Source organism: Corapipo altera, unplaced genomic scaffold (assembly GCF_003945725.1).
Source record: "Corapipo altera isolate COAL_440 unplaced genomic scaffold, ASM394572v1 45, whole genome shotgun sequence".
In the NCBI taxonomy this organism is placed as follows: Eukaryota; Metazoa; Chordata; class Aves; order Passeriformes; family Pipridae; genus Corapipo; species Corapipo altera.
In genome coordinates, this window is record NW_020884877.1 from 16,228,031 (window position 1) to 16,295,537 (window position 67,507).

The following is a 67,507-nucleotide window of genomic DNA, read 5'->3' on the forward strand; positions in this document are numbered from 1 at the left end:
TTTTTATTATTTTCTAATTTTTGCCATTTTGAAGAATGTTTGGTTATCCAGACAAAGATAAGCCTCCAAAAAGATAAATAACACCAAGTGAGTGAGGCTCAAACCCACAGAAATACTTAATTCTAAATAGACACAACAAATAGCAACCACAGTTCATTAGTCATGTGTCCAAATTACTGAGCTAGTTACAATGAATGTTTTCTAAAAGATCATGATTAGTTCACGTACAATTTAATAACAAGACAAGGTAAGGTAAAGGGGGATGGTGGAGTGCTGTGATCTGTTTCCACTAAACACCACAGAGCAGGGGTGTGCTTCATCTCTGTAATGTAATGCATACTCTCCAATACTTAACAAATTAAATACTTCAAACCCTCATAGAAGAAAACATACTGCAACATGAGGCTTGGCTAAGTTAAAATAAATTGTACTGCAGTAGCCTAAGTAAACTGAAGCCAATTACCATCTCTCAGGAGAGAAGACAAATCACATGCATCTCTGCAGCAAGTGCTATGTTTGATGCATATAAGAAAAGACATATCATGAACAATTTATAGCAGTAAAGCAGGCATTCGTTCCCAAGCATTCTACACTTCAAGTACATTTCCTGTATAATAAAAGCCATTTAATGTTTTTTTTCTCATAACCTACATTAAGGGGTAACAGGGAAAATGGTATCACCCCTAAAAGGTATTCTTTGTCTTTATAGGAAACACACATTAAAAATACAAAAAGGATTTACCAGACCTTCCATGGCAATGCTGGATTTTTTTATAAAACTATAAGCCTCTCCTGGGAATTTCAGCATCAGAGGGTTATTTACTCTTTATTGTAAAAGCCTTATACCCTGCACATGAACCACTAACACTCTGCCTCACCATTTTCGTGATGTAGAAGTGTTAGGTTTGTTTTCAGGAGGCATAGCCCCAGGTATGTGCTTACAGCAAAGTACAAGTAAAGTACAATCTTAACGAGTGAAATTGGTCATCCTAAATCAAAGTGGGTCATGCCATTTTTTCCCTCAGTCTAATGCAGTGATACCAAATGCAGCAAACCAAAAGAACAGTTTAATAACATGCTATATAATAGCAGCTGTATTCAAAGATAAAATGCACAGGTTTTTTTAATTATGTCATACAAACAGTGTAAGTGGTTGTATTACGAATTTCTTCCTCAGAGAATTTGAACTGATTGACTGAGTTGAACAGCCACAAAAATTTACACTTCTTCACATTTTTTCTCTTGTTGCTATTACAGGGGGATGACAGTGATGGGTCTAATTTTACAACTGCAGGAAGCTCAGTTCTGATACACACTTCAGAGATCCCAGCTCTGATCTAAGGAAGGAAATTGATTGACCCAGAAAAAATAACAGCTTTTTGTCTCTGCTGAATACCAAAGGCCTTATCCTACCTCTTCATGCAAATAAGCAGAGAAAGATCTGAGAAGTATGTGAAAGCATGCAATGCAAAAGCTGTATAAATTCTCTGTCTCAACTAAGAAACATTAAATTAAATACATAACCACAAAAATATACAGAAGATAAAAGGGATAGTAGTTTTAATTGGTATAGTCAGATCCTACCACGTGGGACAGATATCCTAGGTACCATTTATTCTCTGGATGAGATTTTGCTACTGCAAGTCCAGGGAACAGCACATTCCTTTCAAATTCTGGAAGTGAAAAGAGGCAAAACTGGCAGAGCATATGCTACTTCCATGAATGTGTTCTGTGTAGAAAGGATGTTACTAACATCTCCCATCTGCACCAGGCACATCCTTAATTCATGTGTTGCAGAGTTTGTTCAGAAATTAGGACAAGCAATGATTTTTATTTTACTGTTATCTTCACTTACCATAATGCAGTATTTTAATCCAGAATCTGTATTTTAAATGCTTGATTTACACATGTATTTTCAGTTAGATGTTTTAGAAATAAAAAAACCTGTAACTGCTCCATTTAGCACACTTTTTTTCCTCTTTTTTCTTTTTTTTTACCAAAGAACGAGAACAAATTATCTTGTGCATCCAGGTTGTGCAACAGGCAGGCAGCAGTGGTATTTAAATTACCTGCATCCTCCACCCTGCCCTCCAGGTTCCTGATACACAGCAGAAGAATTTCAAGCGTTCCAAATGGGGACAAGAAGCAATATCCTGCTTGCTGCTCATATAAATGAAAATATATGAGTACAAATAGCCTTAAGGGGTACTTGGTCCTCAATGGGCATTCCTATAGGGAAACTCAGTTCCTAAATCCAGCATGATTATAGTTTTTTTGCATACTGTGATCTGAGTTCACCAGAATTCTGACACTGACAATTTGTATGTCTTCGTGATCGTGTGCAAAAACAAGTCCTAAAACTTCGTAGGTAACCAAAATACAAAGCCCCCTATTGTTTTGTTAATCTCAGAATACTTGCTCAGAACACTTATGCTGTTAATGGAGCAGGCAGAGCAATTTGATGGCTGGGTAGTAAATTCTCAAAGCGATTTTGAAAGCCTGTATGTCTTGTTCTAACAATTCTATTTTACAGACTGTGCATGTATACAAGAACATCCTTGTTGTACTTCGGATTAAAATACACAACTGACAGTTTTGGAAGACAATGCAGTTTACTAGCTTGGCTGCTTCCAATTCACATCCTGCAGAATTTGTCTAGGTGAAGCTAGAGATGGTAAATATTTTACAGTAAAATGATATTTCTGTATTTTCTAGGTCACTGCTTTTTCTGTTCCAGAATCATTAGGAACAAACAGCAGACTGAAGGAAATGCTGCATCTGAAGATGGAGTACAAAGGAGACCAATTGTTATCTGTAGCTCGCTGCTGCTCCCACACTGAAAATATACACAGAGTTTCTCCCCTTGGGAATCGAAGATCCAGGTAGTAACTCTCATTCAACATGGGCACTTACTTCAAGGAAGTACTAGCTGGAGTCCTCTCTTCCGTTTAGCCAATTCACTCTAAATAATCGCCCATTAAAAAGGCAGGGTTTCGTTGCATCTTACTCTCCTAGAGTACTATATTCTCTTTCAAATTAATTTGAAGCAGAGACACCTTTCTGTTGTCTGTGTACAGCATTCCTGGCTGAACTTTAGGCTGAAAATTCCAACACTGAATAATATTAATAATATCACAGATTACAAATTCTTTTCCACAGCTCATCTGCACCTGGTATTACGTGTAGACAGAACAGGGTGACAACTGAATGGTCCTTAAAGTAAAATTTCAGTCATGTAAACCACAAAAAAATCCCAGCTTTCAATTACTGTGTTCTGTCCCTTGAAGTCTGGCAGTGCTTTACCATTTTTTCAGTCTATGGTAACTCTCTTACATACCTCTCAAGTATCTCTCTCCTTATTCAAACACATGACTTCCTCTAGCAGCAGAGATGTTTACCTGCACTGCTGCAAAGGAGGAGCAGAATCGAAACGACAAGCATCCTGCAGCAATATCAACTCCAGCTGTGGTTTTGGCAGAGCTCAGAAGTTTAAATGAGGCCACACCAGGTCAGGCCACAGAAAGCATGTAGAAGGAAAATACTGGCAATTCACTAGGTGGTATTTTTATAAGCCACTTGAACCTGAAGCCAAAGATGATGCAATCTCATTTTTCTGCTATGACATCAACAAGGTCAAACCACATTTCTTCACTGAAAATGCTATTAGACCTCCTTCACAAGAAAAAGCTGATGGTCTGTGTGTCCTAAGCAAACTCACCCTTCATATTTCTACTTGCCTAAATTGCTGGGACATACTGAGGGAAGACTGAGCTGAAGGACTTTCCCCATTTATTCTCATTAACATTTCCCACCATGCATGTCTACTTTCTGCCACTAGAAGTGGTCATAGCCACAGAGCTCTCTCTTCCCATTCAGACCAGCGCCATAAACCACTGCCATGTTAACATGCTTTCACCTCAGCACAGGTACACCTTTCCTTCTGAAGTGCCTGGGAAAATCTTTGGTTCATATGGTGCTAAAGCTCCAACTGTGTCCAACTCACAGTCCAACTGTGATTGTCCTCTTGCTTTTCCAATCCACATGAAGATTTTAAATGGCAAACGTGAGCAGCCCCTGCTGCGCTGTCTGCAGTGATGCATTCCTTCCCCTTCCTGCATTTCAGGGAGCTCACATGCATGTGACAGGGTAGACAGGGTAGGCATGAAATCATGTGCAAACCATACAAAGGAACCCACAGCTAGAAGGAGAATATCTTCATGCCCTTCCCCCATTCAGGAATTACTATCATCTTACAAGAGCCCTCCCTAAGGGCTGTATGTAGTCATGGTGACAAGACATCACCACCTGTCTGCCCCTGCAATGGAGGCGATAAGCCAGAATGCAAAGCTTTGTTTTGCTGCTGCTGAATGCATACAGCACATTTCTGAATAGCCTGATTCTAGCAGAAAACAAAGAAAATGACAACAGTTCTCAAAAGACAAAATCTGAAGAAAGTTCTAGATTTATTATTAAAGGCTTATGAAAATGAATCAGTAAAGCAAACAAAAAAAAAGTGTCTTGAAAATGTACATTAATTGGCATGTTTCACATTCTTCAAAATGCAATTTTGATCATAAAATAATAAAAGGGATGCTTTATGGTCAAAATCTGAAAATGCAGTCATTACAGAAATAATTTAAAATGGGCAGCAATTGTTAACACACATTGCTTTTATTCCAGGAGAAATGAACAAGGATTATTACACACTGTTTGTCTGCAGTTAACAGTGTCCAGCTTGCAGCATTTTGCCAGTTTTATGAGTCTCCAAACATCAGCTGACCAAAAATCACAGAGAAACGGGCTAAACTACTGTCACAGTACCACTCAGTGAAGGGAAGCAGTAAACAGTATAAATAATGAAACAAGCAGGTGAAATGCATCCCAGCAAAGGAAAGAGACAAACTAAACAGGATGGGAGCAGGGGATCTCCTCCTTCTTATTCTACGTATCTACCTCAGGTTATGCATACAATGTGGAACTAGGAAGCACCTCACAGCTCTGAGATGGGGCTGCATGCCCCTACCTTAGGTTGATCTTACACTGGGTGAGACACAGTGAATACCTCCTTTCTCTTCTCTTTCCAGCACACTGATACAGCCTGTCCAGTTGACTCTGTAAAACCTTCCTGCCCTCAGGCAGATTAACATTCCCACCCAACCTGGTGTCATCTGCAAATTGTCTGAGGGGGTACAAGGGGTTACTCGCCTTATTCAGATCATCAAAACAGATATGTAACAGGATTGGCCCCAGTACTGAGCCATCCAGCCAGTTTTTTACTCAGAGAAGAGTGCACCCATCCAAGCCATGAACAGCCAGTTCCTCCAGGAGAATTCTATGGGAAACAGTGTCAAAGGTCTTAGTAATGTCTAGGTAGACGGCATCCATAACCTGTCCCTTGTCCACTAAGTGAGGCACCTTGTCATAGGGAGAGATTACATCAGATGTCCTTCCATCCTTTACCAGATAATTTGTAAACAGCAAACATTTTATCTTTCAAATGGTTAGCAGAGAAGACAAGTGTTTTGATAAAGGTAGGAGAAATTAAGAGTGGTTCAGTACTCTCAGATCATCATCATGGCTAGGCTTCGCGAACGAAGATTTGGGAAGGCACTATCCACATTTGCTACAGTATTCTCAGATACTTATTGTTTAAATGACTAACCCTTACAACTGCAGAAAGGAGAGGTGCTTGTACTCTCTGCCTATAGTAACTCTGCCTATAGTTACTCTCTTTCCAACATATACTCATTTAACAGGCATGCAGAGGCTTTCTGACATCAATAAAACAAAATCTTCATGTCTAAACCCAAAATTCAACAAATGCTAAAGGTCACGTGTTAAAGTTAACCTGCCATCTTGTGGGTATATACTACAATACACTTTTAAATATCAACTATACAATTTATTACAGAAAAATTAGTATCTTCTATTTGCATATAAACTATTTAAAGGTTTCTGAAGGAAAACCGGAAGATATAAATACAACCCACCATCTGGTAGGTGAGACGTACACAAGGAGTATTTTATGTCCTAAAGAAGTAACCACAGAGCAATACTGCCCAAGATACAGCAGTAATTCTAGCTGGACAGACACTCTAGGCTGGAAACTTGGTCACTTTGAAACAAATACTAATATAGTTATAAATTATGATTTAACTACATCAATAAATTAGTGCAATTTAAAAAAAAATTAAAAAAAAGGGAAAAAAAAGGATTTTTTTAATAAGCCTTTCATGTGGACATTATAGTCAACCTACCAAGCACTGCAGTAAGATTCTAGTATATCTATTCTTATCCTATTTCTGAGTAATAAAAATGGTGACAAATACAAAAGAAAGGTATGCTCTGGAGACAGACCCTTGGTCTCTTAGGTTGGTGTTAATACAGATTTTAACATAACCACTCTGCTCATTTACAGAATCTGAGATAAATAAAAGAAAAGTTAAGACTAATAAAACATTAACAATTTTCTCTCAGTTCTCATAAAGCTTTGCATTTTTTGTTCTGAACAAGACTGGACACTAGCAGGGGTAAATGAGGCATTATTCTTATGCTATTTGCCAAGCTGACATAAAACACACTGAAATCCAATGAAATTTTCTTAATATCTTTTGTATTATTGCCCTAAAGTGGCAAGAGATTCAGAAAAAGAAAACAAAACTGAATTGCAAGCAGGACTTCATTAGGAAACCAGTTTGCATTTTAACTCGCTAGAATCAATTCACTGATTATACTGGCTGTGAACAGGCAGCACAGACAAGGCAGAACAAAATTTTCAAAGATCTCACCACACCTTTTGAGTTTTACCCTAGCTTACCTCATGTGATCCTGAAATTTTTTATACTCTCTCCATAAATGACAGCTTAAACCGAAAAATCAGTACAAACTATGTATAAATTGTTGCTGTAATACTAAACACTTTTTTCATGTGTAGTTGTGATGTCAGCATTTTACCACTACCCTCATACTTCTGATTAATTGCCAAATAACAAGAGTTTGCAGTGAAAAACTTTTGGCCTGTTTACAAATCACTTGAGCAAAATGAGTGGCTGACTGGGCATATGGTCTGACTAACATGGGGTGATGGAAGGAAAGAGCTTTACATCACCATATTTTAAATTAATTTAATGGCTAAAAAGACTATGTAATGGTTGTGTATGGCCATGTAATCTGGCATGATCCTGTTTGTGGTGACCAGTCCTGTGTGAAGGTACCCTACAAATGATATCAAACTATGGAAAGCACTGGATCAATGCTGGTTAAATACCAGTATGATTCCATGACTTACATTTTTAGTGAAGAATCTCCTTAAAAATTAAATATCAGACTATGGATGAAAAAAGTAAATCCAATTAAGTAAAAACCAGAATAGGTCAATAAGTAATAAAATATAACGGTTATTTCACAACAACATGCAATAAAGTTATTCTAATGTTCTTATTGATTTGCCTAATCCTAGGAAAGTCCTTCTAATGTGTTTTTATAGACCATCACTCTGCAGTACAGCAAGCAGGGTTTGTGCATAAACAAGATGACCTAGTTTTCAACATCTGCAAGTCTTAGCTTGAAGCTTGTTACTTGAAAAGGCAATTAAAATTTAAACAAGTGTGAAAGAACAAACCCTTATTTTCCTTGAATTTCTGTTAAAAAAAACCAGTTACACATTAACTAATATTTAACACAAAGCCACATTAGAATTCAAAATAACAGCAATAATTAACAGTCATATTTTTGAGAATAAAACAAATTACAGAGGGATACTAAAGTATATGCAGAAACATACAAGAACGGTAGAGGTAAAACAATTCAGGAGACTAGGCTGAGCAATTATAAACCACGTAAAGAAAGTGTAATTTCACAGAACATTCTTCAAGTAAGAAATAAGCTGTGACCTGTCTATTATTGTACGGAAGTCATTAAAAATTAAGGCACTCAACTTGCAAGAGACAAACACTTCACATTACTGATAGTAATTTTTCTTTCATTGTATTTTCATCTTTTACTATTTAACCGTGCATTTCAGGATGGATTTATTGTTATTTATTGAACATGATCCTTATTACAAGCTGAAAAGTGATATACAAATGAAAATAATTTCTGCACCAAAGATTTTGTAAACCAGGCAAACACAGGGAGACACAGGAAAAACTGCCAAAGGACCAAGGGGCATTACAGCACCCGTTTTTCAAGGAAGCTAAAGAACCCAAGTAATTAATACTCAGCGTCCTGAAAAACGTTCTGGAAGACAAAGGTGCAAGAACTTCATATATGTTATATTAAGGAACTATACTCAGTAAATTTAGCTCCAAAGGATGGCTTTTCAGTTAAAGCACAAATGCTGAAGTAAACAGGACTATATCCAGTTACGAGCTCATCCTCCGTGGAACTTCAGACCTCTGGCTGAAACTGTTATATCTTTTCTTTACTTCATTCTGTGTTCAGAGTCCAAATGTATGTGTAACACAGATGTATGTAACATTTACATAAACGAGTGTTCTAGACTTTCCCCATGGAAAGTCTACTTGTTTAATGTAAGGTATATAAAATATTTTGATGACAAAATGTGGCATTTTACAGACAAGGGTACAATACCATAAATGCAAGGTTTCTGCTTCCACAGATTCTAGCCTTCATAAAAGGAATAACTGATAAGGACCAAGGATGGGAAACAGAGTAGCCACAGGACACTAGATCTCCTTTAAAATTAAGTATACATTGCCATCCTTTGTGCACTTACATTTAAAAGCTCAAATACTATTCAAAATACAAATACATTATCTGATTATATAAATACCTGATCTTGGTGCATTAAAAGAACATCGAAGAATAGAGGCTGAGGTTGCCATTTGTGCAGAAATGTCAATATTAATATTTTCTCACTGTACATTTATATACTTTCTGCTTCTTATATTTACCTTAAATTCACTCTTCAAAATGTCGTGATGTCTTTATTTTTTAATTACCACCTACTTTGACCTTTTCCTCTTATTAACACAAAGTATTTGCGAAGTATAAAAGAGATCAGACTTGTAAATATACACCGTTATTTTGACACTGATCCTAGGTAAAATCATAGAATGGAAAATAAAGACTGAAATCAGTTTAGAATTAGATATGCTAGAATAACTGATCAGCATCAGAACAGCTTAAAGAGAACTAAGTCTTGCCAAACATCACTTTTTTCTGAATACAGGTTTATTTGATCAAAGTAACTGTGTTGACATCAAATGCCTTGCAGAGTCTCTTAATAGGCTTATATGACATTCTGAGACAGAAAAAAAAAGTCAGTACTATATAAAATACAGGTATCCAAAGGTAAACGAGATGTTACTAATACAAGGGAGCATTCTCATGCAGAGTCTGTGTGGATGGTTTTGGCCAATAGTAACATAGACCCCTACTGTAGCCTGGGAATGATCTTGCATCACATTCTGGCATCCTCACTCAAGAAGAAAAGAAGAAAAAGTTGACAAACTGAAAGTTGTAAGACAAAATGACTAAAAAAAAAGTCAAGAAACAATTTTAGACCTTAAATAATGCCGAGTGAAAATTGTGCTTCATGCACTAATCTTCATGCACCGGCTGAATACTGAAGCAATGTGATTATCATCTACACATTCTTACATGTAGGAGGTATTCCTTTTACATTCTTAAAATGCAGTGAGATAATATGGCTTGCATACTATCCTCTTCAATATCACAATCTAATAATTGACGCAAAGCCTAACACACAATCTCAGAATACTTGTATAAAAGCTACAGCTCTGTAAAATCACCCCTTTTACTATGATTTACACACCTTCCTTTACTCTCCCAAGGAGGAGTTATTAGAATTATCACTAGAATCCTAGAAAAAATAATAAAAAAAAACAACAACAAAGAATCGAAACCCCTTCAAGAAACAGAAAGTAATAAGAATTAGAAGTTTAAAAAAAACCCCAAACATACAAACATCTCTTTGGATTCAGTGTATTACCATGCACATGAGATTACATACATTGGAATTCAAATTGCCTGACTCCAGTATTCTTTACACCAGTAGAACAGCTTTATGTGTTAAATGTTATACATCTTGTTATTGAAGAATTCTTAGTGTAAGTTATGTTTAGATTTCTTCTTTCTACCATCCTCTCATTCTCTTAGATCATTCCTTTGCTTATGGTACCATCTGAGAAAAGATTACAGGTTAACCTGGACCCTATCAGCCAGCAGACTGTTTCCCTTTCAGGACAGCACCTCTGGGCAGATGATTTGGCAAGCCAGCTCTCTCCATCCTGATTCTACCCAGACAGGGACACAAGTGATTCATTGCCCCTGGCAGATAAGCTGCTGACATTTCCATCTCTGTTTACTGGGTTAGCTGACAGATTGTTGACATGATCCCTTTGTTTTCTCCCTATTCTCTTCACATTAGAGCCAGGAACTCTAACAGGTGAACACCTACTCCCTGCTACAGAATGGAAACACCATATGGCGTCAACTTTACTAGTAGTTTCATTTTCAGAGTATAAAAGTTAAGCACATGTATTAAAAATCTACATTGCAAAACTCAGTTTGACAAAAAAGTATCACAAGTCATATGATGCATATTAATTTCACATACAGATGTTACTTATCAAGGAGCACAAAAGATTTTGCAACAATTTCTTAATGTATGGCAAAACCACTTATGAACAGATCTTGCTCCATCAAAAAAATAGATCAGACCTCTTTTTTAGCTTGAGTGACAAGTAGTTTTAATTCCATAAGCTAAAGAATTTTAAACTCAGAACTTCCAGAAGGAAATGTACCTTTTTAAAACAAACAAGGGACTTAAGTAGTTCAAGAGTGTAAGAGTCTTATCCACAAGTTCTATCTACCTATAAAAAAAGGACATATTATAAATTTTTATGATGCTTGCCAGATCCAGAAATTTTAAGCAAGTTAATCTGGAGGTTGCTCAAGTATAAAAATACAAAAGCTTTTATTATATATAGCATTACATAAATAAATCTTCCTAGGACTAGAACTTTAAAGGCCCTACAGGACAGAGACAGAGAGAGAGAGAGAGGGAGAGAGAGAGAGAGAGAGAGAGGGAGAGAGAGAGGGAGAGAGAGAGGACATAGCTAGATACAGGATTAGCAGAATTAAAGTAGACCATTACTGCTCTAAAAAGCAGGAAAAGCAATGGACCCATGAACTAGACTACTAGAAAAGACATTACATGGCATGTGGAAAGCCATTTGTTTATTCACTGTTTACTGAAAACTCACTAAATTATGACCATACATTGGGGCTTTTTTCAAAGAATGAATCTTCATGAACAAAAAGCACCATTTTGCATAAAGACTTGTCTGATAAGGATAGTTAAAAAACCAAAACATTCTGCAGCATCCTATTACAAAACAAGAATCACTGCCTAAATTTTAATATACTCCAGAAATTCACAAAATTCTAATGCGCCCACCTCCTCCTCTCTAGGCTATCATTCCCTTTTTTGCAGTTTCTCTAGACCTCATAAGTGCTGCTTGCACACAGCTAAAAGAGTCCCTGGAAAAAAAAAGAAGCTATCAATTATAGCTTCTGAAAATAAAACAAAATTAAATTTCACTTCTACATATCCTTGCACTTCTTTCTCAGTATATTTGTTTCTGGTCAGTTTTAAGGGGAGAATGTGAAAAATGTTGCTCAGCACTGGACCCACCAGAGCTTCACTATTCATGACACAGCACCTAATGGGACAGTAGAAGAGGGTTGGTTTGAATACTATAATTTAAAAAAAAAGGGGGGGGGGGGGAATGGAGAAGGATGAGACAAATTTATCTTGAGAAACAGAAGTAATTTTTGATTCCCACCAACTTCGAGGTTTGAATTCTATGTGGTTTTGAACACTTAAAAACAATTCTACATGTCCCCCCAGTGTTCATCTCCCATATTTAACCTCCTTGTTTTTTTACAGGAAAACAAGTCTTCCTGACTCAAAATGCCTTTCAGTTTATCTTAAGACGAGAGATTTTAAAACACAAAACTGAATTTGGCAGAAATTGAACATCTTTTTATATTTTATAAAATGAAGACCTGCAAGTAAATTCAATTTGTGGTCAGAAGAGACACAGTGTTTCCTTCAAATGCATGGTAGGATAGCTCAAAGTGCCTGTAAAATGTGCTCACTGATGCAAATGCTTAAAACATTATCTACTGCCAGTAGCTGCACCACCGGCAGTGGATTACAAGTGCAGAAAATTTCTATCTACTATAGCAGAAAACTGACACTTTATACATGCTCATAACTAGGCATAAAAACCTAGCAAAAAGAATAAAAGCATTTTTAATACATATAATGATAAAAATCAGGTTTGAGATAAAATTCATATACTGTAAAGTCTTATCTCACTGAGTTGGTGGTGATGAATAAAAACAATTTTAAAAATTTGTTTGCTATAGGTTTTTACTTATCTCTGTAAGAATCAGTCTTAAAAAAGAAAAAAACCTGAGCTCTGTAGGTTGAAAGCAAAGAAATTGTGTTATAGTGGCCATCTAGCTGTTATGACTGATATAGTTCTCAGTTCTGAATCTCTCAATGCATCAAATATCTTAGAATGTCTGTAAATGTTTCCATCAAACCTGCTCATATTAAGTGAAAATTGTGTGTTTTATTAGGTCATTCTTTCTTTTTACTGTCACACCAGTGTCAGATGAACATATTCCATTATATGCTGACAGACTGCCCCACAAAAGCTGCAACTAGAAAGTTTCTTTCACAAATTTGTATGGAGCAGTAAAGTCCTAGTGGGAAAGATACCAGAGTCCACTGGTCTAAGCACAGTTCAGTAAGTTTATGGGAAAGCACACAAGCACAGGATGCACTGCTGTGCCAATAACAGATTCCACCACAGCTTCTTTCCACATTTCAATTCATTAAGCACAACCACTTGGGATTTATGTACATACACAGCCATTTTGATAATTTTTTTGCACCATATTATCTGAATGTAAGAGAAACCACTATTTAGGTTTGAAGGGACCTCTGGAGATCATCTAGTCCAACTGCCTTGCACAAGCAGGGTCACAGAGACCAGGTTGTGCAGGAACCTACTGCAGACATCTTTTGAATATCTCTACAGACAGAGACCCCACAACCTCTCCAGGCAACTCATTCCAATGTTTGATCATCCTCACAGTAAAAAAAAAAGGGGGTTATTTTGTTCACAGGGAATTTCAAGCATTTTAATTTGTGCCCATCACCGCTTATCCTATGACTAGGGACTACTGATTAAAGTCTAGATCCCTTTTCTTCATTCTCTCCCAACAGGTACTTAAACACATAAGACTTCTGCTGAGCTTTCTCTCCCCTAGACTGGAAGTCCCAGTTCTTTCAGCCTCTCTTCATATGAAAATATGCTCCAAGACCTTAATTATCTTTGTGGTCCTTCTAGAAACTCAGTACAGGAAGTCCACATATTTCTCTTACCGGGGAGCCCAGAAGTGGACATGCTACTTAGATATGACCTCATCAACACCGAGTACAAAGGATCACCTGCCTCAATCTGCTGGCAGTTCTCTTCTTGCTGAAGCCCAGGATGCAGTTGGCTTTCTTTGCTGTGAGGGTGCATTCCTGGCTCATGATCAACCTCTTGTCCTCCAGGACTCCAAAATCCCACTCTGCATAGCCAGTTTCCAGCCACTCGGCCACCAGCATGTACTACCAGGACTTGGCACTCCCCTTTGTTGAATATCATGAGATTCCTCTCTGGTCTATTATTCAGCCTGATCAGGTCCATCTACATGGCAGCACAGCCATTGGATTTACAATATTGTGTAGTAACTCTTCACCTTTTTTGTATTGTCTGCGAATCTGCTGAGGGTGCACTCTGTCCCATCACCAGGTGATTGAAAGAAGGGTTGAAGAGTGCTGGCCCCAATATCAATACTCAGGGTATACATCAATTAGTGACTTGTCTCCAACTGAACTTTGTGCTGTAATGTTATTCTTCAGCAATTAACATAAGAACTTCAGTTTATTGGCTTAAAATTAATTATTTATATTTTTCTTGGTTCAACAAATTCCATAAATATTAATACAATTAAATAACTCTTGAGTACAGTTTTTCTATTTGACCATCTGCAACCAAAAGCTTTCCGCAGCAACATGGAGAGGAAACATGAGTGCTACAAAGCCTAAGAGCACATGGATTTAAAACCGTTTATGTAAAGACAGGTTTAAATTACTGTGTCCTCAGTCTGTTTTCTAAATTTCTGAAGAGGTTTTTATACTGGGTTATCTTTGTACTATTAACAATACTATGCATATTTTATCACCAGTTCCCTTTTGACAGAACTAGGTCTCCACAAACACATACAGATATGGAAGCAGACTAAAAGTGTTTAAAAGCAAACATCTCAAATGTTGGGCAGTATATAAAAGATAAAACATTAAACTGTTTTTACCATTGCTGACCTTGTATTATACAATGAGGTTATGCTGCATTTTCTTTCTGATACTAGTATTGCAATAAGAAGCCAAAATTTATGATGACTCTTCTGAAAGCCAAGCAAATTCTATCATGAACCACTTTTCCCACTTCGAACTGCTAGTAAAGCACATGGGGAACATGCCTAAATTCTGATTCTATAGGCTAACTTGCCATGAGACCTACCTACTCTATAGGGAACCTTGCTGTGAGACCAAGAGTCTTACTATTTGTAATTCCACATTTTAGTTAATTTAGGCCATGTACAATTACTTACGTATTTTTAAGTGCATTATTCAGAGGAATAATTGAAATTACCAATATAACATTTCTGGTATCAGGATTGTCTGCATATAAGGTCTATGTCACTGGGATTTTAACTCCATCAAGTGACCTTTAGACCAAATAAATCCAAAGTTAAGCACAATTTAAAAAAAAAAAACAAACAACAAAAAAAACCAACTCAAACAAAATAACACCACCACCACCCCCCTCACTGGTCCTTCAGGTTGGAGATGTGAGGGAGAAATGAAGTAACAAACCAAGAAAAATCCTTGTAAAAATGTAATTTTTTTAAATCCCTCATGCCTTAATTGCTGTCAGGAAAGACTAGGTCAGATTCTAAATACTAAGCAGAGATCTGCTGTCAAGGATTTACTGCTCAAAAGGTCCTTCTTCATCTAGCTCAAGGCACAGAGAATTTCATTTAGTTGAGTACAGGGCATGCAATCAGCAGGGTAAAAGGTGACATATACTTCTGGAGCCAAGGCTGCCCAATATTCATATTGTATAAATTGATTTATTGCTATTCATAAGTGATTTGATTGATACTGTAGCATGCATTTTGCACATGTATGTAGCTGCATGCCATTCTCTGCCCACTCCGAGTATTTATGCCTGTTTAGGTACTAGATGGATTGCAGGACTTAACTATATGACTTAACACCTCAAAATGCTGTGCATACAAAAACTTCCATTAGTTTAAAGGAAATAAAACTTTTAGAAACAGCTATTCAAAAGAAATCCCACAAGAAAGTGTTTTTAAAATGCGTCATACTAGATATTTTCTTTGTAGACTGTGTTCATCTTCAGCAGAATAAATATTTCTTAACATTATTAAACAGCAATTAAAAAAACGTAATACAGTGAAATCTGTTAAAATACATATCTGCAAAATATCTATGGAAATTGTGGCTGAAATATCTTACAATTTGAGAAGAAAAAATTAATTAACTTTTTTTGAAAAATTGTACACACATACACAAACTACAAATTAGAGACAGATTAAAAAAAATAACACCGAAAAGAACACTGCACAATGTATAATATCTACTGAGATACTTTCAAGCCTGTTTCTCATTATTTGGAAAGAAACTGTTGAGGCTCTTGCACCTAAAATTAGACTTACTATATTAGTTCTGTTTGTGTTCTTGGCTGCAACATCTTTTCGGTCTGCCCCTACACTGCACTCTTGTGTGCTAGTGTGGTAATGCAGTAGCTGAAGATGTTCTAACAGTGTGCAATCTCATCCATACAGAGATGGATGCACAATGGGAAAGGAGAGACATAGCAGTTACAGGCATGGGAGAGAACTCCTTGGCCTTAATTTGCTGCTGCTGGAGACTTCAGCAAAAAAAACCAGATTTAACACACCTGCAAGTGTTATCTTCTGAACTGGCACTGTAGATCAGAACTATTAAATATTTATTTTGCAAATAGAACTGAGAGAAGAGAAAGCAGTCAGACGAGCTTTTAATATCACATTATGGTTCAATAATAATTATTCATATAATAATAATGAAAATGTTATTTTCATTTTTAGTGAAAATAACTTCTGTAACTCATTATGCAATTCCATCTCTTGGTTGTAGCAGGAATCAAGATATTCAACTCCTTCACGTGTTTTTCTCAGCTTTAAGCAGGTCTATGCTTATCCTGCCTATAAAGACTGTGAGCACATTAGTGCCCTTCTGAACCAAATTTAGTGAACTGTTGATACGATGGTCTTTGGTGAAAGGTTGGACTCAATAATCTTGGGGGTCTTTTCCAGCCTTAACAATTCTTTGATTCTAACTGCACCAATAACCTACTGGCGATCATCTGGATCATGCAGATATTTCCAATTTTATAATTAGTTGTACATTTGTTTTTAAGACAGCATCAGTAATCTTAAAATAATCTTTAAAAGAATTTAAATAATGCTATCTCTACTGCTCTGCTAGGAAATCAACATTTAGAAAGCCTGGGCAAGGCTGTTCAGCTAGATTTCAGTTATACAAATTTGATGCTTATTTGCATATGTTATGTTAGTAAAAACATGTATCAAGGAAAAGAGGAAAGGAATTGATAGAGGATCATCTTATAACAACAATACAAACCCAGTAATCCATAACTATGTTTAACAATGGAAAAACTCTAGCTGCAGTCCTTTCTGCAATGTCACTAATGGTTGCTGTGGAAATAACTGCCATTAATCCAAAACTGAAAGCAGGGAGCATGTGAAAACTCACAGCTCAGTCTGCAGCATCTCTAGTGTTAAAATTCTGATGAAAAAATTTATTTACAGGATTTTATTTCACACCCATAAATCATATTCTCTCAATCCTCTTTCTGCCTCCCACCCAGCTGCACCTCCACCCACCCTACTTCAAGGCTGTACTGTTTGTGCAAGGTAATGTTCATCACTGCATATAGTAAAATGATTCTGCCTTCTGTTACCCAACAGTGCTTCTTTTTCACTCCATATCGTTAATAGTTAGTCATAGAGCTATTATTCCTTCCCTGAACTCCTAAAATGAGATGTCACTGACAGGTTTAGATCCTTAGCAACTGCACATACTATGGAGAACTGTATTTTGTTCAGCTGTATCATCACACGTTCCTATTTCTGCTTGCAAACAGACTCTTGTTGTTGAAGAATATGTGTCAACAATGGGCTTCAACAAGATATTTCATACCAGTTAATATTTAGAGCATGTCTTTACCTCCCCAGCAATGTCACCAGTTTGAGTTACTGCAGCCTTTCAGCCCAAAAGTAGATCTCTCTACCAGCTAGTACCTATTAACCCTTGGTTCTACTATAAAAAAAATATATATGCATATATATCTCTGGTTTTGCCTTAAATAATACTGCCTCTTTATATGTAGAATATGTTAAATTGCCTAAAATGTTTGATCACATAGTGATAATTACTCCTGTAAATATAAATGCTTCTTTTTATTTTAAAACATAATATTTACTATATTTTATTTTAGTTATTTACTGTATCTTTCTTAATTTTACTCCACATGCACGGTAGGGAGTGCCCTAAATAGAAGAGGTAAGACTGTGAAATTCTTTTAGAAATGAAATTGTTTCAGTAGTCATAATCAAATTTTACGTGTACTGGGAAAAAACGTGCAGGATATGCAAGAACTTTAATAAATAACATATCTAACTTTAAATACATGTTTGCATTAGCATACTTTTCTATAATGAAGGTAGAGGTGCTGGAAGACTACCTTTTGTTATACTACGCACGAAGTGGATTCAGTGGTCAGCTGTTCTTTCAAGAGAGACCCAACCTGGACAGGCCCTTCCCACATGTAATTTATCCCTTTCCTAAGATGGTACCAGAGTTCAGAAATGAGGAAAATCGTAAGGTCAGAGAATACTGCAGTGGCAGGGATACTTAAAAGCTGACATTGCTGTAAGTAAATTCTCCATTTGATAAGGAAAATATGCCTACTGTTCAAATCTCATGTCTTGTTTCTGGATGCTTTTTGGCCAGTATTGGCAGTGGATTTCTTACAATTCTACATTCTCCTTTTAGATCCACTATGTTTCAAAAGCCCTATAAGGAATCCAAAAAATTAAAACATTATACAACTATTACCTCCATACACACCGGGGAACTTTTGTTCACACAGGGTTTTAGTAACATCTTGTTCCAAACACAGACCTAGGTGGTATGAGCTTCCCTTTTTCATGTACACAAACATGTTAAAAAAAATCCACCAAAAAAACTAAAACCCAACAAAGCTTTAAAAACCATTTGTGAAGTTATTTATTATAAAATACTATAGTTTTGCTCCATTTAGCCCTCTTTTTGTTATTCTTTTGCCAGAGCCTGTTTCTTAAATCTTTACTAAAATAAGACAGAACCACTGCATCTTACCGTTATAAATACTTTACCTCTAAAAGAGAGAGACAGGATGATTTGAATTTTGAATAAGGGAAGTGAGACCTACAGGGACCTCTGTTGTTTCCTCAGGCTTCAAATACAGCCAGAAAAGTCCATTACCCTTTTTTTCAGAGGATATTACCAACTCAGACAGCACAAGGTGTTTTTCTGAAGGCCTACGTCTTCTGAAGGCAGAAAGAGGGCAGCAGGTGAGGTAGTGTTTCTTGAGGAGCAGGAGGTACAGGGTGTTGAAGGGATAGCAGTAATAGCAAAATGGGAATAAAATGTGTGTGGAAGTACTTAACACTGAAACTAGAGTGTGTCCGTTTTTTGTTGTTTGGTTTTTTTTAAAAGAAGATTAAATGACAGAGAGGACAAATGAAACACTACTACTGTATTACATACCACTCTTACTTCTACGAAAAAGATGTTCTCAGGTATATATGCACCTCGTATGCCAAGCTCTTTAACACAGTGCCTCTTCAGTAACTCTCCTAGGAAAAGTATGTTTTTGGCCTTGAGAGACAGAAGATATTCTGTAATACCTCCAGCTGAATTTCTCTGTTGAACATAGATATGTGTATATATATCATGCATATATTCACACAGTTGCACACACACAGTTATCAACACTTCCTTTTCTTCCTCCCATTGAAAATGTTACAAAAGTCTCTCTTGCCAGTTATCTGTACTCAAAATAGAAAAGGATTGTTTTTATTAGCAAATACTTTATTGCTATAATCACAGTTATCTATTCCTTTAGTTGTTATTGCCAATGGAGATTATTCTCAGTCTTTCCCCAGTGACACTCTATTTGTCACTATTCTGGGCATTAATCCAAATCCAAAGATAGGAATGAAAATTATAGGCTCTTCCTACATAGCTTTCCTTTTTAGCAACTTCATGCAGGCTCCACATTAGCAACTTCTAACTTCTCTCAGATTTCTTCCTACATAAGTCATTCTCCAAATGGATCAAAAGTGGAAAAAAATTCAGCTCAGTGATATAAGTGAAATTATTCTTTAACTTCTTATTGAAAATACATATTTTTCCTTTTTTTCCAAATTCAAATAAAGGTTTTTTTGTGGTTGTTGTTAACTTGTAGCATTTTCTATAGCATATAGCACACTGATATCTGAGATAAAATGTTAATGGGTTTTTCTACACAGTATTTCTGTAAAATGGAAAATATCATTATCCTTGTTTTAGCAATAGGGAACTCATGCACAGATAATGTGTACTGTAGATGCAACATCATAAGAGAAGATTATGCTGAAATCAGGAATAACTTTCTGAAAATACAATCCTTTGCATTCCTAATTATTTTTAGTGTTTTGGAAAATATTGCTATATATTTTTAATGTTGTACCATGATGTTAAATAAATGGAATGCTGAATGCAACTTTTTCATTTGATCATATTCATACACTATATTAATGGGTAGGAGCCTGGTCATGGGTCAGGATTTATTCTGCTAAATGTTAACAAGCAAACAAATGGGAAATGCTAATAATACTAAGTATTAACTAACCAATAAATAATAGATAGGCAAACGTAATTCACTCCTAGTCTGCATTAATTGACAGCAAGTCTATTTTGAAGCAGAAGACAGAAGTAAGGTGTCACTGTCATTTATGCTTTCACAAAGAAGATAGATTTTTAAGGTACATCCACATCCTACTGCTAATGGAAAATCTCTGTAAGTGATTATATGGAGTCCCTACATAGCAGTAGGAGTATGTTGGACTAAAGTGCTCTCTATATGTTTACCAAATCCCTTGGATTATATCAAATAGATACTTCAAAAGAGTTTTGCTATTTTACTGAACTTCAGTGGACATGTTGACAACACATTGGAGGTCTGCTTGACTTTTTTTCTTTCTTCTTGAGACCTTTCCTCTTTCTTCACTTCTCTACAATAGTGTAAAAATAAGGAAACCGTATCTGCACGTAGCTCTTCAACCTCTCTCTAAAATAAAACACACAACTCTTGCCAAATACTTATTGGCTGCATTTCACAATGTAATGTATTCACTTAGGATTAAAATGAACAATCAGATATGATTACAAAGTGAATGGTGATTGGGAAGCATTTAATCACCTAACTAAGATAAAACACTAGGATTGGCAAATCAGAAAATGCTTCTGAAAGAAAAATCTCAGAGGCTGCAAGTGCAGTCAAAAGAGAAACTAAATGGCAGGAAAGTCATTAGCAAAACAATATTTGATAAGCCTGATTGCCTCCTACTTATTTTTGTCCTACCATTTTCAAATCACCACTTCCCACATTCCATTTCTAGTTTTCTCCCTCTTTTTTCCTTCCCCTTGCTAGGCCTTTTAGCAAAATAAAAACAACCTGTTCTTCTACTTCTTCTAAAAACACAACAATCTTTCACATACGAATGTGCTCCAAACCCGCATTATTGTAGAACCTACTACAGGATACATACAGACAAGTCTGTCACACCTACAAATAACAAAAACACACAAGAAGCATAACAAAGTAATCCAATACATCCTACAGGTGTATGGAATTGGCTAGCTTTTATGCTATATTCATACTATACCATAGAGCATTTAGGAGTGACACCACTGACTTTGTCCAAGTTTTCATCATTAATATTCTCTCTGTAAATCATATTTTAAAATAGCAAACAAGCAAAAACTTATGGGAGTTCTAATATTTCCCAAAAGTACAGCAAAAATATGCTGCCACTTGGTACATCATAAATAAACTATAATCAGTTTATTGCCTGTAACATTTTATACCGCAAATATCGTAAATACTTACATAGCATGATTCAAACACCAACTTCCCTGCTCAGATTTGCAACATCTTACCACTCTGCAAAGAAACAAAGAGAAACAAAGAAAAATAAAATAAAAAAAAAAAGGGGAAATTAGTTTGAAAATTATCAAGACTCAAAACTGGACAGACAGTTGTAAGGAATGCCAAGTTACCAAGATTGTTATGAACATCTCAACAAAAGACAGGAGGTTTGACTAATCTCTGACACAATTATCACTTACTGTACATAATTTTTGTCACATTTTTATAATATGACAATCTCTTGTTAGAAAAAAAAAAAAAAGAACTGGGACAGTATCACTTGATTTTATTTTTATCTTTCATCCCTGGTAAATCCTTTCGGCGTGTCCAAACGCCCACAATGGATTCAGAGTTCAGACGCTGTTTCCACCATTTCTTTTCGATTGTGGCCGTGTTTGTAGCCCCCTTTTGCCCCGGTGGCGGTGTGAGCCGCAGGGATGGGCAGTGGGACCCCCGAGCGGGACGAGCACTGCCGGGCCCCGCGCCCGGGGGGACTCTGCGGGACCCTCCGAGCGCGGCCCCACATCGCCCCCTGGTGCCCGAGCATCCCGGCGGACCTGGAACGCTATTCCTTAGCAACGCAGGGAATCTCAGCGGGAATTCGCAGCGCGAGCGTGGAGGGTTGCGGTAATACACAATTACAAGGCCCAGCAAAAAGCTGTGCTCCTTAACCCTTGCTGGGTGAGTTCCTCACGATTTAGCTTAGGAACGTGTATGAGTACACACCTGAGCAGGAACCACTCCATTCTGCAAAGAGGAGTTAAAAACACTAGCAAAGAACTTCAGGAAAGAATTAGTATTGTGTGTTACGAATACAAGGGATATGCAAGTGAAAAGATGAGGAAAGGGGTTTTTTTTTATACTCAAAAGTATATTGTATTCTAAACTAGAAAAAAAACGTTGAGTAAATTGACCTTAGTTTTCCAAATAAACCAAGAGCTTACCATATTAAGGGCAGCACTTTTTACGCTACTACAAGTAATCAGTTCACCATCCACATTAAAAAAACACAGAAGATATATTCCTTGATAGTCAAGGGAATCATGCCACTGACTAGTATTTGTTCTGAAGACATTCAAAGATTAAAGCGCTAAAAGCACAGCCGAAACAGCAAGACCTAGTAACATAAATTAGTACTATCATACCTATTTTAGCCTTTTGAAAATAAAAGCACATAAGTAGTAATCAAAATAACTTAGTTTACCTCTGTATAGGATCTGTTAAGGCACTGGAGAAATACTACAGTAAAAGCTCTAGTATTGCACATGGCTTCATGCCATCAGTGAATCACAAACACCCAGCAGAATACCAGAACTGTCTTCATCTCAGAAAGAGAACCAGTTAAGCTGACCTGTGTGTAACCACAATGCCATTGCACTCAGCATAAATCAAAACCATGCATGAAGCAAAGAAACTTAGAACACTACACAAAAACACCCTTAAACATAGATATATGCCTGCCAAAGAGGCCTCTGTGCCCTTACCTTTCATTCTCTGAACACTGAATGCCTTCAGGCAAACTGGAGGCTAGTAAGTTATCAGTCACTTGCACCTTACTTTCTTGCCTCTAGGTCTCCTACTTCTCTTCATTATATTTATATTTTTTAATCTACAATAATTCTGTAGTATTATTTTTTTATGCTTATAGTCCTGTAGTCAGAAGAGAAGGTTAAATAAGAAGCCTGAAGGTCCCACAGTTCAACTCCTCATGACATCACCCATTTATATGTTATTGCATATTCAGTAAGCAACCCATTTTATGCACTGAACGTTATAATTTCTTTAAACATTATCGGACACCAATATCTATCATCTAGGAAAAAAATATTCTGACAGTAAGGGCTTAAAGTAACTTAAATATGTATGAGAGGCACAGAGATTGTTATGAATTAAAACCGTAAGATCCAGGATCAAACAAGGAAAATAAGATAGTAGATACTAAAAGCTGAAGCATCTAATGGAGAAGCAGGGTAAACCAGACTACTTAATAACCCAAAGCTACAGCCAAATACCGTTGTTGTTTAGTCAACACTGAAGGTGACATAACTGAGTAATCTTGTTATGGAGGCAGCTTAAGGCAGTTCTTATATATCTTTCTGAATTCAAATTGCTTTAATATTTTTTCTGGCAACTAGTCAACTTTCTCAACCAACTGCCAGCATCAAAATTTATCCACTGAATATGAGGCATATTGATATAGTTTGTTTATACCTTTTTGGTAGACCTGGCTAAAAACACTGACCTGGTTTTTGAGAGACCAAAACTTTTGCAAAAGAAATTGTAAAAGTCTTCTCAAGCACATTGCTTTACTACAAACCTGGTTGGTTTGTGGAAACCAGAGCCTGTTACCATTTACCTCCAGCTTCAAATACAAATGATAATTTTAGTATGAAATAGCAAAGTAAAATGGGAGAAGAAAACCTCTAAAGTGATTGACTCTTTGCCTTCACCTGTTTGTCTGCAGAACGTGATCCATAAATCCCAATGGTTCACAACTCTTCCAAATGGTTCCCAACTTCACCCCAATTTATCAAGTCCTCAGGGATACATAAGAGGGTTTGTCTCTTATGCCTTCCTCATTGCTACCCAGCTACTCAGTTTGTTCTTCCACATTCCCGGCACCAAGCTGGTATAGTTACTCTGGGGAGACAGGAGGAGAGGGGAAGATTTTTTTCATACGTTTTCTTCCTCCAGATATGCATTCTTGTAAGCAAAATGTGATGGGGTGTCAGCATTTGTTGAAAAGTCTGCTTGTGAAAATTCCACAATCAGTTCAAAGTACCTTTTTTTAGAGTGATTTTTTTTCCCTTGCAGATTTTATATTAAGTTCTATATTAGCACTGTAGAAATAGCAAACTTTTCCAGAACTCAACAGCCCTACTAAATGAAGTTTGGGAACTACTTTTGATGTCATTCACATGTTCAGGATCAAAGTGTAGTGGTAAGGAAACCAGCTTTCTTGTAGACAAGGCAATATTTTACATCTTTTGTACAACTTATAAATATCTATGGCGTCAACACTTGGAAAGGGAATTAGCCAGGTGTTACGACCTCTGAGAAAGATTTATGCCTGCATTAATAACTACATTAATAACTCTTATAACCACACTACATTGTATCTTTATGTAGGTAACAAGTTTGAGACATGGCACAGAAATTTCAGTACTGTTGTTAGCATTTCTAAGACATATCCATTCAGACTGATGATGAAAGGTGTTTTTCAAGCGGTGCAGTGCCACACTTGGCTTGCTTTCTCATACCCTTTCAAATCTGTTCAAGCAGCACCAAAGGAGATATCCAGAGCTGCTACTGCAACACTTCAAGAAAATTCCATTTTCTTAACTTCCTCCTCACTCAAATTCTAGCTCATACCTAGTGAACAATCAAGTAGACATAACTGACTTCTGTGTTCAGCTCCAATTTTCCCCACCAACGAGGGCAGTCCAGCAGGTAAAAGTGTGACATCAATCCTAAACCCTCAGTTAAGCGCTAGCACAGTTAGTTGTACCGACATCCTGTCCACTGAGAGTAATTTGAATATGGAGTAACAATTTAATCTCCTACTCACATTCTCAATTATAGTAAATAATCAACAGTAGAGCTGCTGTAAGTCAAAAATACACAAGGGGAAAAAAACCCCTCCAAATTTCAAGAAAGATGAAAGAAACTTCTAGGAAAGCCAATAAGAAGGGTTTTTTTGGGTTCATACACTTTAGCTGAAGAGTTATAGTGTGTAACACAGCAAGGCAGTTCCCAATTCAGAGTCATGAGTTTTCCCACACCAGCATGGTTGCCCTCTGGGCTTCACTGTGGCTATTCTGAACTAGAAGAATTTTGGTTTTGATTTTCCCAGATACAGATCCCATGAGTTAATGAGTCAGAGAGAGAAACAATGAGTTTACATTTCAAATTTGCCATAAGAAAAATTCATATGTAAAGCTTCAAATTCTCTTATTTAGCTGGTTTTATGTGAGTTTTAAATTAAATAAATAGTTTATTATTTGTCACAACCAACTAGTAGTGCACAGCCAGTTGCAGTTTGAGATTTCTTCTTCCTCCCTATGCTTCTTTTGACCACAACTACGCAGGCTATGAGGCAGAAAATGTTATCACATGAGACTGAAGACACAGGATCCACAATGAGAGCCATCCACAAAAGGTTACCAACACTTCTCCAAAACAGATTATAGTAGGTTCAACTCATAGGAGAGGAAAAACTGTACTGGTAACTGCCAGTTCAGTTGTTTAGTGTTTGTCCACTAACTTCACAAAGACTACAGGTTCTTATGAAGGCCAGGTTAGAAGTTTTCAGGTGTAAACAAACATTTTCATCAAACCAGAATTTTTTTAAGTAGTTTCTGCAATGCTCTATATACTCTTACTGGAGACTATGTGTTTGGTGTTTATTAAGATCATCAACTAAGCAACACAAGCAGAACTGCCTACAGCTGTATTATTAGGAGCTTACATTCCCCTGTAGTCCTGACCATACTTGCAGGGGGGCACAACAATGTTTGAACTGTTTCCACTCATTGCTCACACACATCACAAAAGCTCACTTCTCAATAAAATTGTTTTTAAAAGTGGTCCATAATCTCTTACTGGCAGATTAGGTATCTTACATCTAAATTAATTTACTGTTGAGAACATTAGTCCTTTTTTAATATGTTTGCCTCACAGACAAATACACTATTAAAAAGTCAAAGGTTACTGACCTTTTCAGGAAGGACTAGTGAAGCTGACATTAAAGTGACATGTGATTATAAAGATCATTCCCTACCAAAAAAATGCTGATTTTTTTCCGTTTTATTCCTTCATTTAAAGACAGACGTAAAAGGAAAAGAATTCTCCCTTTTATGTCTGTCACTTTACATCACATGGCTTTTCTTTTTCTAGGCCTGCTTTGTGTGTAATCTTAAATCTTTTACCTTATATGTTTTCAGATGATCGAGACAATATCCTTGGAGTACACAAAAAGGTTATAGTACTGAGTTTTCTTTGGGGTTTTTTTAATGCCTTCTTTGGTTTAATATGTTTAATGCTTGTGAAAGGTGACAGTGGTTTTATTGGCATTTAGAAATCTAGTTCTCAAGCAATAACACTGGCAAAGCAAAAGTTGTAACAGTGCAGGCTTGTCCACAAAGCTCTGCCAACACAGCTCAATACCATCCCATCCTATTATTTATTATAGTTTCTACTACATTGCCCAGTGGAGGTGTCAGGTATGTTTGTATACAGTTTCCCAGATAACTTGTGGAGTCGTTTTAGGAAGTCATATTTATGTCACATTTTTCATTTTCCAATAGCGCTACTACCATTGATATTAAATAAAAACGTAGGAGTTCCTTCCGTGGACACAAATTAATTTATGATTCCAAGATGAATACATCTGATCATCCCAAATCATTATTGCTAATGTTTTTCATCACTGTGTTGATAATTCAATATAGGGCATATCCTCTGTTTGGCCCTCCTTGTGGGAAGTGTTTTGCTGTGGAAAACTTCCCAAGATATTCTCCAGTGAACAAAGAAAAAAAAACTCTTTACTTTCTCTGTTCTGATTTTATTATGATTGCTCTTCCCACCCAGCCTTAATTTTCTGTGGATCCTCAGGATTTCTGTTCATAAATACTGCAGTTATGATAACGATTCTTTTTTGCTGGTTGTTGCTCTAATTCATTTTAGCCTGCCTTAATATGTTTCCACATTTCATGAGGATTTACGATTCTGTTTCCTTTTTTGGACACAACTTCCTTTGTGTCCATCTTTTTGGAAGATGTCTTCTGGTTGGTTTTTTTTTTGTAATTGTCCTAGCCCTGTGGTTTATTTTGTTGGCATCCTTCAGAGCTCAGCCCTGCGCTGCAGCTAAAGGGCTAAATTATTGTACAAACTGTCCTGCAGCAAACTCCCATGGAACATAATGCAAACAGTGGATTATAGACTTTCAGTGCATCCTGTAATTTTATTCATTCAGAATGTACTCCTATGCTTCTAAGACCAAAACCAGTGTTAAGCTTTCCACGCAATAACCACATCCCAAAGCACAGCAAGGAGCACAGAGCTGTCATAGTACACAAAAAACCCATCTCTATACAATCTTTTGGGATGTGCCAATCCTTTTCCCTAATTCACTGTTAGTACACTGAATTAAAACTGGTAAGTTTACAAACACTACTTGGAATCAAGCCACTATGACCGATAAAAACAAAATTCTAGAACTCTTAAATAAGTGGGTGCCACATTTGGCACCATCCCCCTCACATACAAAGAGCTGCACACTGGGAGCTTCACTTAATTTGTGTCAAAAGGATGCCTGAAGAAAGTATCTGATTAAGAGCAAGGACATACAAGAGAAAGTATTTGCATAAAACAGAAAGTATTTTCTAAGGTAACAAATGCACACCTCAAATGGGAATTAAAACAAAATCACATAACTCAGAGGGACTATTGTAGAGCACGTGGGTTTGTGAGGAAGTTGCTACAGTACTAAACATAGAGAGTCTGGTAGAAGACTGTCATGAAAACATACTGTATGCTTTATTACACTCTGCTTTAAAACAGCTTCATTATGTGTTTTTACAGAGAATTCTTTGTACAGTTCAAGAAAGAAAATAACGTTGCTACAAATCACAGGAATTTTGTCTGCATTTTATGCCTCTAAACTTTTCTCTGCTGAGTCATCTGACTGGTCACACAAGAATACATGTCAGCTTGTAGCTTGTCATGGAGCTGATTAGAGACTTTTTTTGAAGAAGTTGAAGCTAATGTGCTTAAGCTATTGAACAAAAATGTCATATATGCTCTTCATGTGCACTTTGTTCTCTATATTAAATCATATGCATCATAGATCTTTAAGGACAAAATTACTGATGCACAGCACATGTGCTCCTTTAACCACTACAGTTCACCCTAGTAAAGTATTATCAGAGTTCCTAAGACTATAGAAAGGAAATTATCATGCTCTATTTTCTTCTGCTGTTGTCATCTCTCAGGGATTTTTTCCCCCATAATGATTTAATCTTGTTGAAAATTTTGGGTTCACATTCAATTGATGGTGCCCTCTAGTAACTGGACTAAGTTCCCAAAGAGTTTTTTCACTCTTGTAGGCCCTAAATTTTATGTGCAGCAATACTTCACAAAATTCATGACTGTCTCCAATTTTATCAGTGCTTACTACTTCCTACAGGCTTTTGTTTGAAATGTACGTTTCTTTGTGTGGCTTGTTCCATGCTAACAAACCATTTTTCTGATGGAGGCTGCTCAAGGTAACAGAGGTATCTACAGACTCTAAACTTTTCAGCACTGTCATTTTGCATCTTTAATTAGTTTGGCCTCTTCCCGTACTTGCACTGGAACCTCGGTGTGTTCTTTATCTGACTTAGCATCCTTAAGAGCGGCTTGCCCTCCCTGAGGAGAACAAACAAGGACTGCAGCGGCGAGCCCTCGCCAATAACACCGAAATTAAAAAGCAACCACGAATGAGCAGCAGGGACATTTGAGTTAGTTTTCGCTGCACATCCCACCGAGAAAACTTTCCTCGTGCCCTCGGGATAAACAAGGACTGGGTAAACTCGGGACCTCACAGACTCGAGGCAGAGACACTTTCTGGAGCGTTTCCAGGGAAGGGCGTCCCGGAGGAGGGGCCGCCGCCTCACAGCCCCCGCCCGCCCGTGCGGAGCTTGGGCGCCGCTCGCGCCCCTGGCCGCTCTCCAGCAGGTCCGTGTGCGGGGCGGGCCGGGCTCGGGCGAGCCGGGCACACACACACCCGCCTTCCCAACACCCGCGGAGGTGCCGCGGGACCCTCCCGAGCCCGCCCGGGGGAGCCCCCGCCGCCCCGGTCCCTGCCCGTGCCGGCGGCCGAGGGGCCCCCGCAGCCCAGCGGCGCCGTGAGGGACCTGCCGCCCCTCCCGCCCCGCGGGCGATGGAGCCGCCGGCGGCCGCCGCTCGCCAGGTACCGGGGCTGACAGCGGGGCGGGCGAGGCGGGGGGCTCTCCGGGCTCAGCGAGCCCGCCGGCACCCGCCTGACCCCTGTCGGCCCGTGTCCGCGGGACGGGCATGGGGTGCGAGGGGCAGCGCGGCCGGTTGTGGCGGCTGAGCGCGACCGGCCGCTGGAACGTCCCCGCTCCACGGCCGAGCTGGAGGCAGCGATGGCCTCTTCGTCTCTGTTCGGTTGTCCCCGAACTCGTAGGAGGGAGAAAGAGTCATAGGTACCGCGGAGGGGAAAAAAATGCGTTCTGAGGGGCTTTATCCTTGTGAGGCAGGGGAAGGGCGGCTGCTGGGCACGGCTGAAATTCGGTGTCGAGTGAGGACCAGGGCGTGAGCGTGGTCCTGCCGTGCTCCATCATCTCCTGCCGTGCCCGGCGCTGTCGGTGCCATAGCGAGTGGCCCCAGGAGAGGACCCTGCGAGAAACAAACGCCTCCCGTTCCCTCTCCCGCAGCCTCCTGCGTTGCACAGCTCTCTAGACGGGCTCCCAGCAGACGTCCCTCCCCGTCTGCAGGCCGGGTGCACCCTCGAGAGCGCTACCGGAGCCGTTTCACCTCTGTCACATCTTCTGTTGCCCTTTCTTCTCCTTTTTGCCCATTTAAATGGGTCCCTTCCAGGTGGGGAAGGGACCAGGGTTGCACGATGCACATTTTGTTCATTTCTTGTAGCAACTGAAGAGAGGGGACTGGACTGTTCTAGTTCAGTGCAATTCCACGTGTACAGTGCTGTAAGTAGCAGAGGGCATTAAAATTTCAGGAGAGAATGACAGGGATGCTCCTGCTGCTGAAATCAGTAGTGAGATAAAAATGTAGCACCAGTAAGTCTAGATAAAAAACAGCTGAGGGAGAACGTTACTTATGAAACTGTATGTGTTATGAAGAAGATAGAAATTAGTGGTTGTTTTGTCTGTGATGCCAGAAATTTTTGGGACACCAGGTGGATATACTTAATGATAGATTCAGAACAAAGAAAAATACCTGTCTGTTTATATGATGCATAGTTAAACCATGGCATTCATTGCCACATGACATTGCAGATGCTAAAAATTATACATAATTTCGAAAAAGAGAAAATTCAAAGAGCAGACTAAGTACACCATGTTTTGCTTTTGTAGAACACAGGCAGGCATTTTCTTCATTAAATGTTCCTCTTTTGAATTTCACAACTTCACTTAAAATATTGTCTTTCTAATGAATAATTCTAAAATGTTCTCTGACAATATAGTGGTGATCTGAGGAGAGGACCACTGTTTGCTTATGAAGAAATACTTTATGAAGATTAGAAATTTAATTTTTGAAGCCACTTGCTACAAACTGTACTTCCAATTTTGGCTTGTACCAAACTTTCCAACAGAAACTTTCTGGGACTATTCATAATTAACTAAACCATTGAATGGCACAGAAATATTTAAAATGCTGGATAAAACCTTGGATTAGAGTATATCCAAATGTTGACAAGCTTTACTAGTAACTCTTAAAATTAATTTCATTTCCCTGATTCAGGGGCAAATTTTTGCTGACTAGTCGTATTAGCCAAAGTATTTTCAAAACTACTTGATTCCCATTTCTGCCTTTGAAATGTGACTAAAAAGCTCTTTGTTTAGCAGCCTACCTCTGAGTTTATATACATTTCTGTCCTTCCACTTATTATTTTTCAGAGAAGAATTACAGAAGATTATGGGTCAGAGTTATACAGGAATTAGATGCCTAATACCCCTTTGATTTCTCACTGAAAGAAATGGGATTTATTTATCAAAATACCTCTACAAATCTGAGTCTATGAAAAGTGGGGGTTCTTTATCTTTCATAGACTACATGTAAAATCCTTGTTCTCATCTCTTTTTCTCATGTACAGTGTTTTCATTGTCTTCCTGAAATAGGTAGAAACAGATGACCAAATAGCCCTCCTTAGTAAGCCCAGGAAAAAAGGAGGAAACAGTGATCTGGCATCAGCTGCGTTTAACATCGTCAATTCAATCATAGGATCAGGCATTATAGGTAAGTCTACTTTTCTTTCCTCTTCTGTGTTCAGCCTTGTTTATTCATGCATGATTATCCAGCTTGGAGAATAACACTGTCATCTTACTTTCTGCTGCTGTTTCTAAAGATTTTTCTCTATATTTATTTCCTTACAATGCAAAAATGCAGAGGGGTCAGCTGAGATCACATCTCAGTGACAAATACCCCACAGCCTCTTGGCCATAATGATCAGAGGCTGGACAGGTGCTAACAGAACTTCACACCTGGGGAACACTTTGTCCACTGAAAATGATCTCTCTGAGGTTATTAAGCATGCTGGTCCAATTTTGGAGATTCCTAGCATTTTTTTTAAAAATCTGAATATTTCTTTATTTTGGTTGTCACAAATAATTATTTGTAAAGGTTCTCCTATAAGTCTCTCCTTGTCTTTGCAGGATTGCCATATTCAATGAAGGAAGCTGGTTTTCCTCTAGGAGTACTGCTTTTATTTGTGGTTGCCTACATCACAGGTACTCTAAAGGCAGTTTCTCTTTTAAAGGGAAAATTAGTCCTGTGACATTTTGGCTGTTCTTGAGCTTTATGATACCTTAAACAAGTATATCTATGAGAGTAAAAATTACTAATTTTTTCCTTTACCTCACTAATCCCTTGAGCAGATTAGTAAAAGTAGAGAATTACACTGTACAACATATAAAGCTGCTTTTTGTGTGCATTTATTTTCATAAAGCCTAGTTTCTTGGACTAGTCAAGGTAACATTTGAAAGAATGTTTTTATTTGTGCCTCATAATGACATGTTTTAGTCCACTGTTTTTACCCTAATTAGGAGACTGATCCTTGAGTGGGTTGTATATCACTGTTTTTAAATGTACCACAGAATGCAAACCTTTGGTTGTACTATGATTTTGAATATTTTCCTTCCAATATGAACCTATAACTCCTGGATTTGGTGGGTTGAAATATTTTTCTAATCCCTGATCTTCCCAATGACACTGTTTTCCTTTTAAGAGACTCTCTTTTTTAAGGAGTGAAAGAAGATGAGAAGTAACCAACCACAAGTTGGTTCATATTGTCTTTAACAGTACTTTATATTTTAACAGATTATTCCATTATATTACTAATCAAAGGAGGAAATCTGTCCAGTACCAACACATATCAAGAGCTGGTCAGAAAAACCTATGGTCGTGCAGGTTATATAATTCTTTCAACTCTTCAGTTTTTATATCCATTTATTGGTAAGATCACATAAAATATCAGTGTTTGAGTTTTATAAGTAACAAGCTTTTTTACACTGCCTCATTGTTTCACTGGTTAAATATTAAGAACTGTGTAAAGAATGTACTATATATGCCTCTCTACTATTCAAAAAAAATAATTAAATTTACTTTGTGTGTTCTGAAGAATGACCGAGGAAGAATTCAATGAATTGGAGGACCAGAATAATAGAAATTAACTGAAATGTAATAGCAGGGAAATTCATGATCACACATGTAAAAATGAATGACAAAAGTAGCTATGAAAAATAGCAAAGGACATTCTGTTCTGGAATGAGCAACAGAGCACAAAGTTGATGAGCCTGAAACAAAAGGAAAACACGGCTTTAGGAGTATACAGAATTACTATTTTTTCAGAGATGCAATATTACTGTAATTGAAAAAGCCACTAATCAGCTCTTGCTTGAATATTGTCTACTGTCATTGCTCTTGAAAAGCATTAGTTCAGCCTCACGCCCAACAAGCTACTGGGAAGTAGGGCAGTCAAGACTTCTTTGAAGAGGAAATAGTAAAAGAGCAAATAGGTATAATCTGGGCAGGAATTTATGAGATGAGAAGTTTGAAATAAAGTCACATTCTAAATCTGTCCCTTACAGGAGTAACGTGATCAAATCAAATCTTATATAATCTTGATAGTTTCACACATTTGGCTGCAAGAGGTGGTGACTTGGGATACCCAGGTCAAAATTCCTGCTTCGTGAATGATCAGTCCCAGGTAGCTGAGATTTTTAAGGGAGTCAAGTTACTGTTACTGCAGGCAACAATGTTACACATGTAATTATTCCCCCACTGTAAATCAACTACTTTGTAGATAATACAAAAAAGAATTGTAAAGGTCTCAGTCCTCACCATGGAACTACTTATGCACTTGTATGTACTTGAATTCATTTCTGTAAGTAGTGTTAATGACTTACAATTTCACAACAGTGGATATTTATGCATTAAGGTCAATACCTATGTGTATGCTGTCTGACTGCTGAATACCACATGAGTGTATAAATATATTTTATGTGTATACACACATGCACAAATATATACACTTTTAGTGTAGAATTAGACAAGAATGACATGTGAATGTTAAGTCCACATCACTTATTAATAGAGCGGGAGGACTGGAAGTCCATATCTGATATCTTAATCTATTTTGTTCTTTCTTCTGGTTTAAAGGTTTTGCTAGTTTTTTGCATTGGCTAGAAAGTCCCTTGTGTTTCATTACAGGACTAATTATTAGACTAACACAGAACTTTACTAAATAGAAACAAGAATTTGAAAATAAACTGACAAAGAATTGCTATTTGAAACAAACTGTTTCAAAAAGCCTTTTTTACCTCTTCTGAACTAAGTTTATATGTCAAGTCAGCACAATGACCTTGCTTATCAGGCTGAATTATTGCTTAGGTTGTACCTGTTTAAAAAAAAAAACACAAAAAACAAGAAAAAAATAAAAGGAAGTGTTAAATAATTTTTTTAATTCTGTTTCAAACCTGAAACTTACAACTTGTTGGTGCTAGCCAGCATTTGTGTAAGAGGGACAGTGGCATATGATCCTGAAGTCTGCAAAATATGTGTGTTCAGTGTTTATCAAATATTTTGGATATGACTTGTACTAACAAAAAAAATTATTTTTCTTTAAGCTATGATCAGTTACAACATAATAACAGGAGACACTTTAACCAAAGTTTTTCAGAGAATTCCTGGAGGTAAGAGACATTTAAAAAATTCAGAATGGGGGATTATGTATTGGATAGAAGTGTAGCATTAGTATTTTGGGGATTACCTGTTACTTTGCTTCTCAATTGCTCTTAAATATAGTTCAAATTAAGAACTTGAAGCCTGTTTCTATGAATGGGTTTTCTTGAAGATTTTTTTGTTATTGTTTTGGGTTTTTTGTTTGTTTGCTTGTTTGTTTTTAGTTTTGGGTTTGTATTTTCTTTCTGTTTCAATAAGTCTTTCCTAAATAAAACCCCTAATCTTTGGTTATCAGTGGACTCAGTGTCAGTGAAGAGACCACATGCTTCAGTGAAATACTAAGCAAATAGGAGTGGATCTTCCCCAGTTGTTTATTTACAACGTCATTTTTTGTCATGTTTTTTAGATAATTGCTGTAATGGTCATTTGAAGTGCACTTGAAACTGCACTTCGTCTGGTGAATAATTCAGGATGAGTTGCAAATAATATAATGAATTTAATGTTTACTTAAGCGTATCTGTAGTAGCTGGTCCTGAACTGTGTGTGTAACTTTCAGTCCTCTTAGATATTCACTGCAAAACCAGATGTGGCACTTTGAGCTTTCTAACTCATGCCCTTGTGCCCCTTCCTGTGCTCTAAGTTTCCCCAGCAGAATCAGTGGAGCAATTTGTGTGCTCGTTTGTGATCTACTTTAGCACAAAGCCAGCTGAGTTAAAACATTCTTTGCTGGGAAATTAAACTAAAAGAGAACACGTCTGCAATGAAGTGGAAATTAGTATTTGTATGAACTATTTGATTTCCACAGGAGGATTATAGTTTTCAGCATGTGAAGCCTGCAAGGTGTGGATGTAGTTTTAACTGTCACACTCTGTTGTTCTGTGCATACCTGATCAAATTGATAGTGACAGTGAATATCTAATGATTTATATGTAATATGACTTCTGTCATAGGAGGAACCCCCAGCATGGCAAATCTTTTTACCTGTCTGGTAGAATACCCACCTGGAAAGATGTGAGAAAGCATTATTGTCTCTCAAAGAAAAGAGGGAACAGAACAGATTTTTCCATGTTAATTGCCAGTCACTTTCCAGCCAAAATTATTCAGCAAGTGTTCATTCAAGCCTAGGATTTATGGTAACCTGACTGAAACTGAGATGTGTTTTATTTTGTCATTGGCTTGAAAAAACCCACCAGTTATACAAATAAATCCCACTGATTGCATGGAATATTATAACATTGTTGCCTTCACATGGTAATCTATTTTGCAAGTGGAAGCCAGCTGATGGCAAGAAAGGTTTTCAAAAGAAACCTCAAAATTAACTTATTTTAGGATTGCTCTTTAAGATTTGACCTATCTTCAACAGCCCAGTAGTTGAAGTCCACACACAGTGTGAAAAAATCCTCAAGAGTAAATGGCATAAAGAAGTAGTAGAATGTTTTACTTACAGTCTCCCAACATTGACCCAGACATGATGAAAGACATTAACACTAATCCATATGTAGGAATGCCAGACTTTCTGATTTTAGTTTAATATATCCTATAAATTATGCATTTGGCTTGAATTTCCAGAGTTCTTTTGATTATGCACATGCTGTGCATGGCTTCCTAAAGGTTAGTTAATACCTAGTTTTCAGTGTTACTTAACCTGAGTAAAGGGGATAAAAGCTTGATCATCAACAGTTTGTTTTTTCCTAAACTTTCAAATGTAATAAATCTGTTCCTCATGTCAGTCTCTTAAGGAAATAAATTATTTTCTTTTTTCTTTAGTTGGGCTGGATAACGTGCTTACTGACCGTCACTTCATAATTCTTCTTACCACCATCATCTTTACCTTACCCATATCTTTATATCAAGACATAGCAAAATTGGGAAAGGTAAATCATAACAGCAGTTTGGTTTTTTGTATGCCATTAGAAAATAAGTGCCAGTCATAACTTAATGTAAAATTATTAACAAATACATTACGCTGCTAAAAGAACAACCTTTCAGCATCTTACTGACTGCAGTAATATTTTTATCTTTACAGATATCTCTTATCTCTCTGATTTTAACCATTGTCATCTTGATAATTGTGATGGTGAGAACTGTAACCTTCAGTCCACAAGTGTGAGTATTCTTACACTTGTCACGAATTTAATTTTTGATTATGCAATCTGTTAGTTCACTCTTGCATATATTTGCATAATTCTGGAACATGCCTCTCTTGGGAAAGACAGATAAGTGAAAAATTTTTACAAATAGTAATACAAAATGAACACCTAAATATACTTTATCCTTTTTCTTTTCTTCTTCTGAATGTAACCAAATCTAGAAAAAGTCTCAAAAACCCTACAGTTTAATTGGAAATTGCAGATGATATGACTAACAGCAGCTGTGTCCTGAATGGGCATGTGAGGTTGTCTGTCGTTTGGGAATTTTTTTTATTTTGTCCATTTGTCAGAAGGCCTATATTTACAACCTGAAGATAGCTAGTATCTTAGGAATACTTCTTCTTCTGTTAATATAATAATTTCATAATAAAAATCCATAGAAATAATGAAAATTTTTAAAAATGAATTTAATAAAAAATTTATTCTGTTATTTGAGAAAAGCATGCAAACCTTTTCATACTCTAAAAGTAGTGTTTAACATTAGCCATTGAAGTGTTCTAGACCATTTAGTACACGTAAGTATATGTTGTGGCAATATTTTTGTAGTTATATTGCAAGAAAGTGTTATGAATCTATTCTTCTTCTTTAATAGCCTAGAAGAGCTGCCTTTTTCTTCATCCTTTAAGTGTGAAGATATAATAAACATGAAAAACTATTTCTGAATGTGCTGTTTTATTTATTGGAACAGGTTTATATATCTTATGTGCCTGTAAGAAGTGGATCCTTCCACCAGGATTGTTTGAGCCTTTTTATGCATAATTGTTAATTTGTTTTACTGCTGCGATACGTGGGTTAATTGCAGGGTATTCAGGTTTAATGCTAGGAAGATGCCTAGAATAGCAGTTTCTAAAGTTGTCCCAGATGATGTTGTCTATCATCCACAAAATGACGCACTCAGAACAGTGTGGGACTTCCCACCATCTTTCTGAAGCAGCATGTTTTTCATACTGTGTGTTGAAGGGATATTTGAAAGGTTAATCTCAAAATCCCCTGTCAAGAAAGGAAGAAGCTATATATAATAGTTACTGATAACCTTGTTACTATGGTAACGTTTCTTCTCCACAGTTGTGATGCACTGAAAAATATGGAATGCATGATTTTATTTTTTCTTGAAATAAGTAATGTTGGGTTTTGGTGATTCTTGAAGTTTTACTTTTTAATTCTTTAGAGACTTCCATTTTTGCCTTTATATTTCTTGTTTTCAAAAATGCATCTAGCAAGTTGATAAAATGTTAGTAAGAATTTTTTTTTCCTTTCAAATATTTGTTAATGTCTACGTTTTCTCCTTGTACTCTTTTTACTATTTTCATTTTACAGTTAGGTATAGACATATATGTTAATTATTAAAACTCTCTTCTATTATTTTGTTAGTTGTATCCTGGTATGCCATCTCTCATTTTTTTTCTATGAGAATAAAGAACACTGTTTTATTTTAATATGGGTCTGATCATATTACAAATGAAACAAGTGAATTAACACATTTATTGTAAATCCTTGTTAAAATACAATATAATTTGGAGTTTCCGAAGAGACTTGATTGGGCCAAGAGTATTTAATCCCTACAACTGTTGTATGGTTGAACTGATTATGTGCCTGTCATTCATGACAGGTGATTTATTCTTGGTAATTCCATGGTTTCCCATTCCAGTTCTTATGCATTCTTCCTAAACGTGTATCTTACTCCATTTTATGTAGGTTGCTTCTTGGCCCAACCACAGTGGAGAAGGACAGCAAACAGCTCATTCTTTTTCAAATTCTTGAAAAACACCTGTAAAAAACTTGTCCCACTTTGGGGATCCTTTCAATAGACTAAACAAACACAATTCCTTTAGTGTTTCTCTTCTTGTCATTTACTGTGCTTCTCATCGTGCTCAATGGCTGCCTTAAGTTTTCTGCAAATAAAAGTGAGATCATGATGCCGCACCTGCCCGTGGTATTCCCTCTGAGAAGCAGAGAAGAAAGCTTTATGTATCTTAAATGCAAGTGTCTTAAGATCCCTTGCAACTGTATTGTTTGGGAGGTGCCACACTTCCATTTATGTAATTCAGTTTGATGTTTTTTTGGGTGGAGTGAGTTGTCCAGGGACATTATAGGGCTGTTATTGTCATGTTAGTTCTCCAGAGAAAAAACCCTCTGTATTTATAATGAGGGATAGTTTAATAGATAGTTTAATTTTTTTTCCTTTTATAACAAATACCAAACTGAGAAACCAGGGTGCTTTTTTTTTTCAGTTTTGCTTTTGATTACTATCATCCATATGATTATTATTGCCTGAATGACATAATGAACCTGCAGATAAAATCCAGTGTTTTGGATTACTCAGAGTTTACTCTCAGTATTTCAAGATGTTGGATAAAAATACATTTTGATGATCTGATCATTATTTCCATCTGCTCATAGCTGGGTATTTACCTACTGTGATCAAAAATAATAGGTTAGAATATCTCAAACAGTAAATGTACAGTATGTTAATACTGCATAAAATAGTTTCAGCTTTGAAGCATGAAGTTAACATTCATTGCTGTAAAAAGAAACATTTCATGTTTATATTATAAAGATGGATCATTTTAATTTAATTTGGTGTTCTTTTGCAAAGAATGTCCTGATGTCAGTGTCTACATAGTACATAAATCTCTAGGAAAAACTTCAAGAGCATCTGCTACATGTAAAGAGGATGTGAGAACTACTCAACTAGCAGCTGATCATAGGGATGAAATACCAAGTGCTCAGGAAACAAACATGAAAGTAGAAAGTTGATTCTTTCCTTCATATAAAAAAATCCAGTAGTAAGCAAAGATAAACTTTAATGTGTGATGAAATTAAAAAATAAAACTAAACTCCCATATATTTACAGAATTGGTGAGTAATTCATTAAGGAAGAAAGAAGAATTAAAACACCTGTAACTAAGTGGGGCTGACATAATAGCTTTTCCTTTTCTGTGTCTTTCACAAGATGACTTTGATTAATATAAAATCCAAGGCTGATGTGAGCTGTACTCATTTTCTTTCTGTTATATTGAAGTTATATATAGCATCTGTAAAGTTCTCAATATCTTTAAACCTTTAAAACTTAAAAAGAACTAAAAAGGTATTTTATCTTAGAATAGAATTAAATTGAAATTTTACCGTTAATTTCCTAAAGGTCTAAATAATTGAATTGAACCTGAATTAATCTGTGAGATGTTCCTGGATTGACTGCCCGTTTGTATCTAAACTTGGTGGTTTGTCCTTGATCTTCAATTCAAAACAATGGAAATCTTTCACTCATTCCAACATGTAGTTCCCCTGCCAAAAATATGAGTTTATACCTCTGTAGAAATTAACTTTTTTTTTTTCCAGTCAATGTTTTATACCCACAAAATGGGTCGAGATCAGGGATGTGTGTTTTTCTTGCCTTCCTTAAAGATGTTTTGCTTCTCATGCACTCTGCTACTGTATTATGTTTGGCGGTGTTTCTACATAAATGACAGAAAAGATTTTTGCATAACATGGATAGATGGGGAATATTATGCTGTATTTTACAAGAAGTAGAAGATAGGCCATTTTAGACTGCCAGACAAATTTGCCCAACTCTCACTCATGGTCTGGATGTGAAATTCCTTTCACCCTGCTAGGATGTCTTAACCGTTGCCTGATTCATTTGTTCTTTTCATTTCCCTCTGCTCTTATGTAGATAAACATGAATATTTTCAAAACTTTTAAAAACTCACTAACATGCTTATTACACTATACTTTCACTTTCATATGCTGAAGACTGAGTAGGGCCTTATCTTCTTAAACTTTAGGCTTTCTTCATCACTAAGCCTCACTACCTGCAGTCTGTCTTGCTGTTGTCTTAGTTTCAGCTGAAACTTTTTCCTGTCTGGGGACTCCCTTGGACTGTCTTTTTTCTAAATCTTTTATTTTTTTTGTTCCAAGAATCACATCTCGGGCTTTACTTTGTGTTAAAGCTTCTACTATGTATGATAGACAGTACAGCTGTCAACAAGCGCATTTAGTATCACAAATGTATTTCTTCTGTTACCTTTTGTTGTTTCATCTAATACTTCTTCTCTGGCATGAAAAAAACCTTTCTGTTCATGCAGGCATCTCCTGTGTTTTTATACACTGAGTGAGGAACAGCGAGCTGGCTGGTTTTGTCATTCATCGATTTTTGCAGCTACTGCTATTCTTGTATAAGCAGCAGTTAAAATCTTCCCCTAGCAACCCCTAACAAGAATGTAGGTCAAACTGGTCAGAACAAAGTCCATCAAAAAAAAAAAGTCTGTCTTGAACAGTTGCAGCAAGATTGAAAGAGCACAACAGGTGTGATGTTACCCTGCATTCTACACACTTTTTCAGGGTGTGTGTGCATCTGCCTACACAGACATTTATATTTATATCAATGTGTGTATGTTTACCTTGACTCTTGATGTTTCCACTAGCTGCCCTTTGCCTTGTGAGTAATTTTGTATGATTGTTCACTATATGGCCCTTCCATAACTAATGCCTACTGTTCCCTGACACAATTTTTTCTTTCTGACTATGAAGTCTTATTTTCTATAAACACTTTCATATCACCTGAACCCTTTTCCAGGAGCTTTGTATAAGTCTGTATGTCCTGCAGACTGAACTTGGGGATAATTTCTTACTGATGTGGTCACAACTCTACAGCTGTTGACTCTCAGAAATGAAATTTCTTACTGCGTGCTTTCATGGTGTGAGATCCCTCTATTTCCACAGTATGAAAATGTTTTTCAAAGCACATGCAGCAGTATATGAGCTACTGTATAAAACAGTACATCTGTACCAACATGCATTGTAGGACATTACAAGCTGCTGGTAGTGCTCCAATCAGGGATCTGAAATTCTTCCTCTATTCTGCAACTAGAATGGAAGGAATTTATCTTCTTAGGCTGCTAAATAAGCAGGATTTTGTTCTTTTGGATTTTTTCCCCCAAATAATACTCCTAATCTGATTTACCATTCATCCTTAAAGTAAAGCTGTATTTTGGTCTGTTGCATGTTGCTAGTGCATAAGCTAACGCTGTGCAGGGGGAGAACTAGCTACTGTGATTTTTATTTTTTAAAATTGGTTATTTGGTCACTTTATTCAAAATGTTTCAAATTAAATTCCCGTGCTTTCTGCATTCCCTTTTTTAAAATCCCTATTTGTAGGAGCTCATAATATAGCTATAATGTTGCACAGGATGTACCATTTTAACAGAAATTAAATGTGTTTCAGACAGAAGCATTCTTTATTTCTGTGAATTTAAAAATATTTTGGTTTGTAAGGTACTAGATAATCTAATTCTTAATTATTAATAGAAAAGGGCCAAAGAAATCTGATAAGTTCTACTGTCAAAGGATAATATAAACAAAATTTTCATTCTGTATGTTTGCTATCAAAGCTGACCTCTAGTGGTTACAGAGTGGAACAGCTGTAGTGTTAGTTTTCTATATGCTATTTGTATTTTGAAGTATTATTGATATTTTTCCAATCAACTGTGAAGATTTTACTGAAAAATAATACACTCAAAATTATTTCCACAGGCATTTCTAGTGATAGTCATTTGAAATCAGTGGCATAAAGTTAAAGGAGCCCATATAAGGAACTACAGCATCTATATAGGGTCATAAGTCCTATTTCACAAGACAAATGCCAGATAGCTCTATTTCATCCATAGTATTTATTACATCTACATTCTGAGTCTGAGGATATTTTAGCAGGGCCATATTCAGCTGCTTAAGACTTGAAGCACTATGTTACAGCAATCAAAACAATATACTACATCTGAGGACAAAGAAAATTAACTTCTTTTTATACTCAGGTTTTGTTCACTTCAAAGTTAAGCTTAGCAACCACAACTTAAGAGCTGAAAAGGTGGTCTAAGTCTGAACTGAATGTGCATTAGATACTGTAAATGTGGGGGGTTTTAGTTAAAAAGGAAGGATTGACTATTTGAGCACTCAAGAAACAGTAAGATAAGAGTTCTGAAAGAGGAGACAGCAACTTTTTTTTTTTTTTAATTTTAGGAGCTGGAGGTGGAATTTAAACATTTGAAAGCAATAAAACCAGGCACAGCATATGCCACTATAGCTGTCAAAACCAGCTAGTTATCACCAGAGAGAGGGAGAGACAAAGCTGTCATTGTTACATTCACAGAAGTGGCCTGAGTGCCACTCTGCTTTCTAGGACAGTAGGAAAAGAGCAGCTAAGCCTTAGGTGGCAGCAGCTTTTCCTCTAAACAAAAGCAGCAATCAAAGTTAGTAGCAGCCAACTTTTTAAGACCATGCTTCTCTACATTTTTTGGTTTTTTTGTCTACTGTAGTATCACAAATATGATGTTTAACTGGCTTGTGGATTTCATTTAATGTTTTTAGCAAATTATATTTCTGGAAAAGGATATTTTGTTTCCTTCCTCATTTCTTCATTTTGGTTCTTTATTCAGAGATGAAGTTCACGCAGTAAATGTTTTTTAACAAAGTTTGTTGTTGGTTTTCTGTGGTCCTCCTCTAAGCATTACAATTACCAAAACTGTGGTCCAAAACCATGTGCATACCTTAAAGAAGGAGATATGGGGAATATTATATTCTTGCCTGATTATAAAAGTCTCCATATACTCTCTTACACTTTCTTTTGTCTGTACCCTCTTACACTTTCGTCTTTTGGAAAGTAGCAGAATCTCTTTACTATGAGGAATAGTTGGAACTGGTATAAAGAAAGGTAGACTGCCTCAGTTGATTTGTAGCTTAGGAAAAGATGTCTCTAGACTGTATGGGTTACATGTGCAAATTCAAAGGTAGAAATTACTTCTAAATAGTCAGAAGACATTTTGGATTGAAATAACCTTAGTAACAGCCTTTGCCTTCCCTGTTGCTATTTCTTGGTATATGATGACTTGAAGAGTTTATTTACAAAACCGAAACAGGCTGACATTTTTTACTGTGAAATCTGGTTACAGAAATACTTGAGTCAAAACAAGGGAGGTGGGAAAGGTATCTCCCCAGTTTAAAGTTGTTGTGAACACTGGGGCCTACTTCAGATAGTTCTGGAGATCTGACTAGCAGCAGTTCTGTATTACAGCATAATATTTTGAGAAATTTTTAATAACTGATAATTGAAAAGAGGATAATCTATTAAAACAAATATCTGTTTTAGACCCAAATCAGAAAATGCATGGACATTTGCAAAATCAAATGCAGTACAAGCCATTGGGGTGATGTCATTTGGTAAGTATTTTTTTCTGTTTTTATTTTTCAATATTCAGATCAGCTGTAAGGAATCATTTAATATTTTGGACCAAGAAATTGAATTTTTTATGGTTTGGGCTGTTGGTTTTTTTTTTTATATTAATGTTAAGCTGGTAGGAAAAAAAATGAAATTGACTGAGTCATCCATATGAATTTCATTTTTATGGTGTAAGACATTATCCTCATCCATTGCCCCCTAGCTGTTGCCACTGTAGCAGAGACAGAGGTATGCACGTGAATCCAGCTCATCTCAAAGCACCTGCATCAATGGGATTAGTCTAACTGATAAAGTGAGGAGGCTGTGATTGCTCTGCATTCCCTTGGATAACCTCTAGCAGAAAAGTCCTCATTCTGAAATCTGTTACTGCCTGCAGGATCTGGTATATTATTTCCTGTTAGAGTTGTGATAATCTGAGGCCTCCCAATGCTTGCTGCTGCCTCAAATGGATGCCATAGGAAGTCTGAAAGTAGCAAATGACTCTGTGGATTAAAAAAAAAACCAGTCTCAAATCTGCTTGGGTTCTTAAGCAAAAGAAGAGCAGGAAGAGATGGAATGGAGGTGTGGAGGGTGGGAAATGGCATGACATTTAAGGGTAATGTAATCAGAATCAGGATGATTATACACTTTCATCAAATCAACTAAGCAAGTAAAAGTTCTAGCCATTTATCTTTGCCACTCATTGCAGGATTAATGTTTGTATTTAATAATGAGTAGATTCAAACAGTGCTGTGTCTCTCTTTGTATTATGTGTGAATTCATACATTTGCTTGAACTGTCCTGTGTGTTTCAGCATTCATCTGCAACCATAACAGCTTCTTAATATATGGGTCTCTGGAAGAACCCACATTAAAGAACTGGTCTCAAGTCACACATGTGTCTGTCTCACTGGCTGTTGTAATCAGTGTTGTGTTTGCTACATGTGGATATATGACTTTTACAGGATACACAGAAGGTAAACTGCTCAGTCCCTCAATTTTGGTGCTTGCTATAATCCTTACATTTCTGCCTTTCTGTCTGACTTTTGCTGTAAATGTCTTAGTGACAAAAATCATAGTATGTATGGACAGAAATACGACATTCCTCATGGTTACCCAACAACCAAAACGGGATACAAAAGTGTCAGCTGCATATTAATAGATGTCAGATTCCCAAGCATAAGCATCACTGGTGAAAGACCTCTTTTAATACTTTCATAGCCAAAACACTTCTGGGGACTAAAAATCTATGATTTAGCCACATGGTCCAGTAGGAGAGAACAGTAAGAACAAAAATTGCCTTGATTTTTCTACAGGGTATCAGGTATATATTTTCTGTACGTTTCCTTATATTTTTTTCCTGTCTGTGCTAATATATCTCTGACTAATAGATACTTCCTGTCTTTACAGCAGCTGTTCTGCTGTAGCTAATCCTACTGTCCCCTTCGTGGGTATATGAATATACATAAAAGTACAAATATATAACCGATGTTGCATCATGTTATTTAACATAATTTTGTTGAAGTAAAAAAGGTATGTTCAGAAAGACAAGGCATAAATTTGTTCAGTGCATTACCTTTTCAGGAATAATACACATTTTGTAAGCAAGCAGATTTTCTGTTACTTAATAGTGACGTTCTAGATTGTAGAAGGCTTTTCTTATGAGCAGTAGCATGTAGTTGAGAATACAGGAGAATTATATGATGGGGGTTACTAGCTGATCTGTCCTTTTTTACCTGCCTCCAGTTCTTACTCCAGCAGAGTAAGTTACTGTTCTAGATGTACTATAGCTAGACTAAGTGCAGACTAGCTGAGACATTTAAAATATATATTCTGACTGCAGCTGTCCCTCAGCATACAACTCTAGTGTAAGTGGGTTCCATATTACCTTGTCTACACCTTTTGGCTGTTTTCTGTAAAGTACACCTTATTGCTTCTTCAGTGCCACTGTGAGCCTAAAATTAGTAAATCATGAGACAGTATTGTAATTGGATAGAAAAGACCTAATGGGTCATCTCATCGCTGTCTTGCACTGTCACTTGTGCCTCAGAGATCATTATTACAGATTCCTTGTGGTAAATGCTAAGCAAGATGATGAATTCTTTACTAATGCTTTTGTTGTTAGATATAAGATTTGCTAGGTAATAATCCATATGTTGTAATGGGCTTTTGGGGTCAGAATATATGAAATTGTTCACTACAGCTTACCAGCTATGATTAGATATTACCAGGGAAATGCAATTCTTCAGAGATAACTCCCTGGTCTTTGTGTAATTGTTGTTCTGGGAGTTACATTTTAGAGGAAATGTATCTTTTAAACACAGATTCTTTCTGAATCTGTCACATTTATTTAAACAAACACCAGCATGTCACACAAAATCTGTGTTAAGGGGAAGATAACAGATTACAAACTCTGATATGTATGTTTTAAGATATTTTTTAAAGATAAATGCTACTTCAGAGAAAAGCACTGCTACTAGCAGCATAAGCTGGAAGTTTCTTCTGGATGCAACTTGTGACTATAACTGCAGTTTCTTGATATGTGTCAGGAGAGGGGATCAGAAAGTCTCAATTACTCCAATAACTCCAGTAATCTGCACTTCAATTTGCAAACAGGCAAATGATGTGAAGTTCAAGCTAATTATGTTTTGCTATGCCTCAGGAGACATATTTGAAAACTACTGTAGAGATGACAACCTTGCTACATTTGGAAGGTTTTGTTATGGAGTTACTGTAATTCTGACCTTCCCTCTTGAATGTTTTGTGACCAGAGAGGTAAGAATTTATTACATTTTCCCTTTAACAATGTTGTTATATAATAATAATATTCTCACATTATTAATACATATTGTAGCTGAAGTCTATGGTTGATCTGTAGTAAATATCACCATATTTTATCCTGATACATGCAAGGAATATGAGGGACTAGTTCTACTCTTTAGACACTGGCAATGTAATGTTGCATTACATTCATTATTGTATTACCCAATGTCATATTAAGAATTACTTAATAATATCAGAACTGCTTAAAATTCCAAGTTTGGCATAAATACCACTGTTGTTACTATGTTGAGAATAGCCAAAAATAGCATACTTTTTACACTTAATAATTTTTCTTTTTTTAGAAACATCTCCATCTCGGAAATCTCTCTGTTCAATAAATAATTGTAATTTGGTTTTATTCTGTAGTGGACAAATGAGAAGAAAGTTAAGTATCCTCTAAATCCTGCAGGTATAACTAAGTCAGTCTTGGAAGTGTTCAGCAATTTTAGTAATGCTTGTTATGAGTTATTTTTGGAAGCAGATGGAGATGTTTCCTTGAAGCAAGATAAGTGAAATTCAGTCAATTTATTCTCATACATTCTTTTAGTTTCCTAAGGTTAGAAGATTTGGAATAATCTACTTGACAACATAAGGAGCAAAAACAAGGTTAAAAATTGTGGTTCTGTTTCAGGTGGTTGCCAATGTGTTTTTCCATGGGAACCTCTCAACAGTTTTCCATGTTGTTGTGACGGTAGTTATCATTGCTGTGGCGACTGGTGTATCATTAGTGTATGATTGCCTTGGAATAGTTTTAGAGCTGAATGTAAGTGAACCTCTATACTCTTTTATTTAAAAAATCACTTTTTAATAAAACAGAACACTCTAAAATCCACAGCTCTACTGAAAATCTTAAATAATTTGATGTAGTAGTCAGTAGTAATGTTAGCGGGAAAAAAAGGAATTATTCACTGCTTCAAAATCAGGTAAATAAAGGAGAAAGAAAGTTCAGGAAGTGAAGTTCATATGATTTAGAACAGTTTTGGAGATAGGGCAAATGGCTATGACTTAACAAAAGTATTTAAACTGCAGTAGAGATCACTAAAATACTCATCCAAACTGTATAGTGATACTGAATCTAGCATTTCTTTCTCTAGTCTCTGCCTCTGATGAAGTTGGCAAATTACTAAACACTGGGGCAGATCCTAGTGACTGCCTTGTGCCAAGGGGGCAAAAAAAAAAAAAGAGGGGTGTAGAAAGAAAGAACCAGTAGTAGTGAGACCAGAGAGATGGTAACTGGAATTTTTCCCTGCTTAACAGGGAGCAATTTTAGAATCTGGGTGTATGACTTTTAAGGGAATGGCTTTGTTTGCCAGTAGACATTCCTGTGTCTGGTATCTCCTCATAGCAGAGCTGAAGCTTACTAGGCAACCCACACAAGGTACTTGCTACCTTGAACCAGTTTTAACACATTTTATAACTTTGGTTGGCTGGCTGGAACTGCTGTGTAGTCTGCTCAAGACCTAGACTACTTGACTGAGTGGACTTAACAGACGAAGGCAGTATTTTTGCACAGAATGTACATTTAATAAAAGGAAATGTTAAATTAAAAAAAAGTCCAATCTATGTCTTAACAGTTTACCTTTTTTGGTCATCTATCTTTAAATAAAAAAGATGTGGAAATATGAAAGTTAGAAGATGTAGAAAACTTTTTAAGGGCAGCCCTTGCTTCTATATAGAAATATTTTAGAACTGCCTCCTTACATCCCTGTCCCTGCATTCACTGACAGTTTCAAATCACGTACTGCATGCTTAGTGATGAAACAAAATGGAGGGAGTTTTTCTTTAGGCTATATAATACATGTATGATAGATGATACATTCATATGTGTATTATGATACATGTATCATAATACACATGTACACTGTCCTGATCCACAGTGCAGTTTCTGCTAAGAGGTCTGTAATGAGTGCTTTTGTAGCAGTGATTTAGCAGGTCGTGCTTCCAGTAATATTATAAAACAGGTCAGAATATGCAGATAAGCTGCCCAATTACCCTCCTTTTAAAATAATTACCTACGTAGTTTCTTCTCAGTTAACATTTTCCGAATTATAACTAGATAAAAATTAACAATTTTCCTATTGGTTTGCTCAGGATGTATGTTTCCATTAAATTTTCTTATTCATAACAACTGTTGGTAATTTCTTTCCCATTTTCCCCCTCTGTTTTTACATTAGAATTGCAGAAAATTTACCTCTGTATAAATGTAGATATCAATAAAAGTAATTAAATGGGTGCATACAAACACACACCTATTCAGGCCAAATATACAAATCTGTCAAAAGCAAGCATTCCATCAATGCAGTATTTTTTTGCCTAAACAATTACTCAACAGTGAAGCTGATATTTAAAAATTAGGTTTTTGTTCTTCACATCTAAATATACATGCTTATGAGGTTTTTTTCTATTGTTTCCCCACACACAGGGAGTTCTGAGTGCTACCCCACTTGTTTTTATCATCCCATCAGCGTGTTATCTAAGGCTGTCCAAGGAGCGATGGAACCATTCCCATAACCTCATATCCGGCCTGATTCTTGCTCTTGGTGTGCTAGTGATGGCAGTTGGGTTTGTTATGACTGTCTTGCACCCCCAGGAGTGTAGCCATGGAAAAGAAATGTTATACTGCTTCCCTAGTAATGTTTCTGTTCACAACAGTACACTGCCACCGTAGGTACCACACCAGTCTCCAGACTAGATCAGGTACATCTCACAGTGAGCCATACATGCCAGTTTAAAGGAGGGTGGAACAAAGAGCTTAGTGCATATTTTGATATGCACTAAGAATTTTAAACTGTATAACTCTATTTATGTACTTGATTTTATGCTGCCATCCTTTTCCAGGTAAGACTTGAGTTTTAACTGTTGAAACACAAATTCTCAGAGGTGCCTTTCAGTAGACATTACTTGAATAACTTGCAAACCTAAAAAAAAGATTGCATTTTTTTAACTTGGTCTGCAATGCTGTTTAAAAGCTATAAATTAAATGTTCTGGAATGTAAACAACTCCCATGTTTCATTGATTTAATTTCATTTTTATTAATTTTAAAATCTTTTCATATATATTTATTAGCACACTGTAGTAGTGGACTTTTTGAAGTCCTGAGGAAAAGTATGTCTGGATCTCTGAATATTAAAATTCTGCTGTTAAATTGAAAGACCCTTATTAAGTCTGTCTTTGATTTTGCAATAACTGTCCTTTAGTGCTGAAAGTGGCTCTTAAGTCAAAGGGCAATTTTGTATTCTGACTGAACTGTAACTGACAAATTTAATTGTAACTGTTACAATTTGTGGTCTTCTAATTAAAAGATATTGCATGAATAAATCCACACAGGTGAATTTAAAGAGATTCTACCAGGCTGTCATTGTAAAAATTTACAGATTGACAGAGAAAAAAATTACATGTGCAACAAACACAGTTTGATTCTTACATTTATAACCCCATTTATTATTTCTGAAACTGAAATTAAACATTACTGTATATCAGATATGTGCAGCTTGAGCAAATGCTGTGAGAAGACATTGATTATCATTCTAGTCCTCTGATTCTTTTCAGTATATGATTGTTCACTTTGTCATGGTTTGTCAAATTTTGGTGATTTGTTATGTTTTCCAAAATTTATGTAACATCAAGGATTCATGTATATATATATATGTATGTGTGTATTTATGTAGATATATACATATATATATTTATAAATAGACTCACATATGCCTATAGAGTATGAGTAATTTGAAGTTGAGTAATATGAGTATCCTCAGTCATATCAATGCTGGGATTTTGAAAATGTCTTGTTATGAAATCAAACTGTATACCTTGAGTTAATTTTTGCATTATTGTGGTCATTGTGGTTCCTCTTGCCAACTAGATGTAAAAGGCTGTTTCATTTTTATGCTGCTTAATGGGGATGGTTTTTGTCTTCATTTCATACTTCATAACAAAGCTATTTCATTCAAGACTTCTACCTAAGTAGATCTTTAAGCAAGAGTCAATAGATGGCAATAATACTTGTAAGAATAATACACTTTCTAAAAGTAGTGTTTCCAAAATGAATGTTTTAAGTATCAGTGGGGGTTTTTTAGAATGGTGGGGGTTTTTTGTTTGGTTTGGTTGTTTTATTTGTTTTGTTTGGGTTTTTTTCTTAAGTTGTAAAGCAATTACAGTGAACTGTGAGTGTTATTCTGCTTTAATTTCCCTATATAGAGTCAGCTTTGAGGATGATAATTTTTCTGTTGTCCACATACCTGATACAGTTGACAGACTATATTTTTCACCAGTTTAGATCCAGCAATAGCTGATTTTGTCTTAGCTGTGGATGAGATTCACTTTCTTCTATGCCAAATGGAGTTACACTTAAATAATATTTCCTTGTGACAGCTAACGGCACCTTCCTGATGAATCAGAAATCTCTCATGAGCTTTATTTTCTTTCTTTTCTGATTTTTTTTCCACTGTCAAAGTGTGTTACCTTGTTTCAAGTATTAATTATAAGCAGTCTTTGCTTTAGTGTGTCAATGGAATAATTTATAACGTGTTGTAGTATTGCCTGTTCAACTTAAACATTCTGCTGAGGCCGTGTTGATATTAAATCGTGTTTGCATGTCCTTGATGAAGGATGAGTCTTTCTACTCTTTTCTACTTTACAAATGCAAATTTAAAGAAAATTTGTTTCATTACTCTTTCTATTTTGTAAAGTGTAAAGTCAGAGGTAGTAGTGGTCCATTAAATGTTTTCATTGCTGTTAAAGCTTCTTTTGCTCTTAGAAGATTCTTTTGCTAAAAATAATTGCATTCCTGTAATCATATGCTCGGTGCTTTTCACTCATGAATTTTCCAGGTGATGATAGGGCTCTCCCAGCTGTAACTATATTGAAAAAGGGAAATCAGATGTCATGGATACCATAAAGTTAACTGCTGTTTGGGTAATGGCTTTATAAAAGTTGCGGTCACTTCCTTTTCAGTATTGCATAGTGCAACTTACCTTTATTGAAATGACAAATAACAGCAACCTGCTCTATGCTTTCTTAAGGCCTAGGAGGTCTGAATGCAGAAAGAAGCACCTTTTTGTTTAACAATAAAAATTGTGATAGCCAGTGTTTGTTTTTTTTTAAAACACCTAAGACTCCCCAAAATAAATTTGTAGATATCACTAAAGCAATGCAATATTTAAGGATATAAAAATACAGCTGTTATAAATATGACAGTAAGTAAGTCTTGATGGTATAGAAAAGAAAGATACATAAACTTAACAGGAAACATTATGACAAAGAGAGTATAACCACAATAAAGAACTACTAGTGAATATACTTAAATTAGGCTAAAGTGTCTTTCTGTGACTAAAAAAATATAAGGCAAAAGCAGCAATTTACAGTCTGGTAGTGTTAGCAGAACTCACTGAGAATTAATAAAACCTGGTTACTCCCTGTGTTGGACAGATTTGCAGTGAAGAGTCTGCTTTAGGTTTGTAGTTATAAAGGTTTGGTTGGTAAGCTGGAGGTATGTTGCATTGCTTAATTACTGAACAAATCACAACCCCTGGCTCTTTATATTTCAGTACAATAAAGTTTTCTTTTTCATCTCAGTAATTTTCAGATTTTTATGTTGTTTTGTCTGGTTAACATTGCAGACTGGGGTTTGCTTTAACTTTGTAAAATCCATTGGGAACCTCTCACTGGCCTTAGCATATGCAGTATCTCACCAAAATCATACTACAAGCAGAGCTGTGCTGTGCACAGAAGTGGAAGGAGTCCTGGGAGCAGCAATATTCCCAGCTCCAAATGCTTTGTGGTGACAGATCGTCACGGAGTCCATGCAGAGGGAGAAGAGTGAAGTTCCACAAGTGCTTGCTGGCAGAATTTTTGCATGAACAGCTGTGACTCACAATTTCTCCAAGTCCCTCTCTCCAGCTGAGAAGGCATTTCAGGTCACCAGATGTACAATTACCATTCTCACAGGAGCTAAGCAGACAGTTTCTGACTTTCTAGAGCAGTGTGCTTCTTGCCAATCACAGACTTCTGCACATTCACAACATGCTTCCTCCTGAAGGTCTGCACATTCACAACATACTTCCTCCTGAAGGTCTGCACATTCACAACATACTTCCTCCTGAAGGTCTGTCAGATGACTAAACCCCATGTACTACCTTAGACTCCCTAGAGAATTTTCCTGCCTCCTCAAGAATCTCTGTGGAGGAGGGGAGGAAAACGGTTCAGGTTTGCTAAATGGACATAATTCTATATATTTTTCACACATGACACTTTTATATCTCATATTACACACATTATCTGGATCTGATAGGGGAAGGATATTTATTTAATAGATTGTTTAGTATTTGCGACTCATTGGCAAACAAAAGTTACATGTAGCATGATGATTTGTTCAGACACTGGTGTGAACACTGAGTAGACATTAGGGAGAGACATAGAAGTGGCAGACTAAACAAATGTATTGTGAGTGAAAAACATAGAATTGAACACGTTCCCATAAGAGGAATGAGGGAGAAATCAAAAGCCAAGCATAATGCACAGAAGAGTTATATTCTTATAGCAGTTCTGTTACATGGAGATCTAATTTTGAAAGGAATTCTCAAGTTTCAGCCAAGAAAATGTGTTGCATCAGTTGTTGTTTGGATTTTTTTTTTTTAATTGGTGTAAATTCTTAAATGTACAGGGTTTTAATTCAGGCCAGTGAAGGAAATAAGTAGAAGCTTTCCAGTTTCTGCCATTCCGTGCTACTGGAGAAGATGAGATTAAGGTACATGCTTAGTACATGACTCAAAACTCTTTATTGAAAGAAATTAGATTATTTGGTTCTCTCTCTTTCTGCTTATCTTTCTTTTCCCTCCTAAGTAATTGCTAATTCTAGGTTCTTCATAAGACAATACTGTATGGAAAAGCTACAGTCACTGTACAGAATTCCAAAATCACATGCAACACACATTGAAGAAAACCGCAAGAAAGTCTGAATTTTCACATGTGGTTTCCTAAAAGAGACAGTGGCCACCACGAAACACTGGAAATTCCCAATAAGATTCATGAACTTACAGTATTAATACAGAGACAGAATAATGAGCTGAAGACAAAAAGAAAGTTAGACACTGAGGGAATAAATTACAGATGTCATTCTGTAAAACCTGCATTTATATGGGGTTGTGCAAATTATCTTTCAGTTGGGAAGCTTATGCCTGCCACAAGCAGTAAACTTAGCAGGTTCTTCAGCAGTGTCCTTTGTACTGAGTGAGGCAGAAAAGCTGACAGTGGACATGGTGCTGTCTTGACAAGACTGACTGCCTGAGATTGCATGGCAGTATGTTGTACTCATCTCTCATGATTTTTGTTTCTAGAGGCCGGGGCTGTCTTTTTTTTTTCTCTGTATTCATGTACTGCTTAACACAGTGGCTTCTCATAGATTAGAGGGCCTCATAGGTGCTGTAGTAACATAAGCAGTAATTATTAAACTTTGGTCATATTATGCTATTCTGGTGCTGGTCCTTCCAGGGACTTCATAAACCACCATGAAGCCTTCCTGGAAAGGTGGAACAAGTGCAAGTGTACAGTTAGCCAATTATCATAGGATAATTGACACTTCCACTCTTTCATAAATCGGATGTAATTTCATTTAGGTTTTAGAAGAGTAGGCCTCAGTGGTGAAATGCAAATATATAATTGATGGCATATCAAATTGTTTCTAGTGGTCTCTGTTGTACTTGTCCCAGCTGTGGGAAAAGCATATGCCCGCAGCAGCCTAAAACCAGCACGTTGGGAGAGAGGAAGGGGATCTAGACCATAGAGGTATGAAGCACTGTCAATTTTCTTAATTTAGGTCAGCTACAAAAGCAGTGGGAATCAATGGCAAAGCACACATTTCTTCCTCGCAGTTCCTTCTTTCAGCTCTGTGCTTCCTGTCTATTGCATTAAGTGCTTTACAGGGCATTGTAAGAGGAAAAGACCATGAAAGTGAGTGAGCTGGATCAGTATTCTAACTTTGTGGGTAGAGACGAGATTATGAGAAGCTTTAACAGAGGGAATGGCGTAGCTGTGGATCCCGTGGATCTGCGGGTGACTGAAGGCCCATGCCATTATATTTCATGGAGGTTACTCATTGTGAAACTGAACAAGAGAAGACATTTCATCTCTTGCACGTGAAAAATACAGATAACGTTATATAGAGAGCTTGTTGTTTTAAATAAAGAACTAATATTTTTATGTACTTTTTGGGAATATGCAGTCTTATATCGTCTAAGAATAACAATGGAAGGATATTAACAATTCTTCTTGCTATAAACCAATTCAAGCTTCTGGAATTGATTTAGCCACCTCTGTCTGCTGCGAAGTCCACAGCAACTATTGACTGAAAGGGTAGGGAAATGCAGAAATATGAAAGGAAGCTTGAAACTAGTCTCACTTTGGCAGCTTCTGCTATCAAACACCAGCTGAACCAGGAAATCAATATAAGCATTCAAAATGCAAATCTTCAATAGATAGAAATACTGTTTCCTCTAGCATACACATAACTCAATCTGTAAAAGTAAAGAACTCTGGACTTCTTGGCACAGAATTTGTTCTAAAAGAGTTTCTGAGTTCTGTTGCTTGCTACTTTGTATTATTAATTGCTGGTAATCTGTTCCCACCTTCTTTTATTAAGGTGCAGTTCTTCCTTAAATGGATGTTCTATTGTAATTTTTTCCCTTGGAAGACTGTGAAACTTGTAGGGTGCTTCCATATCTTGGAACTAAAGCAGGATGCAAAAAGAAAAACATCCTGAAACTTCAGTAGGGCATCAAAAGAGGAGCGTCATAGAACTGAGGAAGGAACTTCGTTGAAAATTTGCAAATATTCCCAACTGGTGGTTAATGCTTCCAAAACTAGAGCCAAGAAAAACCCCAACATTGTGCTTGTTGTGCTATAGTTAGATATAAGCTGGGAACTCACATCAGTATTTTAACAATGTAAATTACATTACAGTGGACTGTGTTTTTAAATTGTTGAGATAAGAATGTTTTACAAGTGGTTATTGCTTATGATGAGATTTAAGAACTTAAGCTTCTATCCATTTCCTATAATAAGTGGAACAGTGCTAGTGTAGAATTATAAAATAATATATCCCATGTGTCAGGATGTCAGTAGGTGCTAGACAGAGTATCGTGGGACTGGTACAAATTTATGAAGATATCACTGTGACCCACGAGAAAGAAGTTGTTAGTGTGAGAAGATGAAGTAAACTTGATATAAACAGGAAACTGGAAAAGCTGTTGTGTTAAAATGTTTATAAATTTTCCTTCTCTATAGAACAATGATAAATAAAAAGTTGTCTGTGTATTTTCATTGTAGTATACCCACCTTTTTTTACTGTCAAAAGAGCACAAACAAACCTTTAAAGTGCTGTTTTGCAAATGCAAAAATAATGTCTTAATTGGAATAACGTCTTAAAGGAATTGCGGAAACATTTCTACTTGTTATTCCAGGATCTTCACTTTTGGATTAACTCTACTACCAGTACTTTTGTAAATGAAAATCTGTATCAATGTCCTTGGGATTTCTGCAAATTATCAATGGATATTAAGAATTGATTGCATTTTCTCTTTTTAGAATCATCTTGATCCAGACCAACAACTTGGGTTTTTTTCTCCTGTATGAAGTGTTAATTTTGCTTGAAGTATTAAGCATATTTCAATGCTGAAAAGACTCATTCATGACACCAGCCTTCTGCATCCTCTTTTACTTGAATTTAAATTTTTGTGAGCCTCCACAGGACTCCAAAGTCTCAATTATGAACATATATAGTTAACTAAAAATGCAGAAGTGCTCCTATTTACTTCAACATGAAAATAAGAAGAAAGGTTTAAGTGTGTGTTGGAATATTACAGGAATCAAGATTTTATTCTGATTTATTGTGAAATATTGATCATTACACAGACTAAATCTAGACTGGTTAAAATATTTTGGGCAGTAGACAAAGTACTCTTAGGATATAAATAAATAATTCAATTGGTAATTTTTAGTGGCTGTTCGATAATGAGACACTCAGATAAGTGAATGTTCAGCAGATCAATAGCGTTTTATATCTAGGCCTTGCAAGTTGTATCTTAAGTTTGATACTGAAACTATTTTTATTTTATTTTATGTTTAAAAAAAAACACTTTAGTGCATTATGTGTTTTTGTGGTATTTAAATATATTTGTCAGAAGTGTGGGAATAAAGTTGCAAGATTCAAATGTCTTCATCTAAACTGGACATTACAAGGCAATTCAAACTGGAAATTGATTATCTTTAACAAAAAGCAATTACAGCTTTTTTATATTACAAAATATTTTCATACGTGCAAATTAAGCAAATACGTATTTCTCCTAGGGATAAGGAGGAAAGAATAGAGCTCCAAATTTTTTCAGTTAGTCCTGTCAGAATCCAGGCTCCTAACATGGAACATTTTCATCCTGTCCTACAGGAAATGTGAAGTCTTTTTCTTTCTGGAATGGAATAAGGAGAAAGACAAGAAAAACAGATGGCACTGTATTCCTAGGGACAAGAGGTGAGCAAGAAATAATCATGATGATGAATTTGAGGATGAGGTTCTGTCTTTGTAGGTTTCTCTAAAACTCTTTGCAGTGCTGAGAATCTGCAAGAAATAAAAGATTGCAGTGATATCTCTTCTTGCTGACAAGAGTTGTGGTAAGCATGACATATGGTATGTTAAGAGAAAACAGTGGCCAAGTTGCTTTCATTTTCAATGTACTTTAGAAACCTTTTCAGCATAAAAACCACTGTGACAAGGTTGTCTCAACTAATGTTAACTGCAGAGCAGCCATTTTAACTTCCCAACACATCTCCTCTATAGCCATCGATTATTATGTGAATTGTTATTTCCTCTAGTATAATGATAGTGCATGGCTCGTGAGATCTTTTAATAAATAAGTAACAAAATACGTAATAAGTCAATACAGACCTGATGATTTATCGGGGAAATACCAGCAATTGGGAAATTCGGTTGTTGTTTTAGAAGCAGACCAGCAGATGGTGCTCGAAAATTAGTCGCAGCATAACTGAGTTGTCATGGTGAATTTTCAGTTCATTTTTTTTCTGGTTTTGTTCTTTATAGTACGACTATTACACATACTTCTGAATTAAATGGAAGTGTGAATAAGGATGGAAGAACAGATTACCCAACACTTTTTGGAAATCAGTCTGTGAATTCTTACTATTTTTTTCCTAGCAATAATTGTTTGTTTTAATTTTGTCTTTTATCTTACTATACTAGTTTCAGTTAAAATGCTAACAGTTTTATCTTAAAACTGAGGTGGTTTGTCTGGTAGATTTAAGCGTAATTGTAATAATATTTAAGCAGTGGTGGTAGATGGAGATGTAGTTATTGGTTGCTTTTTGAATAAAGTCTCTGTTCGAGCTGAAGTTAAGCTCCAATGATACAAAATAATCTTAAGAGCCTTGGAAATTTTATGCTCAGTACATTAACCATAAAACCTTCTGCAAATGAGAAGATTCAATGTTAATTTGATATTCAGAAAGTAAGCATTGGCCTGTGTTAAAATGCAGTAAGCTTAACATGCTCTGCTATCCTGCTATGTCTATGGCTATGACAACCTGTTGACATTATATTCTAGATTCTGCAGATGGTATGCCCAGGTACTTTGAAACTTGGCAGCTTTACAGTCCCTGCTTTCTTGGATATTTCACTTGCAGACACCTTGATAAATGTCCACTTCAGTTTATGCAACAGAGTGTGAAAATGAACCTAACTTGGGAGCTGTGTAAGCCCCACCCAAGGTGGATAGTCTGTTTTTAATTAAATATATTGGCAAGTTGATGAAGAAGTTTGTTTGAACAGTAAAAGCTTAACATTGGCAGTAACTGCCATGAGGTAGCTGTGGTGGAAAGGAGAAAGAGATTTGACAAAACACCAAAAAAGTGACAAATAGTGTAGTGGTGGTGGCATTTTATGAGGGAGGGATGATTTAGATTGGTCTTGGCCAGGACAGGGATGTGATATACAAATGCAAACTTGTATATCAGGGCAGACAGCTGCACAAGTCACTACTAATAAAAGAAGTCTGTGACAAGTAACAGAGTCTGGGATACATAAATTCCAGGAAAATGCAGGTAGTGTGCACTACAGTGGAGTTTGGGAGGTAGAAATTTTGTATGTGCATACACACAAAACAAAAACCACCTGTGCATTCTTTGGAAAGGAGAAAATGCGCTTTAGAAACAAGAAAAACTTGCTGAACAATATGCAAATAAAACAAGGTATCTGTTTCTTGCTGTTAAGCCTATTGTCATAGACTTACTTTTAAAATAAACTTTCCATTAGTGTTTCAACAGATGCATCAGGGAAGAAAATATTATCTATTTATTGTTAAGTTGCACATAGAAGGAGGCACCTTAATACAGGACCTTTGGAAAAGCATTTTCAAGTAATCACAGCTCCCATAGTCGATCTGCACACTCTTCAGTTGGTGCTCAGCACACCTGAGATATTCATGAGAAATATGTCTCTGTTAAGTTTTCTGCTGGAAGATACTGAGATTGCTGCATCTGCAGCAGAAAAAAAATTAAATTACTAAAATATTAATTAGGATTTAACTCAAAATTGTGTGCACATACATACAGTGTGATTTTCATGGACCTCAAGTATGTGTCTTCAGACCTCTGATAGACTGAGAATGAATCAGACTACCCAGAAAGTCCAAAGCCATGCATGTGGACCTGACTGACTTTCAGGTATGCTGTAGGCATGAAGAGAAAAAGAAAGCTATTGTTCTAACTGCCAGTATCACAATAATCCATTTTGGAAGTTATGTATGCTGTGACATGTCTTTGAACTCAAAGCTGATCAGATAGTTTTCTATTCCTCAGTTCTTATTCTGAGGATAGATGAGCCTCTTGTATATAGAACACTTCTCTTTGCTTTCTCAAATATAGGAATGAAATAATTTGTTCATGTTTTCAGTGAACAGACAGGCATTGTAACAGTGTGTATTGATTTTGTGGACTGTATGCAATACCTGAACTTCCATGGCCAAGTTAGAGACAAGTACAAGCAAGTAATTTATCTATACATCTAAAGCCTTTGAATACAGCTATTGCTCTGTACTGCACATGAAGTTAGAGCTGCAGCTCATGTGCAGCTTGAAGTCAAGGCCATTTATAAGTCAGTCTACCCCAAGACAAGATACTTTGGGCATGTTCTCATGGAAATGGTCAGGAGCTACTGTGGAAACAAAAAATTGATGGTGACTATTAAAGTTAAGCAGTCTTTCTCTGTCACACTGCCATCCTTTCTTGGGTTTGATTTTTAGTACTTTTGTTGCTTTGTACTGCACTTCACATGGTGTCCATCAGCCTTCTTATTCCAGTAAAGACTCTGTTTAAAAGCCTTGTTTCCTGCTCTGAATTTGTAATAGTCTTCAAACAGTTTCATTCACATTCATTCTTGGCTAAGGGATGAGATCATTCTTCTCTTAAACAGAGTGCATATATTTATATTTTTGTTGATCTCATCCACAGTAGACTTGGTCAGTCAGAAAAACAGCATGAATATGCTGAGATGGAGGTCATCGGGCTGAATGTCACAGAGTTCAGGCATGCAATAGTTGCTGACTGCTGTTTTTCTGTGAAGAATAGGAGATTGCTGTGACAGAGGCTCTGAAACCTCTGGCAATATGTAGTGGACAAAGACAGCAGCAGGCTCAGAGCAGGCCTATATAAGCCTAATGGTTTAGCACCTGTTTTGATAATAGCTTCAACAGGAAGCTGTTTTCACCTGGTGCTTGTGGGCCACCTAACATATGATGCCCCCAAACTAAACTGGCCCTTCAGGAAAATGCAGTATTGGTTATCTCAAAACCTGGCTCTTGCAGTAGGTTATTGAGGCTTTAGAGAGAGTAGCCTGGTCTCTAGATCAGAGGTCAAATGGCACAGAACTAGTTATATCCACAATATGCATTAGTTGGCCTTATATGTCGCCTGGATAAAATAGAATACTGCTCTGGCTCTAGGCATAATTTGTGTGTACATGCATGTGCATGTGTGTGAGAGAGCTCAAAGTATTTAGAACTATGGGAAGGATACACAGCACCTCCTGGGACTGGTAAAAGACTTATAGATAGCTTTATACAGAGGATATGGGAAAGAATACTGGTTAGTACAGTCAAACCACACCAGGGTTCGATCTTTTTCCAGGTTCCTGTCTAATTCAACAATATAGACACAATCTGCTTTTGTGACTGGTGAAAAGTGTGGGATAGATGATCAGCTGTCTATCAACAATACCGGGAGATGCCTCTGTACCATTTACAGTTTTCAGACAATGTCACAACAGGCTAATAAGGACAAATATAGACCTGTTTATGTAGTTCCTTCTTGATAAGCAGACAGGCTGAAATTAATTCCAGAACTATAGCAGTTCTGCGTTCTACCTGCAGAGGGCATTCATACTATTCAGTACATCATTCCTATCCAATTGACAGGGAAGGGATTATTTACAGTTATCTTAGTTAAGGGTGCATGAATCAGGAGCTTTATGATACTTGGTTTACTGAGCATACCTGACGTCCGTGAAGACACTGAGAACCTATAGCTGCGTGTATATGAAACAGCTGAAAAATGCAGTTGCGAGAAGAGTTGTAAGAGAGGGTTAGACATTTCTCTAAGCAAAAGTACTTCAAGGTTGCTGAACTATTTTCTTCATTTTAGTTATGAAGTGTTTTAACTTATTCTTATTATTAATTTCTAAACCTTTGCACTTTAATAATTTTTACGCATAGTTTGTGCCCAGTGCAAAACTCTTAAACTCCTCCTTAATAAAGTTATGCCACAAACCTTGCACAGAACTTGCACGGAGCAACAAAAGTTACAAATATGAAAATTTTGGAAAAGACATAATGAAATCAGTCTAGAATGTAGAAAGGTGATATTTTATTTTCTTGGAACAAAGAAGCATAAGAGGAAAAATATAATTTTATCAGGGCTATTAATCAAATCTTTTTCAAAGTATTTGTTTCAGTTTTAAATTTATTATGAAAATGATCATTGTTCATGAAGAGGGAGCATGCCTCTTTGGCCAGCTGAGGAAGTATCTTCATAAAGGATCTCCCCATCCTGGAAGTGGCAAGGGCAAGGAATGTAGACTAGCTGGAAGAACAGGTCTGAGATATGGTAACCCAGGCCCATTGTATCAGACAATGGCAACTGCTGAACAAACACTGGCAGGGCAGTATTATTCTGCACAAGAGACAAGCTGAAGCACAGAACACTTAAGAACCTATTCATGAGATAGTTGTTGATCCTTGGATGGCTCTGTAAGTGAAGATGGCTGTTAGAAAGTTAGCAGTCTCTAACAGCTGAAAATAGAGCTGTAAGAAACAGGAACAAGAGGAGTCTGCCTCTTTTTGAGACTAGGCATTCTACTTTTGCGGATTCATTCTTACCACAACGTGTAAGACAATATTCTAGGAAGTCTGTATTCATTATGTCAAAGTGACTATGAAGTATATAATTGAGAATCCAGGGCACTGAGATGAGAATAAAGTGCTTGTCAGGAAGGTCATCTTTGGCAGCAGACACACCTGTATTGCAGAACACAGTATTGCTAGAGCTGCAGCTTCCCTTCATGCAATAATCCAGCGTGTATTCATGAAACTGAGAGTGACTGAATGCTATATTCCAACTTCTCAGTGCCTGATAGCTCTCCCCTTAGATGCATATATTTCTGTAGTCTCTTTATACTGTCACAAGCTGCTTGACACACAGCTTTCTTCTCTGAACTCTCATCAGCTCTCTGACAAAGCTTATTGACTATTCCTTAGTGGAACTTACATAATAAATATTTGAGTGCACTCACTGCAGATGGTGTGCTAAGACTTGATGCTCTCAATCATATTTTTAATACAGGGGCCTGGCCTTTCTGCTTATTCACACTTCCAGTAAAAGGGTTTATGAGCCTTAACAATTTTACATGTGACTAGGGTTACAGTGATTGCCAGGTGGAAGAAATTCAGGAAAACTTTTCTTGCTGACTGACACAGAGATCTCTTTCTGTAGAATCCATCCATCCTTACAACAGGCTATACTATATTAGGCTTATGGTGCCTAGTGCATATATCTAGGTATGGGAACATAAAAATTACTCTTAGGTCAGTTGGATGAAATTTTGCTAGAGAGATTAAATTGCAATAGTTAACTGACTTTTGTATGCCCTTGGGTAGTGACAGGGAGGACTGGAGGAGTTGTTGGAACTTGCTGTTTGTTGTAAGTTTGGCAAGGGATCTTATCTTCTTATTTTCTGTGTCATGTATTGCAGATTAAACACGAGTACTATTCAGGCAGGATCTGCTGGTGAAGTAGATCCTGAAGCAAATGAGAGGTGAGATTTCTAGCAGAATTTGGAAAAGGCATTACCACCCTGTGCCTTTTCCACCAGTTCCATGGTGCCAATCATAAAAAATTAAATAGATTAGATTAGACTATAATTCCACTAGTCCAAACAGGTCACATTTTTTGTCATGCCTATTATGTAAATTTGAGGGTTGACTTCAGAGGTTTTGAGATGACTTTTACAATTCAGTAAAATCTCTGTATTTTTCATTGGACAAATTAATAATCTCTGGAAAGTATATTTAGTCTCGATGAGAATTCTCACAAAAAAATGATAAACTGTATGCTAAGCTAAAACATATAGTAAAATCATGTCCTGAGGTTTTTCTGTAAGTTCCAGCATGCTTTTTTCATACCTTGCTTTTACCAGCTACTGATTTTCTCCTTCAATAATTTAAATCTTTTCTGTTAATCTGTAACTGATGTAGACTGTTTGGAAATGAAATGCTACAGTTCTAATCAGATTGCAGTCTGATGCCATTTTGCAATGTGTGATACTTGCTGGTATCTGGTGCAACCTGGAGAGATCTCTGGAAAGGCCAGTTTGCTGGGCAAACACAAGGAGTAAGCTCTGTTGCACAGAAGGATTTAAGAAATATTATTTCACTTTCTTCTCCCCAGCATCGGGTTAAATTTCTCATGGCTTAAGCACATTACAGATTTGTAGTGTTGTCTGTCATATCATACTGAACTTGGATACCTTTTCTGTGCTGTACTCTTGTTTTTTACTTGGGTGATATTTGATTTGCATGGTCATCAGAGAAAGCTTACAGATTTTAGTCATTTTTAAAGTTACTGTGTACAACATAGATTCCTGTTTCTAACAGTTAGCTACACGTAGTTGCTACAGCTCTTGAGAGAAGATCCTCTTTACAGTGACCGTGATAATGAATTCTGAATGCTACCCTCGCTATCTCCCCCATGTTCTATTTTGCTGAAGATTGCGAAGGGCTTTTTTTCTTATCATAAGCCCCAGATGTCTAGGATTCTTTCACAGAAGTAAGTTTCAAAATATATCTCATGATTTAATTTAGAGTTAAGAAGAGAGACTTAGTTAAAACTAGAAAAATGGACATCTGTAAGGGCAGAACTTCAATACATTACAAAACTGTTACTCTGAAATCTGCCTCCTGGCTTTTTTTCTCCTTCAGCATTGTGATTCAAATCTTTCTCTGAACTAAAACTGTGTTGAAAGAAATTATATTGAAAGAGCCATCAGTTAGGTGTGATCTTTGCAATGATCAGTAATTTTTATTGGTATCCTTCCAGGCACATACATAGCACAGATGAAAATTCTGGTACAAATTTGCTCAAAAGATAGGACAGCAGTTCTCAGCTGTCTGCCTTGTGCAGATGAACAGGCACGATTTTCTAATTGAAGTCTCAGCAACAACTACGCATGAGAAAACCTGCTGTATGTAGCATTAGGACATAAAGTCTTAATAAAATACAAAATATGCAAGATAGTATTACATCATGTATAAAACAAGGTACATATTGTCCACAATAATAAAATCTATTAGGAAAAAGAAAGAAAAAATTAAAAAGCTTCCACATAAATTTAAAATAGTTTAAGATAATTCCCCCTTACTCATTATTCCCTACCCGACTGATCCCCCTCTAAGTCCAGTCTTTTACCTGCTTTTGTGGAGTAATTTAAAAAGAAATGGAGACTTAAATAACTATGACCTTTGAAAAATGAGACTTCTTAACAACCTTGAAATCACCTATGCTTAAACCTTGAAACATCAGGTAAATTTGCAACCCTAAGAATCACAAAGCATTTTGATCTTGCCCTTGAAGTCAGTAGGTTGTGACGTCCATTGTGTCTGTGTGTTCTGCATTGTTGAGTCAGTAGAATAGAGTAGAATAGGTTCTCTTCTTTGTAGAGAGTAATTTCTGTTAGGTTTAACTGGAGAAGCAATACATGTTTCTGTGATGTGACTCTTAGAATACAACAGATTCACTTTTGTTGTTTCCTTTGCTTTCAACAGAACATATAGTCTGATCCACAAATCAGAAGCATCATATTAACTGTATAAGATGTATTCAGGTTAACTAACAGCAGTTTAAATCTTTATGAATTAGAGTTTACTTTTTGTCAGCTGAAAATTTATTTTGTAACAGATATAATTTATCATAAGAAGGATTTAAAAACTGTTATTTTATTGAAAGACATAAGAAAAAAATAATTTTATATTCAGTAATTCCAAACAGAAATTGCAGTTGTCTAGATAATTAGGAATTTAGTTGTCTGTGCTGTTTCAGTTTGAAGTACATAAATTCTGATTCACATTCACTACCTTTCAGGTTTACGTAGGAATGATCCCACTTGATGCAGCTGCATTGCTTCTATTCTTTTCATACATTAAGACAGTAACAAATTTGATATTTTGACTCAGACTGTTGGTCAAAGTCATCAGATCTTGAAAAGTACCATCATTAAACTCTTTAAGTCTTCACTAAGGATGAGATTGTGGCAAAATTCATATTGCACTTTTCTTTATCCACTCTGCATTTTTTTCATCAGCGGCACATGAAGTGGAAAACAGGTGGCTTGGAAAAGTTAAAAAGAAGTAACAGCTATTATTATTGTTGTTGTGATTGATATAACTATTGTAATAGTTATACAGTCTATCCTGATAGTCACTCTGATCTAGAGAGGGTAGAGTGACTTGGGGATTAAAGCCTCAGTAAGCAAGGTTAACCCTCTGTCCAGCCCAAGGGCATTATTTTTACTTGTGCTATGAATTTGTTCCTGCACCTTTGTGTTCCTTAAACATGTAATCTGGCCTTGCCAGACATTTTTACCTGTTGATTCTCTTCCTCTCATCTCAGTCTTCATATTTTATGCTGAAAAATGTCATGTTTCCTTTTAACCTTGATAATCACAGTCTATGATTTAAAACAATTTCCTTCTGCCCTCACAGGAATCTATCGTCTGAGCCACTGTGCAGCTTTATCTTCCTGTTCTTTTTTCATTCTCTTTAAATGTTTCAAAAATTTTCTGCCCTTGGGCCAAGGATCTTCTAAGGTGCATCTTGAATTACTTAAAACGGGTTATGCAGAAGGGTTCTGTCTGTAAAATCAAGAGACAAGAGTTAGTTCACTTAAAAAATGGTTGTGTGACTCAGCTCAAATTGATTTCATGTTGATCAGAGTCAACAGCTGCCTATTTCTCAAATGTAGTTTCATAAGAAATAAAATTATTTAAAAAAAAAGAGTACAAGCCATTTAAGGTTACATTTTATTTTCCCTTTATCCTGCCTCTACATCTGGGCAGCTCAACCCTGTTTCTGTCTTTTCTCTTTAACTGTTTGGCCTAAATAGACTTTGGTGCATTTAATTAGCATATGCATGTTTATTTTTGTGAATCTTAGCCTGGAATGAAGCCCAAGAACTTGTATTTTACTATAATGGCCTGACTTCTAAGGATCAACCCAGTCAATAAGCACTTCATACTCTGCTAGGGAGAGAGAAAACATCTCCTTGTCCTTGTGCCTTCACTTTCAGGCACACTGACCTCAAAGTTGTTAATGAGGCCATTCAGATCACCACTTTACATGGAGTTTCTAAAGTCAGTACCCAAGCAAGTCATTTACCAGAGCTGTAATTTACCTTCTAACACCACCAAACTGCCTTTACCAGCTCTTTGAATGCTTAAGTGCTTGAAAGGTGTGGTGCATTACAATGTAAAAAACAAGACCGAAGGCAAAATCTTGAAATAGTAATTACAGTAAGTTCAAAGAAACCACATACATCTATAGCATTCTTTTGCCTTTATTAAAAAATGAGGCCTTTCTATTTTCAAGTCAGACCACCAAATACATCTAAAGAACCACAGAACATAAGAATAGCCTTTCAGTGTCAGACTGAATGTCTTATCTAGCCTGGTATCCTGTCTCAGACAATGTCCAAAAATGGATGTTGAAGGAACACTATAAATGAAGGGAAAGCATGTATACTTCCATAAATATTCCTATCATCAAGCAGTATGTGGTTCAGGAACTTCCTGAGCCATAGATGATGCTTTGTATTTAAGAACTCTTGATGAATTTCTTTCCCATTAACTTGCCCAGTCTTCTCCAGGAAGAGATAGAGCAGATAAAATAAGTGCTCTTTTAATTTTCTAACCTTTAGTTCTGAGAAAAACACTGGACCTATTCCACAAAGCCAGAAATAGCTATAGTGCTGTTACAGCAGCTCAGTGGCCTACGGCTTCAGGTAGAATGACAATGGCAAGTTCACATCTCATGGAATAAATGTGTGATGCTGGAGCTGCACACTGGTCATGGAGTGGGACCGACTGATGCATTCAAAATCTTTTTGCCATGTTTAATTGAGTTCTTCTTTCCAAAGAGAAAGCTTAAAAATGCCTTTAATTAGCTCCTTAAAAGCTGAATCTCTGGATGTTTTAATTGTGTGGTTGTACTGCTATGAACAGAATTTTGCAGAGTCTTCTAAATCTGGTCTAATGCCCAAGTCATACTGGGTGAGCTAAGGGCATTTCTTTTGCTGATTCCATACAAAGCATTTAAAGCTCTAGCCTAGCTTTTTTTTTTTTTTTTTTTTTTTTTTTT

The 67,507-nt window shown here is 36.5% G+C and overlaps 1 protein-coding gene across 2 annotated transcripts; it reads left to right on the top strand.

Moving 5' to 3' along the window:
* The first annotated feature begins 29,209 nt into the window (after positions 1-29,209).
* Positions 29,210-49,813, top strand: SLC38A11 (solute carrier family 38 member 11). 2 transcript variants are annotated; one of them, XM_027637503.1, is made up of 12 exons: positions 29,210-29,394; positions 31,307-31,424; positions 31,841-31,915; positions 32,505-32,639; positions 34,313-34,378; positions 36,135-36,241; positions 36,394-36,473; positions 43,659-43,729; positions 44,542-44,703; positions 46,389-46,501; positions 47,181-47,312; positions 48,972-49,813. In XM_027637503.1, the coding sequence occupies exons 1-12, from the start codon at positions 29,365-29,367 to the stop codon at positions 49,215-49,217; spliced, it is 1,335 nt and encodes a 444-aa protein (XP_027493304.1). In that variant the 5' UTR covers positions 29,210-29,364; the 3' UTR covers positions 49,218-49,813. The 2 variants fall into 2 exon arrangements, with proteins under 2 accessions (XP_027493304.1, XP_027493305.1); XM_027637504.1 differs by lacking the exon at positions 29,210-29,394 and adding an exon at positions 29,534-29,650.
* Positions 49,814-67,507: the final 17,694 nt, after the last annotated feature.

Excerpts from the sequence above, each read along its gene's own strand:
- SLC38A11 (XM_027637503.1), top strand. The coding sequence starts at position 29,365 with ATGGAGCCGCCGGCGGCCGCCGCTCGCCAG. Across the intron at positions 34,379-36,134 it reads TTTTCAGAGAATTCCTGGAG|TTGGGCTGGATAACGTGCTT; the intron begins GTAAGAGACATT and ends TTTTTTCTTTAG. Across the intron at positions 36,242-36,393 it reads ACATAGCAAAATTGGGAAAG|ATATCTCTTATCTCTCTGAT; the intron begins GTAAATCATAAC and ends TTATCTTTACAG.